The 71,874-nt window shown below is 41.6% G+C and overlaps 1 protein-coding gene and 5 pseudogenes across 2 annotated transcripts; 4 read left to right on the forward strand and 2 right to left on the reverse strand.

The window, feature by feature from the left end:
• The first annotated feature begins 4,140 nt into the window (after window positions 1-4,140).
• Window positions 4,141-13,743, forward strand: LOC129476729 (tubulin beta-8 chain-like; annotated as a pseudogene).
• Window positions 13,744-19,883: 6,140 nt separating this feature from the next.
• Window positions 19,884-38,745, forward strand: LOC129476691 (ferritin heavy chain-like). Of its 2 annotated transcripts, XM_063635434.1 has the most exons (2): window positions 19,884-20,372; window positions 38,725-38,745. In XM_063635434.1, the coding sequence occupies exons 1-2, from the start codon at window positions 19,884-19,886 to the stop codon at window positions 38,728-38,730; spliced, it is 495 nt and encodes a 164-aa protein (XP_063491504.1). In that variant the 3' UTR covers window positions 38,731-38,745. The 2 variants fall into 2 exon arrangements, with proteins under 2 accessions (XP_063491504.1, XP_055125546.1); XM_055269571.2 differs by lacking the exon at window positions 38,725-38,745 and having other exon boundaries at window positions 19,884-20,501.
• LOC134736078 (uncharacterized) lies at window positions 21,632-24,455 on the forward strand (annotated as a pseudogene).
• Window positions 31,869-33,873, reverse strand: LOC129476762 (cell division cycle protein 27 homolog; annotated as a pseudogene).
• Window positions 36,086-37,530, reverse strand: LOC129476730 (nascent polypeptide-associated complex subunit alpha, muscle-specific form-like; annotated as a pseudogene).
• Window positions 38,746-39,341: 596 nt separating the features above from the next.
• LOC129476845 (uncharacterized) lies at window positions 39,342-39,493 on the forward strand (annotated as a pseudogene).
• The last annotated feature ends 32,381 nt before the right edge of the window (window positions 39,494-71,874 follow it).

Genomic DNA, 71,874 nt, shown 5'->3' on the forward strand with positions numbered 1-71,874 from the left:
GGACTATTAGCTATCGAGAGATGGAGGAGGCTCAGGTGACTCTTGAAGTAGCAGGTAGGACTATTAACTTCGTATTAGGCGTGGGAGCAGATTACTCTGTCCTGATTCAGTACAATAGGCTCCTGTCTTCTCATGATGGGAAAGCCCGAAAACCCTCCTTTTCATATCTTCTAAGTTGTCCTCCAGGGCCTCTAGGTTTCTCATCTGCCTTTTTAGTACCATCTGGCTGCCTGACCTCTTACTGGGGAGAGGTTTATTGACTCAGGGGACAAAATCATGGTCACCTTCACAGATCATAAAGCATAGAAAGTGTTACTTTTGTTCCTGAACACTCGGGGTAAAAAAGAAGTTAAGAATGAGCTGTCACATTTATCCCCTGAGGTGTTGTCTCAAGTAAATCTTGAGGTTTGAGCCACACAAGTTCTGGGAAACGCACTAAACACCTCCCCCATTCAAATCCAACTTCAGCCTAGTCCTCCTCTCCCTCAGAAGAGGCAGTATATTTTAAGGCTAGAAGCATCGGGGGAAATTGAACTCCTTATTGCCAAATTCTTGCCGTATGAGTTATGAAGGCCATGAGAGTCTCCTTACAATACTCGCATGTTACCAGATAAAAAGCCTAATGGCAAGTACAGATTTGTCAGAACCCTTAGAGCATTAAGAAATGCAGTTGTCTCCATACACCTCATTTTCCCCAATACTTACCAAGTCCCAGGGGATGCAAGCTGCTTTACATTCTTAAATCTGAAAGATGCACTTTTCTGGATCTCAATGCATCCAGATTCATAATATGTTTGCCTTTGAATGGACTGATTCAGATACGCATTCATCCTCAAAATTAACCTGGACAGTCATCTCTGAAGGGTTCTGCGATAGCCCCTACTTATTTGAAAATGTCCTAGCTAAGGACTTAAGAAATCTACAATTGGAAAGGGACACAATTATTCAGTATGTAGGTGACTTGCTCATTTGTAGCCCAACTAAAGAAGATTCATAACACTACTGTTAAGTTGGTAAATTTCCTGGGAACTTGCAGATATAGGGCATCACCACACAGTGCTCAGATTTTGACTGAAAGACTTAGATATTTGGAATCTGTCTTAACCTCTGGAAGTGATCAACATCCCTGGAAGATAAAAAAGTTATTTTAGTCATCCAGGGTTCCCAGTCCAAAAAATGACTGTGAGTTTTTTTAGGAGATGCCTGGGTACTGCTGCTTATGGGTGCCCAGATTTGGGCATGTAGCCAAGCCTTTATATGATACACTAAAGGGAAGTATCTAGAGCTCCTAGAATGTAATCAGAACTGCAAGCAAACCTTCAATACTCTCAAGGAGAAATTGGGCTCTGCTGCAGCCATGGGAGTCCCCAAGTTGGATGAACCATTTTTTCTTTATGTGGCCAAAAAGCAAGGCAAAGGCCTTGGGTAATCTTGTCCCAATACTGAGGGACATTCCAAGGCCAGTAGCCTAATTTTCTAAGCGGATAGACCAGGTGGCCTCAGGGTGGCCTTGACGTCTTAGAGCTATTCCTGCTACCACTTGTCTAGTAGGCAAAGATAATAAACTAACTTTAGAACAGCACCTACAGGTTTTTGACCCCACAACAAGGGAAGGTGGTTCTAGAAGCTAAAGGGCAGCAGTGGATAATAGGATAACATTTATGAAAGTATCAAACCTTATTGCTAGACACTCCTGACATAACCCTTAAAGACTGCCAAACCATAAACCCAGCTTCTTATCTGCCAGAGTCCACAGGTGCTTCTAGCCTTTCTGGCATACAGGTTGTATTAGTCTGTTCTCATGCTGCTAATAAAGACATATCTGAGGCTGGGTAATTTATAAAGACTCACAGTTCCACATTGTCAGGGAGGCCTCACACTCATGGCAGAAGGCAAATAGGGAACAAAGTCACATCTCTTACATGGCAGTAGGCAAAAGAGCTCGTGTAGGGAAACTCCCCTTTATAAAACCATCGGCTGTAATCCCAGTACTTTGGGAGGCCAAGGCAGTGGATGACCTGAGGTGAGGAGATCGAGGCCAGCCTGGCCAACATGGGGAAACCTCGTCTATACTAAAAGTACAAAAATTAGACAGGCATGGTGGTAGGTGCCTGTGATCCCAGCTACTCGGGGGGCTGAGACAGGAGAATCGCTTGAACCCAGGAATCAGAGGTTGCAGTGAGCCAAGATCATGATAATGCACTCCAGCCTGAGCAACAGAGCAAGAGTCTGTCTCAAAAATAAATAAATAAATAAACTATCAGATCTCATGAGGCTTATTCACTGTCACAAGAACAGCATGGGAAAGACCCATCCCCCGATTCGATTACCTCCCACTGGGTCCTTGCCATAATATATGGGAATTATGGGAGCTACAATTCAAGTTAAGATTTGACTGGGCACACAGCCAAAGCATGTCACAGATTATGAAACAAATTGATTCTAGCAGGCCAGACTTTGGAGAGATGAGCCCCTTGACCATCCCAAGGAAGAGTGGTTAACAGATGCAAGTTGTTTTACGCATCAGGAAAATAGGAGGGCTAGATATGCTGTTAGTAGTCAGCACAAGAGAATCAAGGCACAAGCCTTGCTGGCCTCGACCTCAGCTCAAAAATCTGAGTTAATTGAACTTACTCAGCCCCTGCAGTTGGGAAAGGATTTAAAAGTTAATATTTATGCTGACTCCAAGTATGATTTTTTAGTGCTTCATGCTTATGCTGCAATTTGGAATGTGTAGGGACTCCTGACCCCCAAGGGCTTTTCCATACAACATCATTCAGATTTTGAGCTTGTTAGAATGCTGCTTTGCTTCCAAAAAGTGACTATAATTAATTGCAGAGGACATCAAAAGAGAGACTGACCTTGTAAAAGGAAATGCCCTTGTAGATGTCGGAGCCAAGGCCCCTGCACTAAAAAGGCCAGTGAAGCTTATGGGCGTGCTGGTCAGCATACATAGAACTGGGCCAGAACACTCTGAAGAACAAAAATGGGCCAGGGATTGCATTTCAGTCAGGGACCCCTCTGGCTGGCTGAATGATGGTAATAAATTATTAATGCCAAGTACCAATCATAGGAATATAATTCAGCACTTTCATGATTCTTTTCACTCTAGAAGGGATTCTTTGTTTCTGTTAATGTCTCATTTGTTTATGGGGTAAATCTTTTCAAGACACTAAAACAGGTGACTCAGCCCTGTGAGCTCTGGGCCTGACATGACCCAAACGGCCAGCAATTTTCTCCTCCAGTTAAACCTGTCCAAAATTGAGGAACCTATCCAAGTGAGAAGTGGCAACTCTAATTTACCCCGAAGCCTTTCTCCAGGAGATTCAAATATTTGCTAATGCTTACTGATAGCTTCACTGGTTAGATCGAGGCATTCCTCACCCCATCTGAAAAATGTTTACCAGAAGAAATAACTCCTCAGTTTGGGTAACAAAACCTGCAAAGTGACAATGGCCCATATTTCACAGCAGGCCTATCCCAACACCTATCCTCAGCTTTAAGAATTCAAAATTACCTTCACTCTCCGTGGAGACTGCAGTCCTCTGGAAAGGTGAAAAGGCTAATCCTACTCTAAAGAAGACTCTCGCTAAATCAGAGGCTTGACTGTCTCTAACACCCATAGCTGACTGCGGGTTTGAACTGCTCCAAAGTAAAACTTATAATTAAGTCCTGCTGAGTTAACATACGGAAGGCCTTTCCTAACCACAGCTCTAATAGATGAAAAGACTCATCAATTAAAAAAAGTGTCCTCAATCTAGGACAGGTGCAAAGGCACTCTGTGAATATGGAAGAAAGAGTCTTCCCTTGCCACATGGGAGGAAAATTCAGTCTCAGCTCAGCTAGGGATTTAGTCTTCCTAAACACATGGAAGGAAGTTCTCCATCTAAGCAGATTTCCCCAACGTGGAAAGGACCACAGCAAGGACACCTGAGCTCTCCAACAGATGTTCACCACCAAGGGATTCACATGTGGGTACACCTGTGTGGAAGTAAAGCTGTTGCTTATTCTGGGAGCCCAATCCGAGGCTGAGGGAGGGGGATGCGGGGATATTTCAGCATTGATGGAAGGTGGGCTTGTTAGCTGCGTGTCTGCTCCTCCTTCTTGTGTTTCTCCTGCTGCCCTAATCTTGCCTTGGCCATGAGGGAGATTGTGTTCACGCAGACCGGGCAGTGTGGGAACCAGATTGGCAAGAAGGTTGGCAGCCGGGGCTCTAAGGGCCCAGCCCGGGCCTGCCGGGTGGCCAGGGAAGGTGTTGGCAGTGGCGGGGTGGCGCCCCTGCATTGCGGCCCTTGGGATCCCTGCTGGTTACCCGGTGGAACTGGGCGGCTGGCGAGGCGGCCGGGGTGGACCCCAGGGACACGGCGGCCTAGGGATGGGGTTGTGGATTAGGGTGGGGGTCGGAGATGGGCAGGGGCGCCTCTGTGACTCAGCCTTAGCCTGTCTGGCCCCTCCCATCTCTGGCAGTTCTGGGAGGTGATCTCTGATGAACATGCCATCCACTCCACTGGCACCTAGCACAGGGACAGCCACCTGCAGCTGGAGTGCATCAATGTGTACTACAACGAGGCCAGCAGTGAGAACCCCGTCCTTCCCCCACCGCCCTGCTGGGAATGGGGCCCTCCCCTCACTCATGCCTTCCCGCCCCACTCAGGTGGCAGGTACGTGCCCCGCGCTGTGCTCGTGGATCTGGAGACGGGCAACAAGGACTGTGTGCTCTCGTGGCCCTTCGGGCAGATCTTCAGGCCAGACAACTTCATCTTCGGCGAGCTGCGGTGGAGGGCTGGGGTGCGGCTTCTTAGCCAGGGCAGCTCAAAATCTAGGAGTACCCCAAGGTCATCGCTGTGGGAACTGTGAAGCCCGGGACCCTGAAAACCTCCTATCCTCTGAGTTGAGTCGCTCAATCTGCCACTTCTAGGCGGGCTTTGGGAGGAAGTCCCAGGCATCTCAAGGTGAGGAGCTACTGATGTAAACTCCCTGCAGGTAGCTGGGCTAGGGCCATGGCTACGCCTTCCCTGAAAATGGGCAGGAGCTGCCTGCAGCGAGGTCTGTTAGCCTGTCTCAGGTTTGACTCCTGACTTAATTCCTAACAGGGGAAGCTACTGTCCTGCAACTCTTGGGGAGGGGATTTCATTTGCTCCACCTGCAGGGCGAATGGTGCTTTCGCCTCACCCGTGACACTTGGCCCTTTTTGCTCTATGGTGGTGACCACCGCTGACCGTATACCTGGCCATCGAGTGACTGGCTGTACTGTCTTACAGGTCAAAGTGGGGCCAGAAACAACTGGGCCAAGGGATACTATACAGAAAGCGTGGAGCTGATGGAGTCAGTGAAGGAAGTTGTCAGAAAGGAGGCTGAGAGCTGTGACTGCCTGCAGGGTTTCCAGCTGACCTACTCCGTGGGTGGGGGGACTGGGTCTGGGATGGATACCCTTCTCATTAATAAGATCTAGGTGGAGTATCCAGACAGAATGATAAACACATTTAGTATTCTGCCCTCGCCCAAGGTGTCAGACACCGTGGTAGAGCCCTATAATGCCATCCTCTCAGTCCACCAGCTCATAGAAAATGTGGATGAGACCTTTTGCATAGATAATGAAGCGCTATATGACATATGTTCCAGGACCCTAGAACTGCCTGCATCCACCTATGGTGACCTGAACCACCTGGTGTCTGTTACCATGAGTGGGGTCACCATGTGCCTGCGCTTCCCAGGCCAGCTGAATGCTGACCTGCAGAAGCTGGCTGTGAATATGGTCCCATTTCCCCGACTGCATTTCTTCATGCCTGGCTTTGCCCCACTGACCAGCCAGGGCAGCCAGCAGTTAGAAGAAATACTACCAGGCTTTCTTTCCCATTATCCTCAACTCCCACTTTACCCCCTCAAGTTTACCTACCTCAGAGAGAAAGAGGAGCTTGCCTGGTTAATGAGAGCCCGAAATTATTTGAGCCAGGTCACTGTGTAAAGGTCATACTGCTTCCATCTCCTTGTGCATCACTTGTGCAGCTCATATATTTCATAATTCCTGTACACAGGGAGCTGTGTTACCCTCCTAGCCTTCTTTCTTGGTTTGATACATGCCTGAGAGCATGTGGGAACACTTAAAGTCTAGGCTCATGGGAGGACTGTTCTGCCAGCCCAGCTCATCTCTCCAGCTCAGCCCGCATGCGTGCCTTCCTCCATCTGATTCCAGAGTGGGGGATGGGAGGTCTCACATTAACCTCAAGTTTATGTAACTTTCCACCTCTGCTTTCCCAGACTGCCCCTGCTGTGGGACTTGTAAGGAGACTTGTGAAGTCAGTATCTACTTTTCTTGTGGGGTTGTTTATAAATTATTCCCCTGGAGGGGAATAAATGTTAGAGGTACTCCACACCCCTAACATACAAACATCTAAGACTGGCCCTTTTTTGGTGGTAAAATATATATATAACATAAAACTTACCATTTTAACCATGTTCAAATGTACAGTTCCGTGGCATCCGGTATATTCAGTGTTGTCCAACAATCGAATTTATCTAATTTATGCATATCTACGACTTCTTTATCATCCTAAACTGAAACACCATACCCATGAAGAAGTCATTGAACAGAAGACTGATGTATTTGACTCCATAAAAATTAAAACTTTGTATGAGAGAAAAATGCCTCAAAGTCAAAAGTCAACAGACTAGGGAAATAGATCTGCAACATACATGATGGGCAAAAAGCTAATTTGGGATATATAGATAGATAGATAGATATACACATAGATATAGATATATGTAAATATCCATTTTTAACACCATTAAAAAAAATACTGTCCTTTCCCCTTTGAATAGTGTTGACTCCCTTGTTGAAAACCATGACCGTATTTTTTGGTTCTTTATTTCTATTGCATTGGTCTTTCTGGCTGTCTCTACGCTGCTACAGCATTGTTTTGGGTACTGAAGCATTGCAGTAAGTTTGAAACCAGAGGTGTTAGTCCTCTAACTTTGTTAGTTTTTAAGATTGATTTGGCTACTTGGGTTTTTTTGAGATTTCATCTGAGTTTTAGAATAAGTTTTTCTACTTTTGCAAATATTGGAATTTTTATAGTGATTTTATTGAATCTGTAGACGACTATAGATAACAACGTCACCTTGACAAGGTTTTGTCTTCCAGTCCATAAACACATGATGTCTTTTCATTTATTTGTGTCATCTTTAATACTTTCATGCCATGTTTATAGGTTTTGCTGTACAGGTTTTTCATTTCCTTGGTTAAGTGGGTTTCTAAGTATTTTATTATTTTGATGCTATCATACATGATACTGTTGTCTTGATTTCTTTTTCAAATAGTTTATTTTTATTGTAGAAATACAACTGATTTTTGTGTATTGATTTTGTATCCTGCAGCTTTGCTGAATTTTATTTATTGCATCTGACAGTTTATTTCACAGAAACTAAAATATTTTTAATATAAAAGTTTATGTCATCTGCACACAGATGATTTTACTTTCCAAAAAATTGGAATATCTTTTATTCTTTTACTCACCTTATTGTTTTAAGTAACTAGAACCTTCAGTACTCTATTAAATAGAAGTAGTAAAAGCAGGCATCCTTGTTTTCACTCTTAGGGTAAAAGCTTTCAGTCTTTCACCATGTTAACTGTGGGTTTTTTTTTGTTTGTTTGTTTTTTGTATAACATTATGTTAAGGTGTTTTCTTTCTTTTTATAGTTTATTAAGTATATTTTATCATGAATGTGGGTTAAATTTTGACAAATGCTTTTTCTTCTTTGATTAAGATGATCACATGAGAGCTTTTTCCTTATGTTAATGTGATATGCTGATTTTCATGTGTTGGAACACACTTTTATTTCAGGAGTCAATTATACTCATTCATAGTGTATAATCCTTTTATATACGCTAAGGTTGAGTTGCTGGTATTTTGTTCAGGATTTTTGCATCAACATTTATAAGGGATTGTTCGTAGTTTTCTTATGGTGAATTTGTCTGGCTTGGTGTCAGGGTAATACTGGCTTCATAGAGTACGTTAGAAAACATTACTTCCTCTTCAACGTCTTGAAAAAGTTTGAGAAAAAGTGGTGTTAATTCTGCTTTAAACATTAGGTAGAATTCAACAGTGAATCCATCTGGTCCAGGCTTTTCTTTGTTGCTGAGTTTTTGATTACTGAGGCAATCTTCCTGCTGAATCTCCTTCTTGAATAGATTTATTCAACTTTTCTGATTCAGTCTTAGTAGGTATTTTGTTTCTAGGAATTTTTTCATTTTATTTAGGCTATTCAATATTTTAGTGTATAGTTCCTTATGGTACTCTCCTACATCCCTTTTTACTCCAAAAATTTGATAATAATGTACTCATTTTATTTTTGAGTTTACTAATTTGAGTATTCCCTTTTTTTCTTAGTCAATCTGGATAAAATTTTGTCAGTTTTGATCTTTTTCAGAGAACAAACTCGGTTTTGTTGATTTTTGATATTGTTTTTCTATTGTCTATTCCACTTATTTCCACTGCTAACTTTATCATTTTTTAAATTTTGATAGCTTTTACTTCTCCCTCTCTAATAGTCCTTCTTTTTCCCTGTTTTTAGTTCCTTAGGAGTAAAGTTGTTGATTTGGTATCTTATTTTTTATAATCATTTATATCTATAAATTTTTCCCTTATGGTACTGTTTCTGATGTATCTCTTAACTTCAGATATTTCATAGTTTTAATTTGTCTCTAGATGTTTTCTATTTTCTCTTGTGATTTCTTCTTTTATCCATCCTTCAGTGTTTAATATCTGTATTTTTAGACATAAAATGTGTAACCTACAAAATTTTCTTGATTTGTTACAGTTTTATTTGTTGTAAGTTTTTATTTCAGAATTAAGCATGTGTATCAACATTTGTTACGTTCTCATAAATTTTGTAATACATGGAGATTCCTGGTGCACATATGTAAGTCTCTACATGAACATTATTTTGAAGCACTTAAACTTCTGTTTTGATATTTCAAAGGTCTAAATGAAATTGAGATTTTGGTTTCTGAGATGAAATCATGGTAGGTGACTGAGAAATGCTTAAAAATTAGCCAAAACTTAAAATTAAATAGAAGTTTAGCTTCAAGATTCAACCTGAATAAGTCGCCCTGTATTGCTGGTAATAAAAAATAAGTCTTTAATGGTATAAAAGCAAACTTCAGAGATTTTTTTTCCCAGTTGACATCTAAATTAAAAGCTCTAAAAAATTTTTATTGCCTTATTCATTTTTTACTTTAGAATTCTAATTTTTTCTGGTTAAAATTTTTCCAAACAGATTCCTGTGTATTTGGAAGACAAATAATTTTTTATTTGAAATGCTTAAGCATTTAAGTAAGGCCATGAAACCTTCTTGAACTTGTGGGAATCCATGAGAAAATCTGACATTATGTTCTATTCTCTTGGAAGATAGAAATATTGTTTGACTTCTGTTTCGCTGACAAGAAATGTGGTCCTGAGCAAGGCTACCTGGGACAATGATCTCACACACGGAAAACGCTGGAGCCCGTCTGTTTCCAATCTGCTGTTTCCCAAAAATTAGGGAAGTTCAGTTTTCCCTTTGGTACTCTCTGTTTCTACCAATCCCAATGCCAGGGCTGTCCTGCTTCTACAAGTGACAACGACGAATATAGGCCTGAAGAAAGATGAGCTGATTGCATTCCCAGCTTATTACCTCTCCTTGGGGGCCTTATTTAACATACATGGATTCAATTCATAGACTCAGCTGGGTGAGGATCTATTATTCAGCTACATCAGAAGTGACTGCTTAAGACTCAGGTGTGTGGTGAAATGAGGCAGAATTTTCTCAATGGAGTGTTAGGAGAATTTTCTCCTCATAATTACCATCTTACTATCACTAAATCATAGCTAAAATGAGGAAATTATTCAAGAAGAAATAGAAATGTAATCTTATGAGGCCATAAATTTAGAGATTTGTGAAGAGCTCTTCATAATTTTAAGGTGTTCTCTTTGAGCTGAGATTATAGTTGATATTTCATTATAATATATTTGCTGTTCTAGACTTTATGCATTTGTGTAAAGTTTTCTTTGTTGTACTTTAAGTTCTGTCATACATGGGCAGAGCATGCAGGTTTGTTACATAGTTATACACGTGCCATGGTGGTTTGCTGCACCCATCCACCCATCATCTACATAGGTATTCCTCCTAACACTATTCCTCCCCTAGCCTCCCACCCCATGACAGGGCCCAGTGAGTGATATTCCCCTCCCTGTGTCCATGTGTTCTCATTGTTCAACTCCCACTTATGAGTGAGAGCATGTAGTGTTTGGTTTTCTTTTCTTTTTTCTTTTTCTTTCTCTCTCTTTTTTTTTTTTTTTTGAGATAAAGTTTCACTCTTGTTGCCCAGGTTGGAGTGCAATGGCATGATCTCTGCTCACCACAATCTCTGCCTCCTGAGTTCAAGTGATTCTCCTGCCTCAGCCTCCTAAGTAGCTAGGATTACAGGTATGTGCCAATATGCCTGGTTAATTGTTTGTAATTTTAGTAGAGACGGTGTTTCTCCATGTTGGTTAGGCTGATCTCAAACTCCCCACATCAGCTTCCCAAAGTTCTGAGACTACAGGCATGAGTCACTGCTTCTGACCTGGTTTTCTTTTCTTGTGTTAGTTTGCTGAGAATGATGGTTTCTGGCTTCATCCATCTCCCTGGAAAGGATATAAATGCATAATATTCCATGCTGTATATGCGCCATATTTTCTTTATCCCGTTTATCATTAATGGGCATTTGGCTTGGTTCCAAGTCTTTGCTATTTTGAACACTGGAGAAATAAACATACAGTGAATGTGTCTTTATATTATAATAATTTATAATGCTTTGGGTATATACCCCATAATGGGATTGCTGGGTCAGATGGTATTTCTTGTTCTATATCTTTGAGGAATTTTCACACTGTCTTGTCTTCCACAATGACTGAACTAATTTACACTCCTACCAACAGTGTAAAAGCATTCCTATTTCTCCACAGCCTCGTCAACATCTACTGTTTCCTGACTTTTTAATAATCACCATTCTAACTGGTGTGAGATGGTATCTCATTGTGGTTATGATTTGCATTGATCTAATGACCAGTGATGATGAGCTTTTTTTCATATGTTTGATGTCCGCATAAATGTCTTCTTTTGAGAAGTGTCTGTTCATTTCCTTTGCCCACTTTTTGATGGGGTTGTTTTTTTCTTGTAAATTTTTTTAAGTTCTTTGTAGATTCTGGATATTAGCCCTTTGTCAGACAGATAGATTGCAAAAATTTTCTCCCAATCTGTAGGTTGTCTGTTAACTCTGATGATAGTTTATTTTGCTGTGCAGAAGCTCTTTAGTTTAATTAGATCCCATTTGTCAATTTGGGCTTTTGTTACCATTGCTTTTGGTGTTTTAGTCATAAAGTCTTTGCCCATGCGTATGTCCTGAATGTTATTGCCTATGTTTTCTTCTAGGGTTTTTATGGTTTTAGGTCTTATGTTTAAGTCTTTGTTCCATCTTGAGTTATTTTTTGTATAAGGTATAAGGAAGATGTCAAGTTTCAGTTTCTGCATATGGCTAGCCAGTTTTCCCAACATGATTTATTAAATAAGGAACCCTTTCCCCATTGCTTGTGTTTGTCAGGTTTGTCAAAGATCAGATGGTTGTACTTGTATGGTCTTATTTCAGAGTTCTCTATTCTGTTTCATTGGTCTACGTGTCTCTTTTTGTACCAGTACCATGCTGTTTTGGTTACTGCAGCCTTATAGTGTAGTTTGAAGTTGGGTAGTGTGATGCCTCCAGCTTTGTTCTTTTTGCTTAGAATTATCTTGGCAATTTGGGCTCTTTTTGGTTCATGAGAATTTTAAAATAGTTTCTTCTAATTCTGTGCAGAATGTCATTGGTAGTTTAATGGGAATAACATTGAATTCTTTTATAAATTACTTTGGACAGTATGGCCATTTTCAGGAATTAATTCTTCCCTATCCATGGGAATGGAATTCTTCTCCATTTGTTTGTGTCCCATCTGATTTCTTTGAGCAGTGGTTTGTAGTCCTCCTTGAAGAGGTTCTTCACTTTGCTTGTTAACTGTATTCCTATCTATTTCATTCTCTTTGTAGCAATTGTGAATGAAGTTCATTCACGATTTGGCTCTCTACTTGCCTGTTGTTGGTGTATAGTAATACTAACAATTTTTGCACACTGATTTTGTATCCTGAGATTCTGTTGATGTGGTTTATCAGCTTAAGAAGCTTTTGGGCTGAGATGCTGGGGTTTTCTAGATATAGGATCATGTCATCTGCAAACAAACAGAGTATGACTTCCTCCCTTCCTACTTAAATACCTTTATTTCTTTCTCCTGACTGATTGCCCTGGCTAGAAATTCCAGTACTATGTTGAATAGGAGTGGTGAGAGAGGCCATCCTTGTCTTGTGCCAGTTTTCAAGGGGAATGCTTCCAGCTTTCGCTCATTCAGTATGATATTGACTGTGGGTTTGTCATATATAGCTCTTATTATTTTGAGGTGTGATCTTTCAAAAGCTAGTTTATTCAGAGTTTTTAACATGAAGGGATGTTGAATTTTATTGAAGGCCTTTTCTACATCTATTGAGATAATCATATTGTTTTCTGTTTAGTTCTGTTTATGTGATGAATTACATTTATAGATTTGCCTGTGTTGAACCAACCTTGTTTCACAGGGATGAAGCCATCTTGATCATGGTGGGTCAAGGTACCCTTATCAGTCTTAAGTTCAGTCTTTTTACATAATCCCATATTTCTTGAAGGTTTTGTTGTTCACTCTTTTTTGTTCTTCTTTCTCTATTCTTCTCTTCCTGTCTTCTATCAGACAGATAGTTTTGAAGCTCTGAGATTCTTTCCTCCACTTGGCCTATTCTGCAAGTGGTAATTGTGGTTGCATTGTGAAGTTCTCATGGTGTGTTTTTCAGCTCCATCAGGTCAGTTATATTCCTCTCTAAAGTGAATATTCTGGTTATAAGCTACTGTGTTCTTTTATGATTTTTAGCTTCTTGCATTAGGTTAGGACGTGCTCCTTTAGCTCAGAGAAGTTTGTTATTACCCACCTCCTAAAGCCTACTTTTGTCAATTCAGCCATCTCAGCCTCAGGTCCGTTCTGTGCCCTTGCTGGGGATGTGTTGTTATCATTTAGAGGAGAAGAGGCATTCTGCCTTTTTGAGTTTTCAGCGTTTCTGTGTTGATGCTTTCTCATCTTTGTGGGCTTGTCTACCTTTGATCTTTGACATTGCTGACCTTTGAATGGAGTTTTTGTGGGGTCATTTTTGTTGATGTTGTTTTTGCTTTCTGTTTGATTTTAACAGACCACTCTTCCCTAGGACTAGGGCTGCTGTGGTTTTTGAGGGTCCACTCTGGACCATAGTCTCCTCAGTCTCTCCTGCATCTGGAGGTATCACGAGTGAAGGCTGCAAAACAGCAAAGATGGCAACCTGATCCTTCCTCTGGGAGCACCAGTCCAAGGGGGTACTGACTTGATGCCAGCTGGAAGGCTCCTGTAGGAGGTGTCTTGAGACCCCTGTTGGGAGGTCTCACCCAGTCAGGAGGAACAGGATCGGGGACTGCTTAAGGAAGCAGTCTGACTGCCTTTTGGCAGAGCAGATGTGCTGTGCTGACCCCCAGGAGTCTCCAGAGCCAGCAAGCTGGAAAGGCTCAGTCGGCTGAACTGGGGAGACAGCAGCTACCCCTCTCCCTGGGGACTTCATCCCAGGGAGAAATCAGAGTTCTGTCCATAGAACTCTGGCTGGAGTTGCTAAAATTCCAATCAGGAAGCTCTGTCCAGTGGGGAGGGATGGATTTTGGTCTCACTTAAAGAAGCAGCCTGGGCATGATCAGTTACAACAGCTATGCTGTGTTATAGGGGACTCCTCCTGGTCCCTGGTGCCAGCAGGCTAGAGAGACCAACTCAAACCACAGATAGAGCGGCTGCCCCTCCCCCTGGGAACTTGGTCCACCTCTGGCTGTCTCCAGCCTGCTGCTGCTGGCCAGCTGGAATTCCAAGCCAATGGGTCTTGTAAGGTGTTGTGGGAGTGGGGCCTCAGAATGATGTCATTTGGCTCTCTGGATCCAGCATGCTTCCTAGGGGAATGCACGGATGTATCTCCCACTTTGCTGGAATTCTCAGGGCAGAGTATGCAAAACTCCCTGGTTTCCATGCTCCCAGTGAGCCAGTGAGCACTCCACCAAGACCCCCACACAGCTCTGTGCTTCAGACCCAAGGCCATGGTGGCTGAGCTCATGAGGGGACCTCCTGATTTGCAGGTTGCAAAGATCTATGGGAGAAGCATGGCTTCCCAGAGTCACACAATCACTCATGGACTCCCTTGCCTGCGAGTGGGGGCTTGGATAGCTCTGTGCAACACCTGGGTGGGCCATTGCCCCACTTGCTTTTCCTGACTTTCTGTGAGTCGAGCTCTCTGCCTAGTCAGTCCCAATGCAAGAACCTGAATACCTCAATTGAAGGTGCAGAATTCACTCGCAGTTTTCATTGTTCTCTGTGAGAGCCACGGGCCACAGCTGCTTCTAATTGGCCAGCCTGACCCCATCTAAAGTATGATTTCTTAATACATGAGATGTTTTAAATATGTAAAAATAATGATATTTATCACAAATAATATTTTATATCAATGTGATATAAGAATTGCTAACAAATCAATTCGTTTTTGGTTACCACAGAGCTATCTGGAAATGTAACGTCTGCCATTTATAAAATTTTTGTAGAGTTAATAGAACTTTACTTGAAGGGAGCTTGGCAATATGCATCATGACTTCAAGCACTGCCAGTGAAGTTGTGGAGTTTGAAGTGGTACTCACATCTTGTTACTGGTATTATAAATTCATACAAACTTTATCAATTGTGATTAAACAATATATACCAAAATTATAAATGGAAATACTCTCTGATTCAGCAATTTCATTTCCAGAAATTTACCCTACAGACATACTCATGATGCCTGGAATTATGTATGAATGGGAGAAAGTATTATACCACATTTTTAATTAACAAAAGTCTGGAAATCACCTTAATGTTTATCAATCACATTAATGATTATCACCTTACTGTTTATTGAAATTATGGTTATTCATATGATAGAATACTATGCAGCTATTTAAAACAGTAAATTTTAAAATGATGTTCAAAAATGATGTCCAAGATATGTTACAAAGTAAAAAACCTGGGTGCAGGGCTATGTGTCTGATATGCCTCCATTCCTGTAAAATCAGAGTATATATAAATGCATAGAGTATCTCTATTGACTGGTAACTGTTACAAAATTCAAAGTTAATGCAGGTAAGATCTTTCTTTTTTAATGCTAAAACTCCAAGGAACTGCACAACATTTGAGGATTTCCAACACCTGCCAGTCTACCTTTGAACCTACAGATTTTAGGAAATGAGGCTCTTGAGAAATCAAGCATTAATATTCCTAGCTACAGTTGTTTGGGACATAATTAGAATGATCCATTCTTTGAAAGTCTGTAAAATTTGCTCATACAACCATCTGGGCCTAGTCCTTCCTTTGTGAAATATTTTATTTTACTAGAGATTTTATGTTCTTCATGTTATAGTACTTCTTAGATTTTCTATTTCTTCTTGATTCTTGAGTCAATTTTGGTACCACTTAATACCTCACAGGGTTCTTGGGCTCAGAACGCATCAGTCAAAGAAAGAGAGAAGAAAGGAAGGCAGGAAGGAGGGAGGAAGAAAGGAAGGAAGGAGGGAAGGAAGGAAGGGGATGAAGAAGGAAAGAGAAGGAAGGAAAGAATGAGAGAAGGAAGGATGGAGAGAGAGAAAGATGGAAAGAAAGAAAGAAGGAAATGAGAGAAAGAAGAGAGGAAGGAAGGAATTAGGGAGAGAAAGAGAGAAAGAGAAGGAAAGAAACAAGGAAGCAGGGAGGGAGAGTAAGAGGAAGGGAGAGAAAACGAAGGAAGGAGAGTGGGAGGGAAGGGAGAGAGGGAGGGAGGGAAGAAAGGGAGAGAGAGAGGGAGGGAAAGAAAGAAAGAGAGGAAGGTGAAAGGTGCGGACGGGAAGGGAAGAGGAGCCAGTCACAGGCTACAGGCTGCTTGTGCACTCTTTCACTTGACCCAGGTAGTTCTGCCTTTTAAATATTCCACCTTCTACTAGGAGTTACACTGTTCAGTATTCATTCCTCAGAGCATTCAAAGGTCTGTGTGTGCTCTGCCATGATGGAGCATGGCTTCAGCTCTCAAACACAACTCTCAGCCAAAATATTCATGACTGGTCCCTCCCATATACTCATCAGTCCCCCATGCTATGGTCTTCACGTGTCCCCCAGAGGGAGACAGCAAGCCCTAAGTCAATGATATCAACCCTGTGGATCAGTACCCTCCATGCAATGGGGCATCTTAACCCATTTTGTGCTGCTATAACAGAATACCATAGACTAGGGAATCTATAAAGAAAATAAATTTATTTCTTACAGTTCTGGAGGCTAGGAAGTCCAAGGATGAGGGTTCTGCATCTGGTGAGGGCCTTCTTGCTGTGTCATCTCATGGCTGAAGGCAGAAAAGCAAGAGTTTGAGAAAGAAACAGAGCAAAACGGTCTGAACTTGCTTTTAATACAAGCCCACTCCCAAGATAACTAACCCACCCCCAAGATAACTAAGCTACTCTTGAGATAATGACATTAATCCATGCATGGGGCAGAATCTCATAACCTAATCACTCTTATTAGGCCCTACCTCTCCACACTGCCACATAGAGGATTAAGTTTCCTTTTTTTTTTTTTTTTTTTTTTGAGACGCAGTCTTGCTCTGTCGCCCAGGCTGGAGTGCAGTGGCGCAATCTCGGCTCACTGCAAGCTCCGCCTCCTGGGTTTACGCCATTCTCCTGCCTCAGCCTCTCCGAGTAGCTGGGACTACAGGCGCCCGCAACATCTCGACATGGAAACTAAAACTCAGCAGGGCCCATGTGATCTGAAAGTTCCTGAAAAGTTGCCCAGACTCCCACTTGTGCCTCTTGTGCAACCTGCACACAGTGACCTGTATTCTAGAGGGTCCACACAGAGCTGTCATTCCTTCTGCCAGACCCTGCGGGACTCACGCATTCTGGTGGCTTCCTGCCCCACAAAGGCAGCCAGACTCCAGCCATGCATCCCTGCACCAGCTGCTCATGGCCAGCTCCCTCCCCTGCACTCCAGCGGTTCACTCACCTGCACTACAGTGGCCAGCCTAGTGCTTGTGCAAAAGCTGCTGACTAGCTCCAGCCTGGCCAAATCCACAAACGTCTTTTATGTGGTGGCTGAACCACATTTTATGACATCTGAACCCCTTTCAAATCTGTGCTTCTTTGGGTACCTCCCTCTGCACTAGGGCACCAGGCAGAGTTGCTTTATATCTTACAGTGACTCTTTTTATCATAGTTGCAATCCTTTATACTACACTTCCCCATTAGAACCACTGTGTTATTTCTATCTCTTGATGGGACCCAGGCCGCTACATACCCTAACCTGTGCACAATGCACTTCATTAGTTCCTCACCATTGGTCCAAGATCACACTCAACCACCCCCCTCTGCCCCTGACTTTCTTTCCTTAAGTGAAACCCCTAAATGCACTCTTTGTACCCAAAGCTTCCCTGTTCTTCCTTCCCTATATTCTTGGCCAGACACAAAAATCTGATGCTCTGGCAAATGCAGAAATGGGGAGAAGGCAGGGGAATCTTTTCTCCTCCCTTAGGTAAGCACTGAAGTTAATGTCCTTCCATTGTGTGAGGAATAAAAAAGTGAGGCATAGAAAGCTGCCATGATTTGCCTGGACCCATGAAGCTCTCATGGCAGAAGTGGAACAAAGGTTTAATTGTCCCAAATATCAGTCCAGCTCCTATGCCTTCAGAACGTGCTGTGGAGGGAGACACCGGGGGACCCCACTCATGCTGAGCACTCAGGGGTACCCAGGTACTGAGAGTGGGGACGTGACAGGCTGAGTTGACTCAGTTCAGTCCTTCTACACCAAATTAGGATGGAAACCCTCACATAACAGAAGTGAAGAGAGGGAACAAAGCCAGGAACCATTAAGAGGCTGATGCCTGGAAGGCGTGGGCAGAATGACAGGGAGATTGGAGCAGGACAGATGCCCTAGATGGACACAAGGGGAAGGAAGCAGCCTCAGTGGCCAGATGGCACCCTTCCACTGCACGGAGGTTGGAGCATTGAGTTCCATCTAGTCCTTGTCAACTACATTCATTCTGCCTGGTGGCTCAAGGAGTCCTGGAGAAAAATGTGTTTTCTACAGTCTGGGGAGGTGAGAATAAAACAGTTCAGCCTCAAGAAGTTGAAAGACCAGGAAATCATAACACGTGGAGATGGGATTCATAATTAAACTTCCCGCCCTTGACTTCTGGTTTGGCCACGTGACTCACTTTGGCCAATGGATGTGGTAAAGTGATAGTCTGCCCATTATGAGACTGGGTGGTAAGGTAAGAGACCTTCACATTTTCCTTTGTTCTTTACACTCCTGCCATTGCCATGAGAAGAAGGCACCCTGGCAGGCCTCAACCCCAGGAGGATCAGAGACATTTGGAGCAGATCTAGCTCAGCCACCACAGTTCGAGCTGAAACCTCCCAAGCAACCCATGCTCATGAGTGAGAAATGGTGGCCTATGGTCATAGGCCTCTGAGGTGTGGAGTTGCTTGTTACAAAGCAAGAGTTAACTAATAGAGATTTCTACCTCACATCCTTATGCATCAAAGAACAAAGGAAATAAAATATAAAATGTAAAAAGCAGATTCCCAATTTTTAGAAGAAAACAGAGGACATATTTTATGACACTAAGCAGAGAAAAGCTTATTTTAATATGGCACAAAACACAGACACCATAAAAGAAATTACTGATAAATTCAACCATATTAAATGTAGAAGCTTCGATCTGACAAAAGAGGCGATGAATAAAGTTAGAAGACAAAGACAGTACATGATATGGTTTGGCTGTGTGTCCCCACCCAAATATCATCTTGAATTGTCCTCCCATAATTCTTTTGTGTTGTGGGAGGGACCTGGGGGGAAATAATTGGAATCATGGGGGCGGTTCCCCCATAATGTTCTCCTGGTAGTGAATAAGTCTCACGAGATCTGACGTTTTTATCGAGGGGTTCCACTTTTGGATGGTCCTCATTTTTCTCTAGCCACTGCCATGTAAGAAGCGCCTTTCACCTCCCACCATGATTCTGAGGCCTCTCCAGCCATGTGGAACTGTAAGTCCAATTAAACCTCTTTTTCTTCCCAGTCTGGGGTATGTCTTTATGGGCAGTGTGAAAATGGACTAATACAGTGCACAAATAGGGAAAACATATTTGTAAGGCATTTGGCCAAAAAAGCATTGATATCCAGATCATTAAAATCAAAATTGGCCAGAGGTGGTGGCTCATGCCTGTAATACCAGCACTTTGGGAAGCTGAGGTGGGTGGATCACCTGAGGTCGGGAGTTCGAGACCAGTCTGACCAACATGGAGAAACCCCGTCTCTACTAAAAATGCAAAATTAGCTGGGCATGGTGGCACTTACCTGTAATCCCAGCTACTCAGGAGGCTGAGGCAGGAGAATCACTTGAACCCAGGAGGCAGAAGTTGCGGTGAGCCGCAATCATGCCATTGCACTCCCACCTTGGAAACAAGTGCAAAACTCCATCTAAAAAAAAAATAGTGGCCAGACGTTCTTCGCCAAGAGTCGTCAGGGTTTCCTGCTTCAACAGTGCTTGGATGGAACCCAGCTCTCGCCCCTACCCCGGCCGGCCACCCATAGCCAGCCCTCCATCACCTTTTCACCGCACCCTCGGACTGCCCCAAGGCCTCCACTGCCGCTCCAGCGCCGCGCAGCCACCACCGCCGCCGCCGCCTCTGCCTCTCTTTAGTCGCCGCCATGATGACCGCGTCCACCTTGCAGGTGCACCAGAACTACCACCAGGACTCAGAGGCCGCGATCAACCAACAAGTCAACCTGGAGCTCTACGCCTCCTATGTTTACCTGTCCATGTCTTACTACTTTGACCGCGAGGATGTGGCTTTGAAGAACTTTGCTAAATACTTTCTTCACCAATCTCATGACGAGAGGGAACATGCTGAGAGACTGATGAAGCTGCAGAACCAACGAGGTGGACGAATCTTCCTTCATGATATCAAGAAACCAGACTGTGATGACTGGGAGAGTGGGCTGAATGCGATGGAGTGTGCATTACATTTGGAAAAAAATGTGAATCAGTCACTACTGGAACTGCACAAACTGGCCACTGACAAAAATGACCCTCATTTGTGTGACTTCATTGAGACACATTACCTGAATGAGCAGGTGAAAGCCATCAAAGAATTGAGTGACCACGTGATCAACTTGTGCAAGATGCGAGCACCCGATGTCCTTGGCAGAATATCTCTTTGACAAGCACACCCTGGGAGACAGTGATAATGAAAGCTAAGCCTCAGGCTAATTTCCCCATAGCTGTGGGGTGACTTCCCTGGTCACCTAGGCAGTGTATGCATTTTGGGGTATCCTTTACCTTTTCTATAAGTTGCACCTAAACATCCACTTAAGTTCTTTGATTTGTACCATTCCTTCAAATAAATTTGGTACTCCAAAAAAATAAAATAGCACTTACAAGTCAGCAAGGAGAAACCAAAGACCCAACAGACAAATGGGCCAGCAGCAATTCACAGAGGAGGAGACCGAAGGGCTGGGAAACACAGCCCAGATTGATGAATCTGGATAAACTGAATTGAAAACCTTTTGGAAAGGTTTCACCATTAATCCCTTCATGATATTTCAACCTCCTCCCATCAACCACAAATGTTCTTAATAGCAAATGCCTTTAAGGACATTTGTGATTGATGGGAGGAGGTTGAAATATCAACATTAACAGGAGTTTGGAAGAAGTTGATTCCAGCCCTCATGGACGACTTTGAGGGCTCAGGATGTCAGTGGAGGAAGTCCCTCCATATGTGTAGAAATCACAGTGCAAATAGAATTAGAATTATAGCCTTAGGATGAAATTAAATTGTTGTAAACTCATGATGAAACTTGAACAAGTGGGGAGTGCTTCTTACGGATGAGCAAAGAAAAAATTTTCTTGAGATGGAATCTACTCCAAGTGGAGATGCTGTGATCATTGTTGAAATAACAACAAAGGATTTACAATATTCCATAAACCTAATTGACAAAGCAGCAGCAGGGTTTGAGAAGGTTTAGTCCAATTTTGAAGGAAGTTCTACTGTGGATAAAATGCATCACAGGCTACAGGGATAAACAGCATCACAGGCTGCAGGGAAATCTTTTGTGAAAGGAAAAATCTTCACTGTTTTAAGAAATTGACACAGGCACCCAACCTTCAGCAGCCCCCACACTGATCAGTCAGCAGCCATCATCATAGAGGCAAGACCCTCACTGTAGAGAAAAGAAAGAGAAATCAGACTCTTACTGTGTGTATATAGAAAGGAAAGACATAAGAGACTCCATTTTGAAAAAGGCTTGTACTTTAAACAATTGCTTTGCTGAGATGTTGTTAATTTGTAGCTTTGCCCCAGCCACTTTGACTCACCCTGGAGCTCACAAAAACATGTGTTGTATGAAATCAAGGTTTAAGGGATCTAGGGGTGCGCAGGACATGCCTTGTTAAGAAAATGTTTACAAGCAGTATACTTGGTAAATGTCATCGCCATTCTCTAGTCTCAATAAACCAGGGGCACAATGCACGCAGAAAGCCGCAGGGGCCTCTGCCCTTGAAAGCGGGGTATTGTACAAGTTTTCTCCCCATGTGATAGTCTGAAATATGGCCTCATGGGATGAGAAAGACCTTACTGTCCCACAGCCCGACACCCGTTAAGGGTCTGTGCTGAGGTGGATTAGTAAAAGAGGAAAGCCTCTTGCAGTTCAGATACAGGAAGGCCACTGTCTCCTGCCTGCCCCTGGGAACTGAAAGTGTCAGTATAAAACCCAATTGTACATTTGTTCAATTCTGAGATAGGAGAAAAACCGCCCTATGGCGTGAGGCGAGACATGTTTGCAGTAATGCTGTTTTGTTATTCTTTACTCCACTGAGATGTTTGGGTGGAGAGAAACATAAATCTGGCTTACGTGCATGTCCAGTCATAGTACCTTCCCTTGAACTTAAATATGACATAGATTCTTTGCTCACATGTTTTTTGCTGACCTTCTCCTTATTATCACCCTGCTCTCCTACTACATTCCTTTTTGCCGAAATAATGAAAATAATAACGAATAAAAACTGAGGGAACTCGGAGGCCGGTGCAGATGCAGGTCCTTGGTATGCTGAGCGCTGGTCCCCTGGGCCCACTGTTGTTTCTCTATACTTTGTCTCTGTGTCTTACTTATTTTCTCAGTCTCTTGTCCCACCTGACTAGAAATACCCACAAGTGTGGAGGGGCAGGCCACCCCTTCACTCACCAGCAAAAAGATTATGACTTGGTAAGTCTCAGATATTCATTAGTATTTTTCAGCAATGAGGTATTTTAAGTTAAGGTATGTACATAGTTTTTTAGATATAATGTGATTACTAATTAATTAATAATTATTTATTAAATTAATTAGACTACAACATAGTTTAAGCATAGCTTTTAAAAGCACTGGGAAACAAAATGTTCATGCGACTAACTTGATTGCAACATTTGCCTTATTGTGGTTGTCTGGAACCAAACCCACACTGTCTCTGAGTATGCTTGTAGGTTTTTGGTTGTTCTTTGTTTTGAGATGGGATTTCGCTCTGTCACCCAGACCAGAGTGCAGTGGCATGATCATAGCTCACTGCAGCCTCAAACTGCTGGGTCAAGTGATTGTTCTACCACAGCCTCCTGAGTAGCTGGGACTACAGGCATGCAGCACTATGCCTGGCTATTTTTGTTTGTTTGAGACGGAGTCTCGCTCTTTCACCCAGACCAGAGTGCGGTGGCTCTATCTCGGCTCACTGCAACCTCCACCTCCCAGGTTCATGCTATCTTCCTGCCTCAGCCTACCGAGTACCTGGGACTAGAGGCGCCCACACCAGGCCCAGCTAATTTTTTGTATTTTTAGTAGAGATGGGGTTTCACCATGTTAGACAGGATGGTCTCGATCTCCTGATCTCGTGATCCACCAGCCTCAGCCTCCCAAAGTGCTGGGATGACAGGCGTGAGCCATCGTACCCAGCCTGCCTTTTCTTTCTAGTGGCAGAAGCCCCATCGTGTGTGGTGCGCCTGATCTCCGATGCTTTTGAACAGTGTAGAAAGTGTTGCTGTCTGTATTTAATTTTTTCCTACATGTATGGTCTCGATCGATCACAAGATCAATAAGCCCTTCTCCTTATTCTACTTCCCTTTCTATCAACGGAGAACTTTGATTGGATTTTTCCTGTCTACAGACAGGAATGAGTCTGCTGTTTTCTTTTTTAAACCCCAGGTGACTGAGCCTGAGGGCCTAGAGCATGGCTACCCTCCCCCAACCCCCAACTGGTGATTGTGGTGGTGGTGATGGTGCTTTAGTGTTCCAGCTTCTGTTCTGTTGTTGTTGTGGTTGCTGTTGCTGCTGCTGCTGGTGTTGTCGTTGTTGTTTTGGTATTTTACAGACTCAGAGGGTGTAGGTGCTTCTTTGTTAGAACAGCATATTACTGCCTCCGGATGTAGAAGTGGACCTCCAGTGTATCTGGTATCCACGTGGTGAACGTTTTCTCCGACGGGCGATTTATTCATCCTTCATCCCCTTCTTACCCTCCTTCCTTTTGGAGCGTCTATTATTTCCATATTGATGACTGTGTGCCTACTCACTGTTTACCTTCCACTTGTAAGTAGAAGGCAGTTTACTGGATACGTACTTGCTTCCAGCTCTATCCACGTTGTGGGAAAAGATGTGAAATCACTCATTTTTGTGTCTGCACCATTGGAAAATTGTAACTTTCTTGGTGGTTGTTTTTCTCTTTTCTTTTCTTTTCTTTTCTTTTCTTTTCTTTTCTTTTCTTTTCTTTTCTTTTCTTCTTCTCCTCCTCCTGCTTTTTTTCATTTTTTTTCAGCTGGGCTCTCCTACTTGTGTTGCTCAGTTGCTCGGGCTAGTCTCAAACTCCTGGCCTTGACACTTCTCCCGTCACATTCACTGTCTGGTTGTTGAAATGACCATCTCTCGTAAAATTGAAAAGATGAAAAAAATAAAGAGAAAGACAAAAAGCACGGGGTGAACGTTTCTCTTGCCGCCTCCCAGGGTGTACGTTGGACCCGATAGGAGGGGAGGGAGCTTGGCTGGGTGGGTTTTCAGTGCTAAATCCTTCTGAGGGCCTCCTTCCCTCTCCCCCTTGTCCCCGCTTCTCCTCCAGCCAAGGCTCCCACCGCCGCGGTGGCATTTTCCATGAGAGAGGTATGGGAGAGGACTGACGCGGCTTCCAGGTCTATATTCTATATCCTGCCAGATATCTCTGGCCCAGAGTCCCCCACCGGCTACCTGCCACCTTCTGGGGAGCTCTGAGGTGGATGCCCCGCCCCCCTTCACGTCCCACCACCCTCCCCCGGCTGGCCTTTGCCAGGCGACCTCAAGGGAACCGCGTTGATACTGCTTTCGAATCCTCCAGCGAAGACTTCCACCAGATGCCCGGTGTGGGCCGGATGGGATGAGACTGGACCACCCCGGACCATGCTGTTCTTGGGGGTGGGTTGACGCACAGGGTGGACTGGCAGCCCCAGCCTTGTAAAGGGGGCCCGGGTATGGAAATGGCACATAGGATACCCTCCTTCCAGTCAGCCTGCCTGCAGCTTCCTCAGGCATGAAGACATCTTCCCATCAGTACCTCTTTTCTTCCCTTTCTCCACCACACAGATGAGACGCATGAGAGGGAGAAACAGCTCAATAGATACTGTTGACCTTCATTTGTGGAATCCTCAGTCATCTACAGACAGACAGGTGACTAGACAGGGACCCACATCAAATACCATTTCCAGGTCATCATGGTGGGATTGGTCTCTCTCTCTCTGTCTCTCTGTCTCTGTCTCTGTCTCTCTCTCACACACACACACAATTTCCACATCTAGTTCACAAATCACACTAATTTACCCTTTTCACAGTACTCAGACTGAGTAAAACCAACCCCAACCTCCATCAGGCGGCTGACGAAACTCCTTCTCTACAATTGATTAAAAAGATTATTTGAGCTGGGCACAGTGGCTCACGCCTGTCATTTCAACACTTTGGGAGGCCAAGGCGGGTGGATCACTTGAGGCCAGGAGTTCAAGACCAGGCTGGCCAACATGGCGAAACCCCATCTCTATGAAAAATAGAACAATTAGCCAGGCCTGGTGGCATAGGTTTGTAATCACAACTACTCAGGAGACTGAGGCGGGCGAGTTGCTTGAACCAGGGAGGCCGAGGTTGCAGTGAGCTGAGATCGTGCCATGGCAATTATTGAGATAGAGAGAGACTCTGTCTCAATAATAATCATAATATTATTATAAGATTAGTTGTGCGTGCTGATACCTGCCTGTAGTCTCAGGTACTCAGGAGGCTGAGATAATCACTTGAGACCCCACAGGTCGAGGCTTCAGTCAGCTGTATCCTGGGCAGTCACCAGTCAAGGAGATATGCACCTCCCTGTTTTCTTTTCTTTTCTTCTCTTCTTTTTTCTTCTCTGTTTTTCTCCCTTCCTTCCTTCCTTCCTTCCTTCCTTCCTTCCTTCCTTCCTTCCTTCCTTCCTTTTTTTCTTTCTTTCCTTCTTTCTTTCTTTCTTTCTTTCTTTCTTTCTTTCTTTCTTTCTTTCTTTCTTTCTTTCTCTTTCTTTCTTTCTTCCTTTCTTTCTTTCTCTTTCTTTCTTTCTTTCTCTTTCTTTCTTTCTTTCTTTCTTTCTTTCTTTCTTTCTTTCTTTCTTTCTTTCTTTCTTTCTTTCTTTCTTTCTTTCCTGCCTGACTGCCTTCCCGCCTTTCTTCTTTCCTCCCTTCCTTCTTTCCTCCTGCCTCGGCCTCCCAAAGTGCTGGGATTAGTGGCGTAAGGCAGCATGCCTGCTTGGCCTGAAGAGTCTCCTTTTGAAAGTAAGGCACAGACAGCGCCTTCCAGTGATCTGATTGATTGATTGACTGATTTAGAGACAGTGTCTCACTCTGTCACCCTGGCAGTGGTGCCATCATAACTCACTCACTGCAGCGTCGACGCTCCTGGACTCAAGCGATCTTTCCACCTCAGCCTCCAGAGTGGAGTACCTGAGACCACAGGCACGCGCCACTGTGCCCAGATCATTTTTATTTATTTATTTTATTTTTTCCCGAGACAAGGTTTCACTCTTGTTGCCCAGACTGCAGTGCAATGGCACGATCTTGGCCCACAGCAACCTCTGCCTCCCGGGTTCAAGCAATTCTCTTGCGTCAGCCTCCCGAGTAGCTGGGATTGCAGTCATGTGCCACCATGTCTGGCTGATTTTTTATTGTTAGTAGAGACGGGGCTTCTTCATGTTGGTCAGGCTGGTCTAGAACTCTCGACCTCAGGTGATCCACCCTCCCCGCCTCCCAAAGTGCTGGGATGGCAGGGGTGAGCCACTGCACCTGGCCTTCATTTTTACATGTTTTTCCATAGACAGGGTCTCATCATTTTGTTGCAACCCTCCTGACTCTGCGTCTCCAAGTGCTGGCCTGACGGGCGTGAGCCACTGCGCCTGGACTCTGGGGAATGATTCAGGACCACGACTAATTCTTTCTTTCTTTCTCTTTCTTTCTTTCTTTCTTTCTTTCTTTCTTTCTTTCTTTCTTTCTTTCTTTCTTTCTTTCTTTCCTTCTTTCTTTCTTCTTTCTTTCTTTCTTTCTTTCTTTCTTTCTTTCTTTCTTCTCTTTCTTTCTTTCTTTTTCTTTCTTTCTTTCTTTTTCTTTCTTTCTTTCTTTCACTTATTGATGAATTTTTTTATTATTGACTGATTGATTTTGAGAGGGAGTCTCTCTCTGGGCAAGGCGAGGTGAGGCGAGGCACATCGCTTTGGGAGCCGCAGCACCGCCTTCTAAATCCCCATTCAAATGCACAGAGCCCTATTCCCTTCCTGGGGTTGGAGCTGATGCCTTCCATTGCCTTGGGCTTCTCTCCATTCAGAAGCTTTTACAGGCACAACCCCACCAAAAGGCTGGCAGAGGCTGAGGATTAGGGGGTGTGGTGGGGTTGGACACTCGGTACCCTATTGTTGCAAGCTCAGCCAAGACATCTCCCGACCCCCATCGCTTGCTCAGCCTTTGAGATCCCCTGCCTCCACCGTCTTGGAGGCTCACCTCTTACTTTAATTTCTGTCTTTCTTCCTTTCTTGCGTTTGAGGAGGGGGCTCAGGAATGAGGGTATGTGTGGGGAGGGGGTGCCGGATGGGGACGGAGGGGAGAGTCCTAAGGGTCGATTTACTGTCATGCCTCTTTCACCGCCACCACTGAAGATGAAAGCAACAATCAGCTAAATATCGCGTGTTCTCATATAGAAGTGGCAACTGATAGATGAGAGTTCTGCCTGGGCAGAACGAGGGGGACGAGAGACGCGGGAGCCTACTTGAGGGAGGAGGGGTGGAAGGACAGACAGCTTCAGGAAAAAAACAAAACACAACAAAACATGAAAACTGTGGAGTACTGCGCTGAGTATCGGGGTGATGAAATTGTCTGCACACTGAACGCCCCCGCCATCAGATTACCTATGTAACAATCTTGCACATGTATTCTTGAACAGGAAATGAAAGTTAAGGGAGAAAGAGAGAGAGAGAGGGAGAGAGGGAAAGAGACAGAAAAAGAGAGAGAGAGAGAAAAGTAAAATGAAACACCACCTGTTTGACCTGAGTCGAGGTTTCCGGCTTTTTGGGGGAACATTCAGCGACAATGCAGTATTTGGGCCTGTTCTTTTTTTTTTCTTCTTTTCTTTTTTTTGGACTGAGTTTGTTTTGGTCTGTCACCCAGGCTGCGGTGCAGTGGCGCTCTCTGGGCTCACTGAAACCTCTGCTTCCCCGGGTTCCAGTGATTCTTCTTCGGTAGCTGGGAACCAGCTCCTCTGTTATTAACTAGCGCTTTTCTGCATCTCTCCACGTGCAGTGAGAGCCGGTTGATGTTGACCATACTTCATAACATCTTATTTTCTAGAAATCCGTAAGCGAATGCTGCTGCTGCTCTTGCTGCTGCTTCTGCTCTTGTTGCTGTTGTTGTTGTTGTTTTCAAAGCCCACCCCGGCCACCGTTTACGGGATCAAAAGCATTATAAAATACGTGTAATTATTTCCTGAGCACGCCCTTCCTCCTCCTCCCTCTGTCTCTCTGTCTCTCTCTTTCTCTTTCTTCTCTCTCTCTGTCTCTGCCTGTCTATTTCTCTCTCTCTCTCTGTCTGTCTCTCTGACTGTGTCTGTCTTCTGTCTTACTCCCTTTCTCTGCTTGTCTGTCTGTCTCTCTCTCTCCCTGTCTGTCTGTTTCTCTCCGTCTCTGTCTCTCTCTCCTTCTGTTTCTCTCTGTCCATCTCTGTCTTTCTCTGTCTGTCTCTCTCTTTCTTTCTCTCTGTCTCTGTGTCTCTCTCTCTGCTGGTCTCTCTCACTGTGTCTGTCTTCTGTCTGACTCTCTTTCTCTGCCTGCCCATCTCTCTCTGTCTCTCTCTCTGTCTCTCTCTTTCTGTCTCTTTCTCTTTGTCTCTCTGTGCATCTCTGTCTTTCTCTGTCTGTCTCTTTGTCTGTCTGTATCTCTCTTTCTTTCTCTGTCTCACTGTCTCTGTCTCTCTCTCTGTCTTTCTCACTGTGTCTGTCTTCTGTCTTATTCTCTTTCTCTGCCTGTCTGTCTCTCTGTCAGTTCTCTCTCTCTCTCCCTGTCTGTCTGTCTGTTTTTCTCTCTCTCCCCATCTGTTTTTTTCTCTCTGTCTCTTTGCCTGTCTGCTTCTCTGTCTCTCTCTCTGCCTGTCTCTCTGTCTCTGTGTCTTCTGTCTTACTGTCTTTCTCTCCCTGTCTGTCTCTCTCTGTCTGTCTTTCTCTCTTTGTCTGTTTCTCTCTCTGTCTCTGTCTCTCTCTCTTTCTGTTTCTCTCTGTCTCTTTCTCTCTGTCTATCTCTCTATTTCTTTCTCTCTGTCTCTCCGTCTGTCTCTCTCTCTCTCTGTGTGTTTGTGTCTGCTTTCTGTTTTACTCTCTCTGCCTGTCTGTCTCTCTCTCTGTCTCTCTCTTTCTGTATCTGTCTCTTTCTGTTTCTCTCTGTCTCTGTCCATCACTGTCTTTCTCTGTCTGTGTCTTTATCTGTCTTTCTCCATCTCTCTCTCTTTCTGTCTTTGTCTCTTTGTGTATCTTTGTGTCTCTCTGTCTCTCTCCATCTCTGTCTCTGTCTCTCTCTCTCGCTCGCTCGCTCGCTCTCTGGCTCTCGCTATCTCCTGCCCTCTCTTTCTTTGCAAAATAAGTTCAAGTACATCTAATCTAATCCATTGCCATGGCCTGAATTCTTAGCTTTAGACATCCCAGATTTGATCTCCCTACAGAATGCTGTACAGAACTGGCGAGTTGATTTCTGGACTTGGATACCTCATAGATACTACATATGAATAAAGATCCAACCCTAAAATCTGGGGTTGCATCTCCCTCGACTGTCTCGAAAAATTATGCCTCTGTTCACCTAGGATGCTGGGAGAGTTTTCTCAATGTGCATCTGCCCGTGTCCTAAATGACCTGTGACCTAGCCCTGTCTGTTCTGTCTCAAATATGTATCTGCAAACACTTCTCTCCATTTCCACAACTACCCACGGCCCCTTGTGGAACCACTGGCTCTTTGAAAAAATCCCATAAGTGGCTTTGGCTTTTCAGCTAGGAGGCCTAAGCCTGCTGAGAACTTTCCTGCCCAGGATTCTGTGTGAACAAAAGTGACTGTTGGGAGTTGGGATCCTCTCGGGACCATGCTTGCTAGCGCTGGGTGAGCCTCTGGAAGGACACATGAGACTCCGCAGCAAGGCTGACCTGTCCCACCGAGGTCAAATGGATACCTCTGCATTGGCCCGAGGCCTCCAACTTACATCACCATCACCAACCATCACCCTCAGCATCCTTGTGAGCCTGCCCAAGGTCCCAACTCCGGGGAGACTCTTGGGAGCCCGGCCTTCATGCTCTGTCCCCCCCGACTAGAGTGCAGTGGTGTAATCTCAGCTCACTGCATCCTCTGCCTCCTGGGTTAGAGCCATTCTCCTGCCTCAGTGACACCACACCCAGCTCGTTTTTTAATTTTTAGTAGACACAAGGTTTCACCCTGTTTCATTGGTTTTCACTGGAGATTCTAGATTCGAGCCACACCTCATTCTGTGCCACATAATGACTTCTTTTTTTTTTAACAACACAATATATCTGCTTTGAGTGGCTTTATATATCGTTATAATTGTGTTATAGATGAAGAAAAGGTATTAAACAAGGTGCTAATGATAGTAATAGTGAAAACAAAAGAAAGCCTATCTATTTTGTAGTTAGAATACAGTTGCTCAGTATTTAGAGTTACCTAACTACGTCAGCATTTAAACTCCTACTAGGAAAAGCTTGCCAATCTGAATAATCCTCCTTTAAACACAATTTTTGATATGGTTAAGTATTTTAAGAATGTGCTCCCTGCAAAATAGCTGAACATACAATACACATCTTAAAAAAAACACAAGGATCAACCAGACTTGGGAAAAAAATCTAAAACAATACAAGTCTTATGAAGAACTGAGTTCTTAAAATATTACGGAGAACATAGCCATCAGAAGAGAAGGCAGTATTGGCAAGTTGATTGTTACATTGGTCAGCAAAAGCTAGCACTATTTTTTTGGCCATCTTTCAGGCACTGCAACTACTACTGCAAAATGAGATATAATCTATTAAACAACACATTCACAAATCAAAAAATGTTTTAGTAATATAATGTTTCAGATTTAGAAGCAAATCAAGTGATAAAACTCAACTGCTATAATAATTAACCATAAAGATAACCGTATCTGACAAAAAAGCTTCCACAGAGTTATGACTTCAGAATTATACTTTCTCTTGATATTTATTTTATTTTATTTTTTTCTTGAGATGGTGTCTCGCTCTGTCACCCAGGCTGGAGTGCAATGGCGTAATCTTTGCTCACTGCAACCTCCACATCCTGGGTTCAAGTGATTCTCCTGCCTCAGCCTCCCGAGTATCTGGGACTACAGGTGCCCGACACCATGCCCAGCTAATTTTTATACTTTTAATAGAGGTGGGGTTTCACCATGTTGGCCAGAATAGTCTCGATCTCTTGACGTTGTGATCCACCCGCCTTGGCCTCCAGAAGTGCTGGGATGACAGGCATAAGCCACCATGCCTGGCCTTCTCTTGATATTTAAACTTTTAAGTCGGTCCAGAAAAATACAGTAAATGTCAACAGTAAGTACTGTGTTAAGGCAGAAGTAGGAACAAACTTTGTCATATGTTACTCAGTTGATAACAATATGACCTGGGTAGTAACTTCCTATGTGTCTATTTATACACAAGTACAAAAAAGTAAAACAGAGATACTGCTAAATAAAAGGGTAGACTAAGTTCTTAATAGTAACTCAATAAACTGGAACACTGTCAAAAAGCAGCAACTAGTGAATTTTTTCAGTGTTTTTTTCTATTATCCAATAAGTGAATTATGCTATTCCTTTCCAATTTCCCAAGCACTTTTTGTCCCAATCACCATTTCTGTGTTCGAAGAAAAAGTAACAAATCAAGTAACAAAACTAAACAAATAAACAAAAGACAACTACAGTATCTGCAAAAGTTTAGTAGAACACTGAAACTGTTGAGTATAAGGATCTGGTATGCTATTATCATGGGTTAATTTAAGAGTGTGTTAAAGACATACATTTCATAAGAAAACATGTTAGTTTGAAGTTATTGACCAGTATGTGCCATCCCTGACTATTAGTAACTAAATTCATGACAATAAAGAGCTATCTAAAAAGAAAAATTAGTGACTACGAGCACCATCAACCAGACTTCGTCTTTACACTTCACTACCACTTTCCATGCATTATAATGTCCAGGATTGACTCTTATAGCATTTCAAAAACAAGCTAATGCTTTGTCCAATTCTTCAGTTAAGACAAACTCATGCTCTAACAGAGTATAGGCATAAGCATAATTTGAATCCACTTGGATAGCTCTCTGGAAGAATGTAATTGCAATATCGTATTCTCGTTGCAGACTGAAACAGTTCCCTGCAGCACGCCAGGCCTCTGGCGAATTTTTATCCATGTTTCTTAAGTTTTTTGACAGAACTGAAAGAGCAACATCTTTTTGAGGATGCTGAAGTGTTGCGGAGCAGAGCTCCGTGCCTTCGACCCTATAATTCTCAATCCTTCTAACCTCTGAGAAGATTCTTTCAGCTTGCGTGGACTCTGAAAGCTCAAGATAGGCCCTTCCAATTTGGCACAGTACCCAACCGGCATTGTAGTGGTGAGAAGGTAGATGGCTCAAAATATTGATAGCTTGTTTGCAGTGGTAAGAACACAAAGCTAAATAACCTTTCCCCCTTTCACGGAGAAGGCTCATCAAGCCTTCTGCTGCTGCTTTTTGTAGATTAGAAGCTTGACTCTGAGGTGTGATTGTGGATATCTTCCCTTCTGAAATGATGGAAGAGTCCAATTTTGTAATTTCCAGGCTATCATTTATGTTAGGTTGAGTTATTCCTCCTCTATTGGTTTTACTTTTTGTTTTTCTGTTTGGGATTTTAGGTGGAAATTTCTTTTTTATTTTTTCCTATTCTCCTTGATTGTGGAAATGTCACTAGTCAAGAGTGGTGAACTTCTTTGATGCAGTGCATTTGGGGGAGATGCCACAGTGGGGCTCAATACCTGAGGTGTTGTACATATTTATGGACCAGGACTTTCTGTTTGTGTAATAATTGGAGTTACCTCTCTGCTATTTCCACACTGTGAGAAGACAGACTTTGCTCCCATTTGGCCAATTCTGGCAACAGACTTTTTTGAAGAGGCTCCGGTGGATGGTACATCAATTACAGAAGGTGCATTAGTGTAGTTGTGTAAATAGGATCCATCTCCAGGACTTGGGGTTTCTAATGACAAAATCCCAAAACTTGGGGTTAATGGACTAACAGCTGCTGGTCCCCCTAATAATAAACTTCGACCAGTTTTTGGTTTATTTTGAACCTGTTTAGATAATATGGAAGTTCCTGTTCCAAGTGGGACAGTATCAGGTGAAATTACAGCTGAATCAATAGACACTGGGGAACCTGTATTCAAGGAGTACTTTGAATTGGAAGATTCTAAATTCAATCTGTTTAATTCATTTGTGTCCTGGGGTGTTTCCGTAAGAATGGCCTCAGCCTGTCTGTGATGCAAACTATGCTTAGGTACTTGTGCAAGAGTTGGGCAGACAGTTGCTAAAGGTCTGTAAAGATGTGAATTTAAATGTTTGGTCAGGATCTGGCTTTTCACCTATTTCACATAATGATTCAAAGGGATACAAGAGGAAAAGCTTTAAACTAAGGCTCTTTTGTTAACACTCTGATCCTTTGGCAAGCGGATCTGTCTTGCGATATACATGTCCCAACAACGGAAAGGGAAAGCAAGGTGAATCACCAAACTCAGTAACAATACCATCATGGCTTTTCTGCCTGTTAAACACTCCACCTGATAAGATTTGTTCCCCTTCTGCAAGCTTGCTGAGATCAACACAACATTTTGCAAGCAGGTAGTTGCATTGCAGTGTAGAACAACTGTGTCCTTTCGAGTCTATATACTTTATAGGCCTTTCCTGGGCGGTAATAACAGGTGCCCAGTAAACCAAGTCTTCTTCTGAGTATACTTCTGCATAAAGGCGTTCTGCAAGGAAAACCGCATCTCAGTAAGCATAGTGGTTTAGTGCTTGCCATATAGCTGCCTGGACGGGTTCCTGGAGCACCGTCATCCTCGAGGCTCAGGCCCACTTTCTGCAGTGCCTCAGGCACCCCTCCACGCCCCACCCCCCTCCCCCCGATAGCGGCTCCGGCCTGGCCAGCCTCAGCTCATTTAAACTCAACAGTTACCAGGGTATGGGGGAGGCCGAGCCAGAATGACTTTTTTACCCTGCCGACTCTGGAAAGCCTGGTCCCTTGTGATCCAATTCAAAGCGAGAGTCACCTCATGTTTGGAAAACAGATCTGCTCCCAAGTTCGGTGGAGGGATGTGGCATGTAGGACGAAGGACTCTCTTCCTTCTGATTCGGTCTGCACAGTGGAGTCTAGGGTTGGAGCTCTCTCTGTGCAGACCGCTGACTCCCTTTACCTTGGGTTCCATCAGGCCCCACCCTGGAACACCGGCCTTGGCAGATTCTGGCACTTCCTGGCCCTTAAGTCGCCGTCAGAAACCCCATCTTGTGCTCAGATGCCCCAAATGACTGTGGCTAATGCCTGTCTGGAAACATTTGAAATCTCTCCTCTACGCGTGGCCACCTAAAACCACAGGAGCTCGGGACACACGTGCTTTCGGAAGAGAATGCTGAGAGTCTCTTGCCGACTCTCTCTTGACTTGAGTCCTTCATGGCTGTGTGGTTAAGACGTAGTGAGACCAGATGTATTAACTCGGGCCGGGTGCTGGTGGCTCACGCTTGTGACCCCAACACTTTGGGAGGCCGAGGACGTAGAATCCCTTGAGGAATCGCCTAACCCTGGGGAGGTTGAGGCTGCAGTTACTGAGCCATAATGGTGTCACTGCACTCCAGTCTGGGCGAAAGACAGAGTGAGGCACTGTCACAGGCAGGCACGCAGACAGGCAGGCAGGCAGGCAGGCAGACAGACAACAGCTGTATTATGTTCTTCTCAGGGTAGGAAGCACAAATAACAGAATACAGCCCTTAATATTTTTTTGGAGGGGGCGGAGTTTCACTCTTGTTTCCCATGATGGAATGCAATGGCACCATCTAGGCTCACTGCAACCTCCACCTCCCGTGTTCAAGCGATTCTCCTGCCTCAGCCTCCTGAGTAGCTGGGATTACCGGCATGGGCCACCACAAGCAGCTAATTCTGTATTGTTAGTAGAGACGGCATTTCTCCATGTGGGTCAGACTGGTCTCGAACTGGCCACCTCAGGTGATCTACCCACCTTGGCCTCCCAAAGTGCTGGGATGACCGGCATGAGCCATTGCACCTGGCCAGCTACTTTTTTTTTTAATTTTCAATTTTAATCTATTTATTATTATTATTATTCTTTTTTGAGATGGAGTCTCTCTCTGTTGCCCAGACTGGAATGAAGTGGCATGATGTCAGCTCACTGCAAGATCTGCCTCCCGGGTTCATGCCATTTTCCTTTCTCAGCCTCCCAGGTAGCTGGGACTACAGACGCCCACCACCTTGCCTGGCTAATTTTTTGTATTTTGAGTAGAGACAGGGTTTCACTGTCGTAGCCAGGATGGTCTCGATCTCCTGACCCCTGTGATCCACACACGCCTCGGCCTCCCAAAGTACTGGGATTATAGGTGTGAGCCACCGCGCCGGGCCTATTTATCTATTTATTAACTTTGAGTCCAGGTTATGAAACCAGTTAGTTTTTGTATTTTTTTAGAGACTAGGTTTCACCATGTTGCCAAGGCTTGGATCGAGGGATCCACCTTCCCTCGCCTCCCAAAGTGCTGGGATGACAGGCGTGAGCCTAACGCGCCCGGCTCCCCCCCTCCCCCCAAGCTTATCCCTCAGGTGCCTGAGGCCTAGCGGTGGTGTGTCTTTCCCATCCCCAGCGCCCCCTCCTCCAGTCGCCGCCACGGTGTCCACGAGTGTGCCCTGAGGGAGCTCGTTGGTGTGGGGGTCGAGGCGGTATAGTAAGACGCTCCCCTCCCACGCGGGGAAGGGCGCCGCCTGGTCTGGCGAACGCAGGTCCCACGCTCCCCTCTGGCGGGTGCGCGTTGGCCGTGTGAGCGATCACGGTGGGCTTGGGCAGGTGACGTGTGCGCCGCCCGGCCACGGAGGGGCTACCGTTCTGCCTCCGTCCGGTTGTGTGTGCGTTTACTTGGTTTGGAGGTGCTTTGCCTGGGAGAAAGGAGGCGGGTGGACGGGTAGGGGGGTCCTTGGGGGATTGCGTGCATGTGCACCGGCCAGGACCCCCTGCCCAGACCGCAAAGGCTCAAGGTTGCCGCAGGCAGATTTTTCCTCGTACCTCAGGTCCCCTCCCTTCCCCAGGCGTCCCTGAGCGCCTCTGCAGGCCCGACGAGGGGCGACTGGCGGGTGGGGAGTGTGACACACCCTCAGTGAGAAAGCCTTCTCTAGCGATCCGAGAGGTGTGCCTTTGGGGTACAGGATCCCCCGGCCTGCCACGTCTCTCTGCGTTAGGTAGCGCTGCCATAGTGACTCGCTTGCAGAGGACACTCCTCCGCTTCCCCCTCGATGGGGTGAGGGGGGAGAGCGAGGGTTCCGCTGGCCTCCGCGGTGGGGGCCGAGGGTGGCTCGTCGCCTACTGTGTGGCCTGCACCTCCCCCTTCCGAGTTGGGGAAGGATCCTGCCAGGCTGGGCCGGAGTCCTAGCGGTTGGGAGGCTGCGCGAGCGGTAGGTGTGCCCCGCGTTCCATCTGGCGCGTGACCCACTCCGATGTGAGCCGGCTCTCCGCCCGCTCACCGGCGGAGCAGTGAGCAGTGCAAACGACCGCATTTGCATGGCACGGGGTTGGGCTGCCTGGCCCTGGGAAGCATCCCACGGCGGGGTGCGCCGGTCTCCCAGAGCCTGACCGGGTCAGAGGATGGATGAGAAATGAGCAACGTGGCCCTGGTGTTGGGTTTGTGGCTGAGGTCGCTTCGGAGTCCTGATGGCGGAACCCAGGACTAGTGAGGCGGGGCTCGTTGGGTGTTGAGGGCCATCCAGCGTCCTAGGCGGGGCGCCGCGGAACCTCCCTCCTGTCTGTGGCGGTGGGATCCCGTGGCCGTGTTTTCCCAGTGGCCCGGCCGTGCTTGAGGTTTCTCCCTGAGCCGCCCCTCTGTGTGCTCTCGGGTACCCTTGTCTTCGCGGTCCCTGGCCTTTCCTCTCTGCGCCCCCTTCCTCACCCGCGGATCCTCTCTCCCCAAGTGGCTCACCGGCTTACGCTGTGGTGGCCCCGTCTGGGACCAAACCAGACTCCGCCTTGTGGGGAGCCGCTGCTGACCACTGGTTGGCCCATTGTCCGTGTCCCCGGGTGCGCGCCTTTGGGGCCAGGTTGGCGGCGCCCCACGTGGGCTGGTGGGCACCTGGAGGGTTTGGGGTCGGCCTGCAGCACGTGCGGGGAAGAGGGTTCTGGAGGCTGGCAAGGACGGTGACCGCGGTGGGGGAGCCCCGGGCCTGCAGAAGGCGCGGGGCCGCCTTCATGCTCGGAGGCCACTGGCGGTGAGACCCTGGGCACTGCCGTCCACCTCTCATTCGCTGCCCGAACGTCGTGGGCGCCCCGAACCCACTGTGCACGCATGGCCGCCAGTCCCTCGCGGCTGCCGGTCATGGGTCGGGCAGTCCGCCTCCTTGCACACGGGCGTGAAGTGTCGGGGGTGGTGAGCCCGTCGGGGGTTGGATGGGGTGTCTGGTTCGTGGCCCTACCACACCCCTCCCACTACCCTTCGCTCGCTCCCTCCCTCCCAAATGCTCCGTCTCCCGCCCGGCCGCACCCATCCTTGGGTCAGGGACGCTGGGCCCATCCTCAGGAGGCACCAGCCTCGAGGCCTCGCCTTGCTCTACCTAGCTGGTTGATCCTGCCAGTAGCATATGCTTGTCTCAAAGATTAAGCCATGCATGTCTAAGTAGGCATGGCCAGTACAGTGAAACTGCGAATGGCTCGTTAAATCAGTTATGGCTCCTTCGGTCGCTGCCTCCTCTCCTACTTGGATAACTGTGGTAATTCTAGAGCTAATACATGCCGAAGGGCGCTGACCCCCTTCGCGGGGGGGATGCGTGCATTTATCAGATCAAAACCAACCCGGTCAGCCCCTCTCCTGCCCCGGCCGGGGGGCAGGCGCCGGCGGCTTTGGTGACTCTAGATAACCTCGGGCCGATCGCACGCCCCCCGTGGCGGCGACGACCCATTCGAACGTCTGCCCTATCAACTTTCGATGGTAGTCGCCGTGCCTACCATGGTGACCACGAGTGACGGGGAATCAGGGTTCGATTCCGGAGAGGGAGCCTGAGAAACGGCTACCACATCCAAGGAAGGCAGCAGGCGCGCAAATTACCCACTCCCGACCCGGGGAGGTAGTGACGAAAAATAACAATACAGGACTCTTTCGAGGCCCTGTAATTGGAATGAGTCCGCTTTAAATCCTTCAGTGAGGATCCATTGGAGGGCAAGTCTGGTACCAGCAGCTGCACTAATTCCAGCTGAGATAGCATATATTAAAGTTGCTGCAGTTAAAAAGCTCCTAGTTGGATCTTGGGAATGGGAGGGTGGGCAAGCCACCGCCCATCCCCGCCCCTTGCCTCTGGGCGCCCCCTTGATGCTCTTAGCTGAGTGTCCCGCAGGCCCGAAGCATTTACTTTGAAAAAATTAGAGTGTTCAGGCCGGGCGCAGTGGCTTATGCCTGTAATCCCAGCACATTGGGAGGCCGAGGCAGGCGGATCACGAGGTCAGGTGATCGAGACCATCCTGGCTAACATGGTGAAACCTGGTCTCTACTAAAAATACAAAAAAAATTAGCCGGGCGAGGTGGCGGGTGCCTGGAGTCCCAGCTACTTGGGAGGCTGAGGCAGAAGAATGGCATGAACCCTGGGGGGCAGAGCCTGCAGTGAGCCGAGATCGTGCCACTGCACTCCAGCCTGGGCAACAGCAAGAATCCGTCTCAAATAAAGAAAAAATTAGAGCGTTCAAAGCAGGCCTGAGCCACCTGGATACCGCAGCTAGGAATAATGAAATAGGACCGCAGTTCTATTTTGTTGGTTTTCGGAAATGAGGTCATGATTAAGAGGGATGGCTGGGGGCATTCATATTGCGCCACTAGAGGTGAAATTCTTGTACTGGCGCAGGACAGACCAGAGTGAAAGCATTTGCTAAGATTGTTTTCATTAATCAAGAAAGAAAGTCGGGTGCGTTGGGCCCATGGGGGAGTCTGTTCGGGTGGGGCCTGGCCCCTCCCTCGCCTCCACCACGGACTTTACCCCCCTAGCTGGCTGGGGCTGCACTGCACTAGCATGTCGCCACTGACACCGTTGGGGGCTTTACCCGACGGCTGTCATGCCATCACGTGCATGCCGCGTGTGTGGCATGTGCCCCGTGCCATGGGGGCAGTAACTCCCGGGCGCCCATGGGGTGGTGTCTGTGTTCACCCCCGTGGTCAACACCACCTCCCTGTGTTGTGAAACCTTCTGGCCCCTCTCTGGAGTCTCGTCCCATTGCTGTCTGACTGGCCAGCCTGAGGTAACCCCTCTGGGGTCGTGCTATGCCAAGAGGGCCTCCTGGTGTTGGGAGCACCCTCGCCAAATCGACGTTGTATGACCTTTAGCGGTGGATCACTCAGCTCTTGCGTCACTGAAGAATGCAGCTAGCTGTGAGAATTAATGTGAATTGCAGGGCACATTGATCATTAACCCTTCCAATGCACTTGCGGCCTGAGTTCCTCCCAGGTCTATGCCTGTCTGAGCATCGCTTGCCAATCAATAGCCCCTGGGGGTGCCTCTGGGCTCCTCAGGGTGCACGGCTGGGGGTTCCATGGCAGGGCCCACCGTGGCCCTCCATCCCTCCAGGTGCAGACTGGCGATGTCCACCCTCCTCTTCTGCCATGCCCGACCCTTCCCCCTCCACCCACAGGGCCTGTGTGGTCATGCATTGGGTGGTGTGGGGAAGAGGGGCTCCTGGCTCTGAGGAAGAGAGAGAGGGTGGTGCCACCACCCACAAAAACAGGGAAGAAAGCTGGCTGGGTCGAAATTCCCGTGGCCACCACGGTGGTCCGGGTTCCTCCCTTGGGGGCTCCCTCGTGCCTCACACAGCTTGTGGTGCAGGGTTCATTGGCCCTGGTGGGGTGTAAGTCCCCGTGCCATCATCGTCATCATGCGTCGTCGGTGGTGGGGGCTTGTTGCTGGGGGAGGAAGGCAAGTAGGTAGGGTCCGCCCGGGAGAGGGTGGGAGAGTGTGTCCCGGTCACCATGGTTTGCCTTCCGCCCCTGGTGGCGGCCCGACATCCGGCTGACCACTGCTCCAGTGCCCCTCCTCCCCAATACCCCTCCGAGTTACCATCCTCCTGGCCCACCTGCCCCCTGCCCGCCCGGCTCGCGTCGTGGTGTGTCCAGGGCTGGAAGCCCACCCCATGGCCCGTCTGGCAGTGCTCATTGCCACGATCCTGGGGTTCACGTGCCGCTGGCAGTTACCTGCTGGATGCTGCAGTGTTGTCTGCCATCATGTGTCCGCCTCCGCTCGCAGCCACACAGTGCCTGGGGCCCTGTCCAGGGCTTCCATGTCGCAGCTGGGCGGTGCTGCTGGGTTCTCGGACCCATCCCCCACCTCCATTTAGTATGTAGGCAACCCCATGTAACTTAGCAAAGCTAGCAAGTCCCTAGACATGGCACAGCCACTGTAAGGGTGGCCTCCCAGTAGCGTCATTAACATCAATTGTAATTGGTAGGCAATCACTTAGTTTCACATTTCATTACCCGAGTTATCCAAATGTGTAAAAAAAATACAGTTTTAATAAAAGGGAGTAAAGGATAATATGAGCGATATTCACAATCTCTAGTTGGAAGAGGTAGTGTTTTCTCAGAAATGATGCATTCCTGGAGCAAGGTCATTTTGTGTTTGGTTTGTTAAATATCTATTTCCATTTTGACAAACCACTGGAAAATCCCAGCTTCACAAGGACTCTCCATGAGAATGATCACACAAAAGAACACCCATAACACAAAATCAAAACAAGGGGGTCTGGGATTCACATTAAAGGCTCATTACCAACTTTTCCTAGAAGAGATAAAGAACACAAAGTTACTTTTATGTGATGGAAAACAGAGAGAAAGAGTAAATGGAACAATAAGTGTTAGGAAACAACAGTGAAAACCAAGCTGTGGAAAAAAATGAATGGAATTGTTTTGTTTGGTATTGACTTCCTATCCTGATATCAGAAAGTATGAGAAAGAACAAAGCACATATTTTGAGACAAATAGAACATAAAACGAATGTTAAAGACTATTTTACAGTGCTAACAAAACTATCTGTGACTTGTTTCTTCCCTTTAAAAATACGATTTTGTACAATTACATTTATATAAATTATGGAAATAAAATTGTAAAGATGGAGAACAGACTATGGGGTTGCCAAGGGGAAGGGGTGGAGGAAAACATGTCAGAGTGTCTGCAAAGATCGCAAGTTAGAGCCTGGTTATGAAGCTACAGTTCTGTATCTTGACTATCAAAGTGGTAGTTACAGAGATCTACACCACATAAAAATGCACAGAACATATGCACACACATACACACATACAAAGACGAATGCATAGAAAACGGTTGCTATCTGAGTAAGCTTTCTGAATTGTACCTATGTCAGTTTCCAGGTTTTGATAATGCTCTATGGCTATGCGAGATGTCACCACTGGAATTAGTGAAGAGTACCTAAGACATCCCTGTATCTTTTGCAACTTCCTGTGAATCTATAATTATTTCAAAAGAAACTTGAAAGTCATAGCAGACTTTCACTTCAAAGAGGAAAATAACTGAAGATTAATGAAATTGTTGAAGAACATCAAATACTCAATAGTCCGTATGAGAGCTGTATTCTATCTGCTCATAGCACAGCTGTCATGTAGGCTTTTCCTGACTTGCCCTGGAGGACTTGAGCTCCTCTTGGATTGCCAAGGCCAATAGTGTTTATTTATTACTAACTTTTTACTAGACCCCCCAAAAATGAAAAGTGATTGAATAACCATTTATAATGACAACTAGTACTTTTACTTATAAAGAGACAATAGTGGTAACGAATTTAAATATTTAGGGTAAAGAATAGGATCTTTGTAAGACAATACTGGCAAAATTTAAAAAAGAAAAAAGGAATCAGGAACATAAGTAGTTCAGTATTGTAGAAAAATTCTGGATCTGAGAAGCAAAAGAACAGAGATTGTATTGTGTCTCTGCTCCAAACCTGATGGTTCACCTTAGGTGTGTTGTGTTTCTGTGCCAAAGCTGCTGAATCGCCTTAGGCAATGCATGCCCTTTCCCTGAATCTGTTTTCTTTTCTACAAAATATAGTGACTAGATCATCTCCAAGGTCCCCAAAATATTCACATTTTAGTCTCTACATGAACTTCAGTTGAATTCCTAATTTCAGTGTGGATAATACATGTGTGCTGCACCACAAATGGTGTGTGTAAATGCTCATGTTGGTCCTAAAACTAATTATGAGCAGTTTGGAAATTCTGTTGTTGTAGAATCTGCAAAGGGATGTTTGTGAGTGCTTTGAGGCCATGGTGAAAAAGGAAATACCTTCACATAAAAACTATAAAAAAGGTTTCTAAGAAACTGCTTTGTGATGTGTGCATTCATCTCACAGAGGTAAACGTTTCATTCTTTTGATCAGTCTGGAAACTCTGTTCTTGTAAAATCTGCAGTGATATTTGTGAATGATTTGAGGCCTATGGTGAAAAAGGAAATATCTTCACATAAAAATTAGACGGAAGCATTCTGAGAATCTTCTTTGTGACGTTGGCATTCATCTCATAGAGTTGAACATTTCTTTGATTAAAGATTTGGAAACAATCTTTTTGTAGAATCTGCAAAGGGATAATTGTGAGCTGTTTGAGGCCTATGGTGAGGTAGGAAATATCTTCACATAAAAACTACACAGAAGCATTCTGAGAAACTTCTTTATGATGTGTGCATTCATCTCACAGAGTTGAACCTTTCTTTTGCTTGAGCTGTTTTGAAATAGTCCTTTTGTAGAATCCCCAAACAGATATTTCTGAGCCTATTGAGGCCTTTGGTGATATAGGAAATATCTTCACATAAAAGCTAGACAGAAGCTTTCTGAGAAACTAGTTTTTAATGAGTGTTTTCATCTCACAGAGTTGAACCTTTCTTTTGATTGAGCAGTTTGGAAACACTCTTTTTCCAGAACCTGCAAATGGATAATTGGAGCGATTTGAGGCCTATGATAAAAAAGGAAATATCTTCACATAAAAACTAAACAGAAGCATTCTGAGAAACTACTTTTTGATGAGTGCTTTCATCTCACAACAGTGAAATATTCTTTTGATTGAGCAGTTTGTGAACAGTCTTTTTGTGGAATCTACAAATGGATATTTGGAGTGCTTGGAGGCCTATAGTGAAAAAGGAAATATCTTCAGAAAAAAACTAGAAAGATACATTCAGGGAAACTTCTCTTTGATGTGTGCTTTCATCTCAGAGTTGAACATTTCTTTTCATTGAGCAGTTTCGAAACAGTCTTTTTGTAGAATCTGCAAATGCACATTTGGAGCGCTTTGAGGCCTGTGGTGAAAAAGGAAATATCTTCAGATATTCAGATATGAATGCATGCATTCATATGACAGAGCTGAAACTCTTTTTTGATTGAGCAGTTTGTAAACAGTCTTTTTGTAAAATCTGCAAATGGATATTTGGAGGGCTTTGAGGCCTATGGTTAGAAAGGAAATATCTTCACATAAAAACTAGAAAGAAGCTTTCTGAGAAACTTGTTTGTGATGTGTGCATTCATCTCACAGTGTTGAGTCTTTCTTTTGATTGAGCAGTTTGGAAACAGTCTTTTTGTAAAATCTACAAAGGGATATTTCTGAATGGTTTGATGCCTATGGTGAAAAAGAAATATCTTCACGTAAAAATTAGACAGAAGCATTCAGAGAAACTTCTTTTTAATGTGTGCACTCGTCTCACAGAGTTGAACTTTTATTTCCATGGAGCAGTTTGTAAACAGCCTTTTTGTAGATTCTGCAAAAGGATACTTTTGAGCCCTTTGAGGCCTATGATGAAATAGGAAATATCTTCACATAAAAACTAGACAGAAGCATTATGAGAAACTTCTTTGTGAGTTGTGCTTTCATCTCACAGAGTTGAACCTTACTTTTCATTGAGCAGTTTGGAAACTTTCTTGTTGAAGGATCTGCAAATGGATGTTTGGAACACTCTGAGGTCTATGGTGAAAAAGGAAATATCTTTACATAAAAATTAGACAGAAGTATTCTGAGAAACAGCTTTGTGATGTGTACATTCATCTCACAGAGTTCAAACTGTCTTTTGATTGAGCTGTTTGGAAACACTGTTTTTGAAGAATCTGCAAATGGATATTTGAAGAGCTTTGTGGCTTGTGAAAAACTAAATATTGTCACATAAAATCTAGTCAGAATCTTTCTGAGAAGCTTCTTTGTGATGTGTGCTTTCATCTCACAGAGTTGAACTTTGTTTTTCATTGAGCAGTTTGCAAGCAGTCCTTTTGTAGAATCTGCAAAGAGATATTTATGAATGGTCTGAGGCCAATGGTGAAAAAGGAAATATCTTCCCATAAAAACTAGACAGAAGATATTTGGGAAAACTCTTTGAGATGTTTGCATTCGTCTCACAGAGTTGAACCTTTCTTTTCATTTGACAGTTTGGAAACATTCTTTTGGACAATATGCAAACGGATATATCTGAATGGTTTGAGACCTACGGTGAAAAAGAAATATGTCAGATAAAACTAGACAGAAGCATTCTGAGAAACTTCTTTTTCATGTGTGCATTTATCTCACAGTTGAACCTTTCTTTTCATGTAGCTGTTTGGAAACAGACTTTTTGTAGAATCTGCAAATGGATATTTGGAGCACTTTGAGGCCTGTGGTGAAAAAGGAAATATCTTCACATAAATACTAGACAAAAACATTCTGAGAAACTTCTTTTTGATGTGTGCATTCATCTCACAGAGTTGAATGTTTCTATTGATTGAGCAGTTTTCAAGCAGTCTTTTTGTAGTATCTGCAGAGGGATATTTGGGAGCAGTTTAAGGCCTATGGTGAAAAACAAAATATCTTCACATAAAAACTAGACAGAAGCATTCTGAGAAACTTCTTTGTGATGAGTGCATTCAACTCACAGAGTTGAATATCTCTTTTGATTGAGCAGTATAGTAACCGTCTTTTTGTAGAATCCACAATGGGATATTTGTGAGCCCTTTGAGGCCTATGATTAAAAAGGAAATACCTTCACATAAAAACTCAACAGAAGTTTTCTGTGAAACTTCTTTTGATGTATGCATTCATCTCACAGTGTTGAAGTTTCCTTTTGTTTGAGCAGTTTGGAAACAGTTTTTTTGTAGATTCTGCATAGGGATATTTGTGAGCCCTTTAAGGCTTATGGTGAAAAAGGAAACAGCTTCACGTAAAAACTCAACAGCAACTTTCTGAGAAACTTCCTGTGATGTGTGCATTCATATCACAGAGGTGAATCTTTCTTTTAATTGAGCAGTTTGGAAACAGGTTTTTGGAGAGTCTGCAAAGGGATATTTGTGAGCATTTTAAGGCCTATGGTGAAAAAGGAAATATCCACAAATAAAATCTAGACAGAAGCTTTCTGAGAAACATCTTTGTGATGTGTGCATTCATCTCCCAGAGTTGAATCTTTCTTTGGATTGAGAAGTTCAGAAACAGTTTTTTGTGGAATCAGCAAAGTGATAATTGTGAACACCTTGAGGCTTATGGTGAGAAAGGAAATATCTTCACATAAAAACTAGACAGAAGATTTCAGATAATCTTCTTTGTGGTGTGTATATTCGCCTCACTGAGTTAAGCCATTGCTCTGATTGAGCAATTTTTAAACAGCCTTTGGAAGAATCTTCGAAGGGACATTTGTTTGCTCTTTGAGGCCCATTGTGAAAAAGGAAATATCTTAAAAAAAAATTAGACAGAGGATTTCAGAGAAACTTCTTTGTGACATGTGCATTCATCTCACACATTTGAAGCTTTCTTTTGAATCAGCAGTTTGGAAATCATCTTTTTGTAAAATCTGCAAAGGGATATATGCAGGTGATTTGAGGCCTATGGTGAAAAAGAAATACTTTCACTTAAAGAGTACATAGAAGATTTCTGATATTTCCTTTTCCACCAAAGGCCTCAAAGCACTCCAAATGTCCACTTGCACATTCTACAAAAAAAGTGTTTCAAAACTGCTCAATCAAAGGAAAGGTTAAACTCTGGGAGATGAATGCACACATCACAAAGAAGTTACTCAGAATGATTCTGTCTACATTTTATGTGAAGATATTTTCTTTTCCACCATAGTCCTCAAACTTCTGCAAATGTCCACTTGCAGATTCTACAAAGAGAGTATTTCAAAACTGCTCAGTCAAAGGAAAGGTTTAACTCTGTGAGTTGAATGCACACATCACAAAGAAGTTTCTCAGAATGCTTCTGTCTAGATTTTATGTGAAGATATTTCCTTTTCCACCTTAGAACGCATAGCACTCAAAATGTCCAATTGCAGATTCTAAAAAAAGAGTGTTTCAAAACTGCTCAATCAAAAGAAAGGTTCAACTCTTTCAGATAAATGCACACAACACAAAGAAGTTTCTCACAATTATTCTGTCTAGTTTTTATGTGAAGATATTTCATTTTCCACTATAAGCCTCAAAGAGTTCCAACTGTCCAATTGCAGATCCTACAAAAAGAGTGTTTCAAAACTGCTCCATCAAAAGAAAGGTTCAACTCTGGGTGATGAGTGCACACATCACAAAGGAGTTTCTCAGAATGCTTCTGTCTAGTTTTTACGTGAAGATATTTCCTTTTCCACGATAGGCTGTAAATAGCTCTAAATGCCCACTTGCAGATTCTTATAAAAGAGTATTTCAAAACTGCTCAATCAAAAGAAACTTTCAACCCTGTGAGATGAATGCACACATCACAAAGAAGTTTCTCAGAATGTTTCTTTCTAGTTTTTATGTGAAGATATTTCCTTTTCCACCATAGGCCACTCTGCGGTCCATATATCCACCTGCAGATTCTACAAAAAGAGTGTTTCCAAACTGCTCAATGAAAAGAAAGCTTCAACTCAGTAAAAAGAATGAACTCATCACAAAGAAGCTTCTCAGAATGCTTCTATGTTTTTATGTTAAAATATTATTCTTTCCACCATGGGCTTTAAAGCTCTCCAAATGTCCACTTGCAGATTCTACAAAAAGAGTATTTCAAAACAGCTCAATCTGAATAAAGGTTCAACTCTGTGTGATGAATGCACAGATCATAAAGGAGTTTCTCAGAATGCTTCTGTCTAGTTTTTATGTGAAGATATTTCCTTTCCCATCATAGGTGTTAAAGCTCTCCAAATGTCCCCTTGCAGATTATACAAAAAGAGCGTTTCAAAACTGCTCAATCAAAATGAACGTTCAAATCAGTGAGATGAATTCACTCATCACAAACAAGTTTCTCAGTATGCTTCTGTGTAGTTTTTATGTGAAGATATTTCCTTTTCCAACATAGGCCTCAAAGCACTCCAAATGTCCACTTGCGGATCCTACCAAAAAGGGTGTTTCAAAACTGCTCGATGAAAAGTAATATTCAACAGTGTGAGATGAACGCACACATCACAAAGAAGATCCTCAGAATTCTTCTATTTTTAATGTGAAGATATTTCCTCTTCCACAGTAGGTCTCAAAGCACTCCAAATGTCCACTTGCAGATTCTACAAAAAGAGTGTTTCAAAACTGCTCAATCAAAAGAAAGGTTCAACCCTAGGTGATGAATTCACACATCACAAAGAAATTTCTCAGAATGTTTCTGTATAGTTTAGTTGTGAAGATATTTCCTTTTCCAGCATAGGCCCCAAAGCTCTTCAAATGTCCTCTTGCAGATTCCACAAAAAGTGTGTTTTAAAACTGCTTAATCAAAAGAGAGATTTAACTCCATGAGATGAACGCACTCATCACAAAGAAGTCTCTCAGAATGCTTCTGTCTGGTTTTTATGTGAAGATATTTCCTTTTCCACCATAAGCCACTCTGCGGTCCATATGTCCACCAGCAGATTCTACAAAAAGAATGTTTCCAAACTGCTCAATGAAAACAAAGCTTAAACTCTGTAAGAAGAATGGACTCATCACAAAGAAGTTTCTCAGAATGATTCTGTGTAGTTTTTATGTGAAGATACTTTTCTTTCCACCATGGGCGTTAAAGCTCTCCAGATGTCCACTTGCAGATACTACAAACAGAGTGTTTCAAACCTGCTCAATCAAAAGAAATGTTCAATTCTGTGAGATGAACGCACTCATTACACAGCAGTTTCTCAGAATTCGCCTGTCTAGTTTTTACGTGAAGATATTTCCTTTTCCACCAAATGCCTTCCTCAAAGAGCTCCAAATGCCTACTTGCAGATTCTACAAAAGGAGTGTTTCAAAACTGCTCAATCAAAACAAATGTCCAACTCTGTGAGATAGATGCACGCATCACAAAGAAGTTTCTCAGAATTCTTCTGTCTAGTTTTTATGTGAAGATATTTCGTTTTCCACCATAGGCCTCAAAGTGTGCAAAATGTCCACTTGCAGATTCTACAAAAAGAGAATTTCAAAACTGCTCCATCAAAAGAAATTTTCAACTCTGGGAGTTGAATGCACACATCACAAAGAAATTTCTCAGAATGCTTCTGTCTAGTTTTTATGTGAAGATATCTCCTTTTCCACCATGGGCCTCTAAGCGGTCCATATGTTCACCTGCAGATTCAACAAGAAGAGGGTTTCCAAACTGCTCAATCAAAATAAAGGTTCAACTCTGTGAGAAGAATTCACTCATCACAAAGAAGTTCCTCAGAATGCTTCTGTCTAGTTTTTATGTGAAGATATTTTTTCACCATAGGCCTCAAAGCACTCCAAATGTCTGCTTGCAGATTCTACAAAAAGAGTGTTTCAAATCTGCTTAATTAAAAGAAAAGTTCAACTCTGTGAGATGAATGCACACATCACAAAGAAATTTCTCAGAATGCTTCTGTCTAGTTTTTATGTGAAGATACTTCTTTTTCCACGATGGGCATTAAAGCTCTCCAAATGTCCACTTGCAGATTCGACAAACAGAGTGTTTCAAAACTGCTCAATCAAAAGAAAGGTTCAACTCTGTGAGATGAATGCACTCATTACAAATATGTTTCTCTGAATCCATTTGTCCAATATTTATGTGAAAATATTTCGTTTTCCAACATAGGTCACAAAGTGCTCCAAATATCCACTTGCTGATTCTACAAAAAGAGGGTTTCAAAACTACTCAATCTAAAGAAAGTTTCAACTCTGAGAGATTAATGCCCACATCACAAAGAGATTTCTCAGAATTCTCCTTTCTAGTTTTTATGTGAAGATATTTCCTTTTCCACCATAGGCCTCAAAGAGCACAAAATGCCCACTTGCAGAAACTACAAAAACAGTGTTTCGAAACTGGTCAATCAAAAGAAATATTCAACTCTGTGAGATGAAAGCACATATCGCAAAGAAGTTTCTCAGAATGCTTCTGTCAAGTTTTAATGTGAACATATTTCCTTTTCCACCATAGGCCTCAAAATGCTCCAAATATCCACTTGCAGATTCTTCAAAAAGAGTATTTACACACTGCTCAATCAGAAGAAATGTTCAACTCTGTGAGATGAATGCACATATCACAAAGGAGTTTCTCAGAATTTTTCTGTCTATTTTTTATGTGAAGATATTTCCTTTTCCACCATAGGCCTCAAAACGCTCCAAATATCCACTCCCAGATTCTACAAAAGGGGTGTTTCAAAACTGCTCAATCAAAAGAAAGTTTTAACTCTGTGAGATGAATGTACACATCACAAAGAAGTTTCTCAGAATGCTTCTGTCTAGATTTTATGTGAAAATATTTCCTTTTCCACTTTAGGTTGCACAGCACTCAAAATGTCCACTTGCAGATTCTAGAAAAGAGTGTTTCAAAACTGCTCAATCAAAAGAAAGATTAGCTCTCTGAGATGAATGCATTCATCACAAGAAAGTATCTAAGAATGCTTCTGTCTAGTTTTTATGTGAAGATATTTCCTTTTCTACCATAGGCCTCAAAGCTCTGCAGAATGTCCTCTTGCAGATACTACAAAAAGAGTGTTTCAAAACTGCTGAATCAGAAGAAAGGTTCAACTCTCTGAGATGAATGCACTCATCTCAAAGAAGCTTCTCAGAATGCTTCTGTCTAGTTTTCATGTGAAGATATTCCCATTTCCACCATAGGCCTCAAAGTGCTCCAAATGTCCACTTGCAAATTCTACAAAAAGACTGTTTCAAAACTGCTCAATCAATAGAAACTTTTAACCCTGTGAGATGAATGTACACATCACAAAGTAGTTTCTCAGAATGCTTCTGTCTAGAATTTATGTGAAGATATTTTCTTTTCCACCATAGGCCACAAAGTGCACCAATTATCCACTTGCATATTCTAAAAAAAGAGTGTTTGAAAACTGCTCAATCAAAAGAAACGTTCAACTCTGTGAGATAAATGCAAACATCACAAAGAAGTTTCCCAGAATTCTTCTGTCCAGTTTTTATGTGAAGATATTTCCTTTTCCACCATAGTCCTCAAAGTGCTCCAAATGTCCACCTACCAATCCTAAAAAAAGAGTGTTTCAAAACTGCACAATCAAAAGAAACGTTCAACTCTGTGAGATAAGTGCACGCATCACAAGTAGTTTCTCAGAATTCTTCTCTGTAGTTTTTATGTGAAGATATTTCATTTTCCACCGTAGGCCTCAAAGTGCTCCAAGTGTCTACTTGCAGATACTACAAAAAGAGTATTTCAAAACTGCTCAATCAAAAGAAAGATTCAACTCTGGGTGAATAATGCATACATCATGTAGTAGTTTCTCAAAATGCTTCTGTCTAGTTTTTGTGTGAAAATATTTCCTTTTCCACCATAGGCCTAAAAGCACTCTAAATGTCCACTTGTAGATATTTCAAAAAGAATGTTTCAAACTGCTCAATCAAAAGAAACGTTCAGCTCTGTGAGATGAATGCACACATCACAAAGACGTTTCTCAGAATTTTTCTGTCTAGTTTTTATGGGAAGATATTTCCTATTCCACCATAGGCCTCACAGCACCTCAAATGTCCCCTTTCAGATTCTACAAAAAAAAAAGAGTTTCAAAGCTGCTTAATAAAAAGAACGTTTTAACTATGGGATATGAATGCACACATCACAAAGAAGTTTCTCAAATTGCTTCGGTCTATAGTTTACTTGAAGATATTTCCTTTTCTACCATAGGCCACAAAGCACTCCATATGTCCACTTGCATATTCTTAAAAAAGAATGTTTCAAAGCTGCTCAATCAAAAGAAGGGTTGAACTCGGTGAGGTAAATGCACTCATCACAAAGAAGTTTCTCAGAATTCTTCTGTGTAGTTTTTATGTGAAGATACTTCATTTTCCCCCATAAAGTAGTTTCTCAGAATTCTTCTGTCTAGTTTTTATGTGAAGATATTACTTTTTCCATCATAGGCTTCAAAGCACTCCAAATGTCCCCATGCAGATGATACAAAAAGAGAGTTTCAAAGCTCCTTAATCAAAAGAATGGTTTAGCTCCGTGACGTGTATGCACACATCACAAAGAATTTTCTCAGATTGCTTCTGTCTAGATTTTATGTGAAGATATTTCCTTTTCTAACATAGGCCACAAAGCGCTCCAAATGTCCACTTGCAGATTATAAAAAAAGAGTATTTCAAATCTGCTCATTCAAAAGAAAGGTTGAACTCTGTGAGATAAGTGCACACATCACAAAGAAGTTTCTCAGAGTTCTTCTGTCTAGGTTATATGTGAACATATTTCATTTTCCACCATAGGCCTCAAAGAGCTCCAAATGCCACTTGCAGATTCTACAAAAAGATAATTTACAAACTGCTCCATCAAAAGATATGTTCAACTGCAGAGATGAGTGCACACATCACAAAGAAATTTCTCAGAATGCTTCTGTCGAATATTTATGTGAGGAAATTTCCTTTTCCACCATAGGTCTCAAAGCTCTGCAAATGTTCACTTGCAGATTCTACAAAAAGACTGTTTCAAAACTGCTCAATTAAAAGAAATGTTCAACTTTGTGAGGTGAATGCACTCATTCCAAAGAGGTTTCTCAGAATGCTTCTGTCTAGTTTTTATATGAAGATATTTCCTTTTCCACCATAGGCCAAAAAGCACTCCAAATGTGCACTTGCAGATTCTACAAAAAGAGTGTTTCAAAACTGTTCAGTCAAAAGAAATATTCAACTCTGTGATATGAATGCACACATCACAAAGAAGTTTCTCAGAATCTTTCTGTCTAGTTTTCATGTGAAGATATTTACTTTTCCACCATTGGCCTCAGACTGCTCCAAATGTCCACTTGCAGATTCTACAAAAAGAGAGTTTCAAAACTTCTCAATCAAAAGAAAAATTTAAGTCTGTGAGATGAATGCACACATCACACAAAAGTTTCTCAGATTGCTTCTGTCTAGATTTTATATGAAGATATTTCCTTTTCCTACCATAAGCTGCAAAGCGCTCCAAATGTCCACTAGCAGATACTAAAGAGTGTTTCAAAACTGCTCAATCAAAAGAAAGATTCAACTGTATGATAAGTGCACACATCACAAAGAAGTTTCTCAGAATTCTTCTGTCTAGTTTTTATGTGAAGATATTTCATTTTCCAACATAGGCCCCAAAGCATTCCAAACGTCCACTTTCAGATTCTACAAAAGAGAGTTTCAAAACTACCCAATAAAAACAAAAGTTGAACTCTGGGTGATGAATTTACACATTGCGAAGAAGTTTCTCAGAATGCTCCTGTCTAGTTTTTAAGTGAAGATATTTCCATTTCCATCATAGGCCCCAAAACTCTTCAAATGTCCTCTTGCAGTTTCTACAAAAAGTGTGTTTTGAAACTGCTCAATCAAAAGAAAGATTCAACACTGTGAGATGAATGCACACATCACACAAAAGTTTCTCAGATTGTTTCTGTCTAGATTTTATATGAAGATATTTCCTTTTCTACCATAAGCTGCAAAGCACTCCAAATGCCCACTAGCAGATATTAAAAAAAGAGTGTTTCAAAACTGCTCAATCAAAAGAAAGATTCAACTGTGTGAGAAAAGTGTACACATCACAAAGAAGTTCCTCAGAATTCTTCTATCTAGTTTTTTTGCGAAGAGATTTCATTTTCCACCATAGGCCTCAAAGTGTTCCAAACGTCCACTTTCAGATTCTACAAAAGAGAGTTTCAAAACTGCTCAATAAAACACAAAGGTTCAACTCTGGGTGATGAATTTACACATTGCAAAGAAGTTTCTCAGAATGCTTCTGTCTAGTTTTTAAGTGAAGATATTTCCATTTCCATCGTAGGCCCCAAAGCTCTTCAAATGTCCTCTTGCAGATTCTACAAAAAGTGTGTTTTAAAAGTGCTCAAACAAAAGAAAGATTCAACTCTGTGAGATGAATGCACTCATCACAAAATGTTTCTCAGAATGCTTCTGTCTAGTTTTTATGTGAAGATATTTCCTTTTCTACCACAGGCCGCTAAGTGGTCCATATGTTTACCTGCAGATTCTACAAAAAAAGTGTTTCCAAACTGCTCAATGAAAAGAAAGGTTCAAATCTGTGAGAAGAATGCACTCATCACAAAGAAGTTTCTCAGAATTCTGTCTAGTTTTTATGTGAAGATATTTCATTTACCATCATAGGCCTCAAAGAGCCCCAAATGTCCAATTGCAGATTCTACAAAAAGAGTGTTTCAAAGCTGCTCAATGAAAAGAAAGGATCAACTCTGGGAGATGAATGCACACATCACAAAGAAGTTCCTCAGAGTGCTTCTGTCTAGTTTTTATGTGAAGATATTTCCCTTTCCACCATGGGCATTAAAGCTCTCTAAATGTCCACTTGCAGATTCTACAAACAGAGTGTTTCAAAACTGCTCAATCAGAAGAAAGGTTCAACTCTGTGAGAAGAATGCACTCATCACAAGTTTCTCAGAGTGCTTCTGTCTAGTGTTTATGTGAAGATATTTCCTTTTCCACCATAGGCCTCAAAGTGCTCCAAATATCCACTTGCAGATTCTACAAAAAGAATGTTTCAAAACTACTTAATCAAAAGAAACTTTCAATTCTGAGAGATGAATGCCCACATCACAAAGAAGTTTCTCAGAATTATCCTGTCTAGTTTTATGTGAAGATATTTCCTTTTCCACTATAAGCCTCAAAGGGCTCCAAATGCCCACTTGCAGATTCACCAAAAAGTGTTCGAAAACTGCTTAATCAAAACAAATGTTCAACTCTGTGAGATAAATGCACGCATCACAGAGAGGTTTCTCAGAATTCTTCTGTCTAGTTTTTATGTGAAGATGTTTCTTTTTCCACCATAGACCTCAAAGAGCTCCAAATGCCATTTGCAGATTCTACAAAAAGAGAATTTACAAACTGCTCCATCAAGAGATACGTTCAACTCTGGGAGATGAATGCACACATCACAAAGTAGATTCTCAGAATGCTTCTGTTGAATTTTTATGTGAGGATATTTCCTTTTCCACCATAGGCCTCAAAGCTATGCAAATGTGCACTTGCAGATTCTACAAAAAGAGTCTTTCAGAACTGCTCAATCAAAAGAAAGGTTCAAGTCTGTGAGATAAATGTGCACATCACAAAGAAGTTTCTTAGAATTCCTCTGTCTAGTTTTTATGTGAAGATATTTCATTTTCCACCACAAGCCACAAGGCACTCCAAATGTCCAGTTGCAGATTCTACAATAGAGAGTTACAAATCTGCTCAATGAAAAGAAACGTTCAACTCTGGGAGATGAATGCACTCATACCAAAGAGGTTTCTCAGAATGCTTCTGTCTAGTTTTTATATGAAGATATTTCATATATCTTCCACCACAGGCCAAAAAGTGCTCCAAATGTCTACTTGCAGATTCTACAGAAAGAGTGTTTCCCAACTGTTCAATCAAAAGAAATGTTCAACTCTGTGAGATGAATGCACACATCACAATGAAGTTTCTCAGGATGCTTCTGTCTAGTTTTTATGTGAAAATATTTACTTTTCTACTATAGGCCGTAAAGCACTCCTAATCTCCTGATGCAGATTCTAAAAATGTGTTTCAAAGCTGCTCAATCAAAATAAAGTTTCAGCTGTGTGAGATAAGTGCACATATCACAAAGAAGTTTCTCAGAATTCTACTGTCTAGTTTTGATGTGAAGATATTTCATTTTCCACCATAGGCCTCAAAGCTCTCCAAATGTCCATTTGTAGATATTACAAAAAGAGTATTTCAAAACTGCTCCATCAAAAGAAATGTTCATCTCTGGGAGATGAATGCACACATCACAAAGTAGTTTCTCAAAATGCTTCTCTCTAGTTTTTATGTGAGGATATTTCCTTTTCCACCATAGGCCTCAAAGATCTGCAAATGTTAACTTGCAGATTCTACAAAGAGAGTGTTTCAAAACTGCTCAATCAAAAGAAAGGTTCAACTCTGAAAGATGAATGCACTCATAACAAATAAGTGTCTCAGAATTCTTCTGTCTAGTTTTTATATGAAGACATTTTCTTTTCCACTGTAGGCCTGAAATCACTCTTAATGTCCACTTGTAGATTCTACAAAAAGAATGTTTCCAAACTAATCAATCAAGAGAAAGGTACAACTATGTGAGGTGAATGCAAACATCACAAAGAATATTCCCAGAATTTTTCTGTCTAGTTTTTATGTGAAGATATTTCCTTTTCCACCATAGGCCTCAAAGTGCTCCAAATGTCCAATTGCAGATTCTACAATAGAGAGTCTCGAAACTGCTCAATCAAAAGAAAGGTTATACTCTTTGAAATGAATGCACACATCACAAAGCAGTTTCTTAGATTGCTTCTGTCTAGATTTTATGTGAAGATATTTCCTTTTCTACCATAGGCCACAGGGTACTCCAAATGTCCACTTTGAGATTTTAAAAATAGTGTTTCAAAACTGCTCAATCAAAAGAAAGTTTCAACTCTGTTAGATAAATGCACACATCACAAAGAAGTTTCTCAGAATTCTTCTGTCTAGTTTTCATGTGAAGATATCTCATTTTCTACCATAGGCCTCAAAGCGTTCCAAATGTCCATTTGCAGATTCTACAAAAAGGGAATTTCAAAACTGCTCTATCAAAAGAAAGTTTCAACTCTGGGAGATGAGTGCACACACAACAAAGAAGTTTCTCTCTATGCTTCTGGCTAGTTTTTATGTGAAGATATTTCCTTTTCCACAGTAGGCCTCAAAGCACTCCAAATGTCCACTTGTACGTCCTACAAAAAGAGTGTTTCAAAACTGCTTAATCAAAAGAAATGTTGAACTCTGTGAGATGAATGCACACACCATGAAGCAGTTTCTCTTTATGCTTCTGTATAGTTTTTATGTGAATACATTTCCTTTTTCACCATAGGCCTCAAAGTGCTCCAAATGTCCCCTTGCAGATTCTAGAAAAGAGTGTTTCAAAACTGCTGAATCCAAAGAAAGCTTCAACCCTGTGAGAAGAATGCACACACCACAAAGAAGTTTCTCTTTATGATTCTGTATAGCTTTTATTTGAAGATATTTCCTTCTCCACAATAGGCCTCATAGCGCTCCAAAGGTCCACTTGCAGATACATCAAACATAGCGTTTCAAAACTGTTCAATCAAAAAAAAAGGTTCAACTCAGAGATGAATGCATGCACCCAAAGAATTTTCTCTCTATGCTTCTGTCAAGTTTATAGGTTCAGATACTTCCTTTTCCACAATAGGCCTCAGAGAGCTCCAAATGTCCACCTGCAGATTCTACAAAAAGAGAGTTTCAAAACTGCTCAATCAAACGAAAGGTTCAATTCTGTGAGTTGAATGCACACACCACAAAGAAGTTTCTCTGTATGCTTCTGAATAGTTTTTATGTGAAGATATTTTCTTTTCCACAATAGGCCTCAAAGTGCTCCAAATGTCCCCTTACAGATTCTACAAAAAGAGTGTTTCTAAACTGCTCAATCCAAAGAAAGTTCAACTCTGTGAGATGAATGCACACACCACAAAAAAGTTTCTCTATATGCTTCTGAATAGCTTTTATGAGAAGATATTTCCTTTTCAACAATAGGCCTCAAAGAGCTCCAAATGTCCCCTTGCAGATTCTACAAAAAGAGTGTTTCTAAACTGCTCAACCCAAAGAAAGTTCAACTCTGTGAGATGAATGCACACACCACAAATAAATTTCTCTGTATGCTCCTGTATAGTTTTTATGTGAAGATATTTCCTTCTCCACAATAGGCCTCATAGCGCTCCAAATGTCCACTTGCATATTCTTCAAAAATAGTGTTTTAAAACTGTTCAATCAAAAGAAAGGTTCAACTCTGGGACGCAAATGCACACACCACAAATAAGTTTCTCAGAATGCTTCTGTCTAGTTTATATGTTCAGATATTTCCTTTTCCACAGTAGGCCTCAGAGTGCTCCAAATATTCACATGCAGATTCTACAAAGAGAGAGTTTCAAAACTGCAAAAACAAAAGGTTCAACTCTGTGAGATGAATGCACACTTCGCAAAGAAGTTTCTCTGTATGCTTCTGAATAGTTTTTATGTGAAGATATTTCCTTTTCCACAATAGGCCTCAAAGCGCTCCAAGTGTCCCCTTGAAGATTCTACAAAAAGAGTGTTTCTAATTTGCTCAATACAAAGAAAGTTCAACTCTGTGGGATGAATGCACACATCACAAAGAAATTTCTCTGTATGCTTCTGTAAAGTTTTTATGTGAAGATATTTCCTTTTCCACAGTAGGCCTTAAAGAGCTCCAAATGTCCACTAGCTGATTCTACAAAAAGAGTGTTTCAAAACTGCTCAAACAAAAGAAATGTTCAACTCTGTGAGATGAATACACACACCACAAAGGTGTTTCTCAGTATGCTTCTGAATAGGTTCTATGTGAAGATATTTCCTTTTCCACAATAGGCCTCTAAGTGCTCAAAATGTCCACTTGCAGATTCTAAAAAAAGAATGTTTCAAAACTGCTCAATCAAAACAAAGTTCGACTCTGTGGGATAAATAGATGCACTACAAAGAAGTTTCTCTGTATGCTTCTGTATAGTTTTTATGTGAAGATACTTCCTTTTCCACAGTAGGCCTCAAAGCACTCCAAATATCCCCTTGCAGATTCTACAAAAAGAGTGTTTCAAACTGCTCAATCCAAAGAAAGGTACAACTCTGTGAGATGAATGCACACACCACAAAGAAGTTTCTCTGTATGCTTCTGTATAGTTTTTATGTGAAGATATTGCCTTTTCCACAATAGGCCTCAAAGCGTTCCAAATGTCCAGTTGTTGATTCTTCAAAAATAGTGTTTCAAAACTGTTCAATCAAAAGAAAGGTTCAACTCTGGGAGACGAATGCACACACTGCAAAGAAGTTTCTCAGAATGCTTCTGCCTAGTTTTTATGTTAAGATATTTCCATTTCCACAATAGGCCTCAAAGCGCTAGATACGTCCACTTGCAGATACTGCAAAAATATTGTTTCAAAACTGCTCCATCAAAAGAAAGGTTCATCTCACTAAGATGAATGCACACATCACTAAGAAGTTTCTCAGAATGCTTCTGTCTAGTTTTTATGTGAAGATATTTCCTTTTACTGGATTGGATTAAAAGACCTCAAATACCCACTTGCAGATCCTACAAAAAGACTGTTTCAAAACTGATCAATCAAAAGAAAGGTTCAACTCTGTGAGATGAATGCTCAGATAACAAAGAAATTTCTGTGACACAAAGTCTACTTTTTATGTGAAGATATTTCCTTTTCCACTATAGGATGCAAAGCTCTCCAAATATCCAATGGTACATTGTACAAAAAGAGTGTTTCAAAACTGCTCAATGAAAAGGAAGGTTAAATCTGTGTGAGGAATGCACACATAACAAGGAAGGTTGTCAGAATGCTTCTGTCTAGTTTTTATGTGAAGTTATTTCCTTTTGCTGCATTGGATAAAAAGACCTCTATTATCCACCTGCAAATTCCACAAAAAGACTGAATCAAAACTGCTCAATCAAAAGAAAGGTTCAATTCTGTGAGATGAATGCACACATCACAAAGAAGTTTTGCAGAATGCTTCTGTGTAGTTTTTATGTTATTTCCTTTTCCTGTATAGGATGAAAATACCTCAAATATTGACTTGCAGATTCTATAAAAAGACGGTTTCAAAACTGCACAATCAAAAGAGAGGTTCAAATCTGTGAGATGAATGCACTCACTACAAAGAATTTTGAAAGAATGCTTCTGTCTAGTTTTTATGTGAAGGTATTACCTTTTTCACCATAGTCCTCAAAGTGTTCCAATGTCCACTTGCAGATTCTATAAAAGAGTGTTTCAAAACTGCTCAACCAAAAGTAAGGTTCAACTATGTAAGATGAATGCACACATCAAAAAGAAGTTTCTCAGAATGCTTCTCTCTAGTTTTTATGTGAAGATATTTCCTTTTCCCGCATTGGATGAGAAGACGTCAAATATCCTCTTGGAGATTATTCAAAAAGACTATTTCACAACTGCTAAACCAAAAGTAAGGTTCAACTCTGTGAGATGAATGCCCACATCACAAAGAAATTTCGCAGAAGGCTTCTGTGTGGTTTTTATGTGAAGTTAATTCCTTTTCCATGATAGGCCTCAAAGCACTCCAATTATCAACTTGCAGTTTCTACAAAAAGAGTGTTTCAAACCTGCTCCATCAAAAGAAAGTTTCAACTCCCTAAGATGAATGCACATGTCACTATGACGTTTCTCAGAAAGCTTCAGTCTAGTTGTAATGTGAAGATATTTCCTTTTCCCATACTGGGAAGAAAAGCACTCCAATATCCACTTGCAGAATCTAAAAAAGACAGTTTCAAAACTGCTCAATCAAAAGAAAGTTTCAACTGTGTGAGGTGAACACATACATAACAAGGAAGTTTGTCAGATTGCTTCTGTCTAGTTTTTATGTGAACATATTTCCTTTTTTACCATAGGCCTCAAAGTGCTCCAAATGTCCACTAGCAGATTCTACAGAAAGAGTGTTTCAAAACTACTCAATCAAAAGTAAGGTTCAAATCTGTGAGATGAATGAACACATCACAAAGAATTTGTCAGAATGTTTCAGAATAGTTTTTATGTGAAGATATTTCCTTTTTCACCGCAGTCCTCAAAGCACTCCAAATGTCCACTTGCAGATTCTACAAAGAGTGCTTCCAAACAGCTCAATCAAAAGAAAGGTTCAACTCTCTAAGATGAATGCAACACTCTAAGATGAAGTTTCTCCAAATGCTGCTGTCTATTTGTTAAGTGAAGATATTTCCCTTTCTCATATTGGACGAAAAGCCCTCCAATATCCACTTACAGAATCTGAAAAATACTGTTTCAAGACTACTCAATCAAAAGAAAGGTTCAGATCTATGAGATGAATGCACAGATCACAAAGAAGTTCTTCAGAATGCTTCTGTGTAGTTTTTATATAAAGATATTTCCTTTTCCACTATAGGCTGCAAAGCTCTTCAAATATCCAATTGCAGATTCTACCAAAAGAGTGTTTCAAAACTGCTTAATCAAAAGAAAGGTTCAAATCTGTGTGATGAATGCACAGATGACAAGGAAGTTTGTCAGAACGCTTCTGTCTAGTTTTTATGTGTAGATATTTCCTCTTTCACCATAGTCCTCAAAGTGCTCCAAATATCCACTAGCTGATTCTACAAAAAGAGTGTTTCAAAACTGCTGAATCAAAAGTAAGGTTCAACTCTGTGAGATGAATGCACATATTATGAACAAATTTCACAGAATGCTTCTGCATAGTTTTTATGTGAAGATATTTCCTGTTTTACCATAGGCCTCAAAGCGCTCCAAATGTCCACTTGCAGATACTTCAAAAAGAGTGTTTCAAAACTGCTTAATTAAATGAAAGTTTCAACTCTCTGAGATAAATGTGCACATCACTAAGAAGTTTCTCAGAATGCTTCTGTCTAGTTTTTATATGAAGATATTTTCTTTTCCCACATTGGATGAAAACATTTCAAATATCCACTTGCAGATTCTACAAAAAGACTCGTTCAAATCTGCTCAACTGAAAGAAAGGTTCAACTCTGTGAGATGAATGCACACATCACAACGAAATTTTGCAGAATGCTTCTCTGTAGTTTTTATGTGAAGTTATTTCCTTTTCCACTATAGTCCTCAAATCGCTCCAAATATCCACTTGCAGTTTCTACAAAAAGTGTGTTTCAAAACTACTCCATCAAAATAAAGTTTCAGCTCTCTAAGATGAATGCACACATCACTAAGAAGATTCTCAGAAGGCTTCTGTCTAGTTGCAATGTGAAGATATTTCCTTTTCTCACATTGGATGAAAAGCACCCCATTATCCACTTGCAGAATCTACAAAAGACTGTTTCAAAACAGCTCCATCAAAAGAAAGGTTCAACTCTGTGAGATGAACATACGCATCACAAAGTAGTTTCTCAGAATTCTTCTGTCTAGTCTTTATCTGAAGATATTTCCTTTTCCACCATAGACCTCAAAGCACTCAAAATGTCCACTAGCAGATTCCACAAAAGGAGTGTTTCAAAACTGCTCAATCTAAAGTAAGGTTCAACTCTGTGAGATGAATGCACACTTCACAAAGTAATTTCAGAGAATGCTTCTGTGTAATTTTTATGTGAAGGTATTTCCTTTTTCACCATAGACCTCAAAGCACTCCAAATGTCTACTTGCAGATTCTACAAAAAGAGTGTTCAAAACTGGTCAATCCAAAGAAAGGTTCAGCTCTGTGAGATGAATGCACACATCACTAAGAAGTTGCACAGAATGCTTCTATCTAGTTTTTATGTAAAGATATTTCCTTTTCCTACAGTGGATGAAAAGATCTCAAATATCCACTTGCAGATTCTACAAAAGGATTGCTTCAAAACTGCTCAACCAAAAGAAAGGTTCAACTCTGTGAGATGAATGCAGACATCACAAAGAAATTTTGCAGAGGGCTTCTGTGAAATTTTTATGTGAATTTATTACCTTTTCCACTACAAGCCTCAAAGTGCTCCAAATATCCACTTGCAGTTTTAGAAAAAGAGTGTTTCAAAACTGCTCCATCAAAAGAAAAGTTCAACTCTCTAAGATGAATGCATACTTCACTAGGAAGTTTCTCAGAATGCTTCTGTCTAGTTGTAATGTGAACATATTTCCTTTTCCCACATTGGACAAAAAGCCCACCATTATCCACTTGCAGAATCGAAAAAAGACTGTTTCAAAACTGCTCAATCAAAAGAAAGGTTCAACTCTGCGAGATGAATGCACAGATGTCAAAGAAGTTTCTCAGAATACTTCTGTCTAGTTTTTCTGTGAAGATATTTCCTTTTCCACTTTAGTCCACGAAGCTCTCCAAATGTCCAATGGCAAATTCTACAAAAAGAGTGTTTCATAAATGCTCAATCAAAAGAATGGTTTAACTCTGTGTGATGAATGCACAGATGCCAAGGAAGTTTGTCAGAATTCCTCTGTTTAGTTTTTATGTGAAGATATTTCCTTTTTCACCATAGGCCTGAAAACTCTTCAAATGTCCACCAGCTGATTCTACAAAAAGAGTGTTTCAAAACTAGTGAATCAAAAGTAAGGTTCAACTCTGTGAGATAAATGCACACATCACAAAGAAATTTCGCAGAATGCTTCTGTGTAGTTTTTATGTGAAGATATTTCCTTTTTCACTATAGGCCTGAAAATGCTCCAAATGTCCACCAGCTGATTCTACAAAAAGAGGGTTTCAAAACTGCTGAATGAAAAGTAAGGTTCAACTCTGTGAGATAAATGCACACATCACAAAGAAATTTCACAGAATGCTTCTGTGTAGTTTTTATGTGAAGATATTTCCTGTTTCACCATAGGCCTCAAAGCACTCCAAATGTCCACTTGCAGATTCTTCAAAAAGAGTGTTTCAAAACTGCTCAATCATATGAAAGTTTCAACTTTCTGAGATGAATGCAGACATTACTAAGAAGTTTCACAGAATGCTTCTGTCTAGGTTTTAAGTGAAGATATTTCCTTTTCCAGCATTGGATGAAAAGTTTTCAAATATCCACTTGCAGATTCTACAAAATGGCTCTTTCTAATCTGCTCAACCAAAAGAAAGATTCAACTCTGTGAGATGAATGCACACGTCACAAAGAAATTTTGCAGAATGCTTCTGTGTAGTTTTTATGTGAAGTTATTTTTTTTTCCACTATAGGCCCAAAATCGTTCCAAATATCCACTTACACTTTCTACAAAAAGTGTGTTTCAAAACTGCTCCATCAAAAGAAAGTTTCAGCTCTCTAAGATGAATGTAAACGTCACTAAGAAGTTTCTCAGAATGGTTCTGTCTAGTTGTCATGTGAAGATACTTCCTTTTCCCATATTTGAGGAAAAGCCCTCAAATATCCATTTGCAGAATCTAAAAAAGACTGTTTCAAAACTGCTCAATCAAAAGAAAAGCTTGACTCTGAGTGATGAGTGCACAGATGACAAGGAAGTTTGTTAGAAGTCTTGTTTCTAGTTTTTATTTGTAGATATTTCCTTTCCCATGTTGGATGAAAAGCCCTCAAATATCCATTTGCAGAATCTAAAAAAGAATGCTTCAAAACTGCTTAATCAAAAGAAAGGTTCAACTCTGTGAGATGAATGCACAGATCAGAAAGAAGTTTCGCAGAATGCTTCTGTGTAGTTTTTTTGTGAAGATATTTCCTTTTTCACCATAGGCCTCAAAGCACTCCAAATGTCCACTTGCAGATTCTTCAGTGTTTCAAAACTGCTCAATCAAAAGAAAGGTTCGACTCTGTGAGTTGAATGCACACATCACAAAGAAGTTGCAAAGAATGCTTCTGTCTAGTTTTTATGTGAAGATATTTCCTTTTCTCACATTTGAAGAAAAGATCTCAAATATTCACTTGGAGATTCTACAAAAAGCCTGTTATAAATGTGCTCAACCAAAATAAAGCTTCACCTCTGTGAAGTGAATGCACGCATCACAAAGAAATTTCCCAGAATGCTTCTGTGTAGTTTTTATGTGAAAATATTTGCTTTTTCATCATAGGCCTCAAAGCACTCCAAATTTCCACTTGCAGACACTTCACGAAGAGTGTTTCAAACTGTTCAATCAAAAGAAAGGTTCAACTCTGTGAGTTGAGTGCACACATCACTAAGAAGTTGCACAGAATGCTTTTGTCTAGTTTTTATGTGAAGATATTTCCTTTTCTCACATTGGAGGAAAAGATCTCAAATATCCACTTGCAGATTCTCCAAAAAGCCTGTCTCAAATCTGCTCAAACAAAATGAAGCGTCGCCTCTTTGAAGTGAATGCAAACCTCACAAAGAAATTTCGCAGAATGCTTCTGTGTAGTTTTTATGTGAACACATTTCCTTTTACACCGTAGGCCTCAAAGCACTTCAAATGTCCACTTGCAGATTATCCAGAAAGAGTGTTTCAAAACTGTTCAATCAAAAGAAAGGTTCAACACTGTGAGTTGAATGCACACATCACTAGGAAGTTGCTCCAAATGCTTCTGTCTAGTTTTTATGTGAAGATACTTCCTTGTCCTGCATTGGACAAAAACATCTCCAATATCCACTTGCAGAGTCTACAAAAAGACTGTTTAAAATCTGCTCAAACAAAAGAAAGCTTCAACACTGTGAGATGGATGCACACATCACAAAGAAATTTCGCAGAATTCTTCTGTGTAGCTTTTATGTTAAGATATTTCCTTTTTCACCATAGGCCTCAAAGCACTCCAAATCTCCACTTGCAGATTCTTCAAACAGAGTGTTTCAAAACTGATCGATCAAAAGAAAGTTTCGACTGTGTTACTTGAATGCACATATCGCTAAGAAGTTGCTCAGGACACTTCTGCCTAGTTTTTATATGAAGATATTTCCTTTTCCCACATTGGACGAAAATATCTCAATTATCCACTTGCAGATTCTACAAAAAGACTGTTTCAAATCTGCTCAACCAAAAGAAAGCTTCGACTCTTTGAGATGAATGAACACATCATAAAGAAATTTCGCAGAATGCTTCTCTGTAGTTTTCATGTGAAGATATTTCCTTTTTCACCTTAGGCCTGAAAGCACTCCAAATATCCACTTGCAGATTCTTCAAACAGTGTTTCAAATCTGCTCGATCAAACAAAAGGTTCAACTCTGTGAGTTGAATGCACACATCACTAAGAAGTTGCTGAGAATGCTTCTGTCTAGTTTTTATGAGAAGATATTTACTTTTCCCACATTGGATGAAAAGGTCTCAAATATCCACTTGCAGATTCTACAAAAAGACTGTCTCAAATCTGCTCAACCAAAAGAAAGCTTCAACTCTGTGAGATGAATTCACACATCACAAGGAAATTTCGCAGAATACTTCTGTGTGGTTTTTATGTGAAGATATTTCCTTTTTCACCATATGCCTCAAAGCACTCCAAATGTCCACTTGCATATCCTTTGAACAGAGTGTTTCAAAATTGCTCAATCAAAAGACAGGTTTAACTGTGTCAGTTGAACGCACATATCACTAAAAAGTTGCTCAGAATGCTTCCATCTATTTTTTATGTGAAGATATATCCTTTTCTGGCATTGGAGGAAATGATCTCAAACATCCACTTGCAGATTTTTAAAAAAAGACAGTTTCAAATATGCTCAACCTAAAATAATCTTCATCTCAGTAAGATGCATGCACACATCACAAAGAAATCTCGCAGAATTCTTCTGTGTAATTTTTGTGTGAAGATATTTCCTTTTTCACCGTAGACCTCAAGGCACCCCTAGTGTCCACTTGCAGATTCTTCAAACAGTGTATTTTAAAACTGCTCAATCAAATGAAAGGTTCAACTCTGTGAGTTGAATGCACACATCACTAAGAAGTTGCTCAAAATGCTTCTGTCTAGCTTTTATATGAAGATATTTCTGTTTCCCGCATTGGACAGAAAGATCTAAAATATCCACTTGAAGATTCAACAAAATACGGTTTCAAATCTGCTCAACCAAAAGAAAGCTTCAATTCTGTGAGACGATTGCACACATCACAAAGAAATTATGCAGAATTCTTCCATGTAGTTTTATAAGAAGATATTTCCTTTTCCACCATAGGCCTCAAAGCATTCCAAATGTCCACATGCAGATTCTTCAGACTGTTTCAAAATTGCTCAATTAAAAGAAATGTTCAACTCTTTGAGTTGAATGCACACATCACTAAGGAATTCCTCAGAATGCTTCTGTCTAGTTTTTATGTGAAGCTATTTCCTTTTCCCACATTGGATGGAAAGATCTAAAATATCCACTTGTAGATTCTACAAAAAGACTGTTTCAAATATGCTCAACCCAAAGGAATCTTCAACTCTGTGAGATTAAAGCACACATCACAAAAAAATTTCTCAGAATGCTTCTGTGCAGTTTTTATGTGAATATATATCTTTTTTCACCAGATCTCAAAGCACTCCAAATGTCCACTTGCAGATTTTTCAAACAGAGTGTTACAAATCTGCTCAATCAAAAGAAAGTTTTAGCTCTGTGAGTTGAATGCACACATCACTAAGAATTTGCTCAGAATGCTTCTGACTAGCTTTTATTTGAAGATATTTCCTTTTACCACATTGGACAAAAAGATCTCAAATATCCACTTTTAGATTCTACAAAATACTGTTTCAAATTTGCTCAACCAAAAGAAAGCTTCAACTCTGTGAGATAAATGCACACATTACAAAGAAATTTTGCAGAATGGTTCTGTGTAGCTCTTATGTGAAGATATTTCCTTTTTCAACATAGGCCACAAAGCACTCCAAATGTCCAGTTGCAAATTCTTCAAACATACAGTTTCAAAACAACTCAATCAAAAGAAATGCTCAACTCCATGAATTGAATACACACATCACTAAGAAGGTGCTCAGAATGCTTCTGTCTAGTTTATACGTGAAGATATTTCCTTTTCCTGCATTGGACGAGAAGATCTCAAATATCCACTTGCAGATTCTACAAAAAGAGTGTTTCAAATCTACTCAATCAAAAAAAAGCTTCAACTCTGTGAGATGAATGCATAAATCAGAAAGAAATTTCTCAGAGTGCTTCCGTTTAGTTTTTATGTGAAGATATTTCCTTTTTCACCATAGGCCTCAAAGCACTCCAAATGACCACTTGCAGATTCTTCACAGAGTGTTTCAAAACTGCTCAATCAAAAGAAACGTTTAACTCTGTGAGTTGAATGCACACATCACTAAGAAGTTGCTCAGAATGCTTCTGTCTACTTTTTATGTGAAGATATTTCCTTTTCCCTCATTGGAGGAAAGGATTTCAAATATCCACTTCCAGATTCTACAAAAAGACCGCTTCAAATCTGCTCAAGCAAAAGGAAGCTTCAACTCTATGAGATGAATGAGCACATCACAAAGAAATTTCGCTGAAGGCTTCTCTGTAGTTTTCATGTGAAGATATTTCTTTGTTCACCATAAGCCTCAAAGCACTCCAAATGTCCACTTGCAGATATTTCAAACAGAAAGTTTCAAAACTGCTCAATCAAAAGAAAGCCTGGACTCCATGAGCTGAATGCGCACATCACTAAGAAGTTGCTCAGAATGTTTCTGTCTAGTTTTTAAGTGAAGATATCTCCTTTTCCAGCATTGGAAGAAAAGATCTCAAATATCCAGTTGCAGATTGTACAAAAAGACTGTTTCATATCTGCTCAACCAAAAGAAAGCTTCAACTGTGTGAGTTGAATGCACACATCACTAAGAAGTTGCTCAGAATGCTTCTGTCTAGTATTTATGTGAAGATATTTCCTTTTCCCGCATTGTACGAAAAGATCTCAAATATCCTCTTGCAGATTCTACAAAAAGACTTTTCAAAGTGCTCAACCAAAAAAGAGCTTCAATCTGTGATAAGAATGCACACATCATGAATAAATTTCACAGAATGATTCTGTGTAGTATTTATGTGAACATATTTCCTTTTTCATCATAGCCCTCAAAGCACTCCAAATGCCCACATGCAGATTCTTCAAACAGCATGTTTCAAAACTACTCAATCAAAAGAAATGTTCAAATCCGTCAGTTGAATGCACACATCACTAAGAAGTTGCTCTGAATGCTTCTCTCTAGTTTTCACATGAAGATATTTCCTTTTCTGCATTGGATGAAAAGATCTCAAATATCCACTTGCAGATTCTATACTCCTCTTTCAAATATGCTCAACCAAAATAAAGCTTCACCTCTGTGAGATGAATGCACACATCACAAAGAAATTTTGCAGAATGCTTCTGTGTAATTTTTATGTGAAGACATTTCCTTTTTCACCATTGGCCTCAAAGCACTCCAAATGTCCACTTGCAGATTCTTCACAAAGAGTGTTTCAAAACTGCTCAATCAAAAGAAACGTGCCACTCTGAGAATTGAATGCACGCATCTCTAAGAAGTTGCTCAGAATGCTTCTGTCTATTTTATATGTGAAGATATTTCCTTTTCCCGCATTGCACGGAAAGATCTCAAATATCCACTTTCAGATTCTACAAAAAGACTGTTTCAAATCTGCTCAACCAAAAGAAAGCTTCAACACTGTGAGATGAATGCACACATCACAAAGAAATTTTGCAGAATGCTTCTCTGTAGCTTTATGTGAAGATAAATCCTTTTTCACCATAGGCCTCAAAGCACTCCAAATGCCCACATGCAGATTCTTCACATGGAGTGTTTCAAAACTGCTCAATCAAAACAAAGGCTCAACTCTGAGAGTTTAATGCACGCATCACTAAGAAGTTGCTCAGAATGCTTCTGTCTAGTTTTTATGTGAAGATATTTCCTTTTCCTGCAATGGACGAAAAGATCTCAAATATCCCCTTGCAGATTCTACAAAAAGATGGTTTCAATCTGCTCAACCAAAAGAAAGCTTCAACACTGTGAGATGAATGCACACATCACAAATAAATTTTGCAGAATGCTTCTGTGTAGCTTTTATGTGAAGATATTTCCTTTTTCACCGTAGGCCTCAAAGCATTCCAAATGTCAACTTGCAGATTCTTCAAATGGAGTGTTTCAAAAACCGGTTGATCAAAAGAAAGCTTCAACTCTGTTAGCTGAATGCACACATCACTAAGAAGTTGCTCAGAATGCATCTGTCTAGTTTTTATGTGAAGATATTTACTTTTCCTGCTTTGGAGAAAAATATCTCAAATATCCAAATGCACATTCAACAAAAAGACTTTTTCAAATCTGCTCAACCTAAAGAAAGCTTCAACTCTGTGAGATGAATGTACACATCACAAATAAATTTCACAGAATGATTCTGTGTAGTTTTTATGTTAAGATATTTCCTTTTCCATCATATCCTTCAAAGCACTGAAAATGCCCACTTGCAGATTCTTAACACAGCATGTTTCAAACTGCTCAATCAATAGAAATGTTCAACTCTGTGAGTTGAATGCACACATCACTGAGAAATTGTTCCGAATGCCTCTGTAGTTTTTATGTGGAGATATTACGTTTTCCTGCATTGGATGAAAAGATCTCAAATATCCATTTGCACATTCTACAAAAAGACTGTTTCAAATCTGTTCAACCAAAAGAAACCTTAAACTCTGTGAGTTGAATGCACACATCACAATGTAATTTTGCAGAATGCCTTTGTGAAGTTTCTATGTGAAGATATTTCCTTTTTCACCATAGACCTCAAAGCACTCCAAATGTCCACTTGCAGATTCTTCACAAAGAGTTTTTCAAAACAGCTCAATCAAAAGAAAGGTTCAACTCTGAGTTGAATGCGCACATCATTAAGAAGTTGCTCAGAATGCTTCTGTCTAGTATTTATGTGAAGAATATTTGCTTTCCCTGTATTGAATGAAAAGATCGCAAAAATCCACTTGCAGATTGTACAAAATGACTGGTTCAAATCTGCTCAACTGAAAGAAAGCTTCAACACTGTGAGATGAATGCACACATCACAAAGAAATTTCGCAGAATGCTTCTGTGTAGTTTTTATGTGTTGATATTTCCTTTTTCACCATAGGCCTCAAAGCACTCCAAATGTCCACTTCCAAATTCTTCACAAAGAGTGTTTCAAAACTGATGAATCAAAGGAAAGGTTCAACTCTGTGAGTTCAACGATCAATTCTGTGAGTAGAATGCACGCATCACTAAGAAGTTGCTCAGAATGCTTCTGTCTAGTTTTTTGTGAAGATATTTCCTTTTCGCACAATGCACGGAAAGATTTCAAAAATCCACTTGCAGATTCTACAAAAAGACTGTTCAAATCTGCTCAAAAAAAAGAAAGCTTCAACACTGTGAGATGAATGCACACCTGAAAAAGAAATTTTGCAGAATGCCTCTGTGTAGCTTTAATGTGAAGATATTTCCTTTTTCAGCATAAGCCTCAAAGATCTCCAAATGTCCACCTGCAGAATCTTCAGCACAGTGTATCAAAACTGCTCAATCAAAAGAAATGTTCAACTCTGTAAGTTGAATGCACACAATAGTAAGAAGTTTCTCCGAATGCTTCTGTCTACTTTTTATGTGAAGATATTTCCTTTTCCCACATTGCACGAAAAGATCTCAAATATCTACTTGCAGATTCTACAAAAAGCCTCTTTCAAATATGCTCAACCAAAATAAATCTTCACTTCTGTGAGTTTAATGCACACATCACAAAGAAATTTTGCAGAATATTTCTGTGTAGTTTTTATGTGAAGATATTTCCTTTTTAAGCATAGGCCTCAAAGCACTCCAAATGTCCACTTGCAGATTCTTCACAAAGAGTGTTTCAAAACTGCTCAATTGAAGGAAAGGTTCAACTCTGATGGTTGAATGCACACTACCCTAAGGAGTTGCTCTGAATGCTTCTGTCAAGTTTTTATGTGAAGATATTTCCTTTTTGCGCATTGGACAAAAGATCTCAAATATCCACTTGCAGATGCTACAGAAAGACTGTTTCAAATCTGCTCAACCAAAAGAAAGCTTCAACCCTGTGAGATGAATGCACACATCACAAAGAAATTTTGCAGATTCTTCTGCCTAGTTATTATGTGAAGATATTTCCTTTTTCAGCATAAGCCTCAAAGCCCTCCAAATGTCCACTTGCAGAATCTTCACCAGAGTGTTTCAAAACTGCTCAATCAAAAGACAGGTTCAACTCTGTGATTTGAATGCACACATCACTAGGAAGTTGCTCAGAATGCTTCTGTCTACTTTTTATGTGAAGATATTTCCTTTTCCCGCATTGCACGAAAAGATCTCAAATATCTACTTGCAGATTCTACAAAAAGCCTCTTTCAAATATGCTCAACCAAAATAAATCTTCACTTCTGTGAGTTTAATGCACACACCACAAAGAAATTTTGAATACTTCTGCGTAGTTTTTATGTGAAGATATTTCCTTTTTAAGCATAGGCCTCAAAGCACTCCAAATGTACACTTGCAGATTCTTCACAAAGAGTGTTTCAAAACTGCTCAATTGAAGGAAAGGTTCAACTCTGATGGTTGAATGCACACTTCCCTAAGGAGTTGCTCTGAATACTTCTGTCTAGTTTTTCTGTGAAGATATTTCCTTTTTGCGCATTGGACGAAAAGATCTCAAATATCCACTTGCAGATTCTACAGAAAGACTGTTTCAAATCTGCTCAACCAAAAGAAAGCTTCAACACTGTGAGATGAATGCACACATCACAAAGAAATTTTGCAGATTCTTCTGCCTAGTTATTATGTGAAGATATTTCCTTTTTCAGCATAAGCCTCAAAGCCCTCCAAATGTCCACTTGCAGAATCTTCACCAGAGTGTTTCAAAACTGCTCAATCAAAAGACAGGTTCAACTCTGTGATTTGAATGCACACATCACTAGGAAGTTGCTCAGAATGCTTCTGTCTAGTTTTTATGTGAAGATATTTCCTTTTCCTGCACTGGATGAAAAGATCTCAAATATCCTCTTGCAGATTCTACAAACAGATTGTTTCAAATCTGCTCAACCAAAAAAAAGTTTCAACTCTGTGAAATGAATGCACACATTAGAAAGAAATTTCTCAGAATGCTTCTGTGAAGTTTTTATGTGAAGATATTTCCTTTTTCATCATAGGCCTCATAGTCCTCCGAATGTCCA

Source organism: Symphalangus syndactylus, chromosome Y (genome assembly GCF_028878055.3).
Source record: "Symphalangus syndactylus isolate Jambi chromosome Y, NHGRI_mSymSyn1-v2.1_pri, whole genome shotgun sequence".
In the NCBI taxonomy this organism is placed as follows: Eukaryota; Metazoa; Chordata; class Mammalia; order Primates; family Hylobatidae; genus Symphalangus; species Symphalangus syndactylus.

What these genes read in the sequence shown, in the direction of transcription:
- LOC129476691 (XM_055269571.2), top strand. Translation starts at nt 19,884, where the DNA reads ATGATGACCGCGTCCACCTTGCAGGTGCACCAGAACTACCACCAGGAC.